At 42.5% G+C, this 72089-nt stretch overlaps 2 protein-coding genes across 2 annotated transcripts; both read right to left on the bottom strand.

Moving 5' to 3' along the window:
• Positions 1 to 46852: 46852 nt before the first annotated feature.
• Positions 46853 to 48877, bottom strand: LOC144463868 (uncharacterized). The gene is given in 4 exon segments (XM_078169647.1): positions 46853 to 47208; positions 48098 to 48302; positions 48388 to 48541; positions 48726 to 48877. Coding segments are annotated over 4 exon segments (648 nt in total). The 3' UTR covers positions 46853 to 47071.
• A 12018-nt stretch (positions 48878 to 60895) lies between these two features.
• LOC144463914 (uncharacterized) lies at positions 60896 to 64956 on the bottom strand. The gene is made up of 4 exons (XM_078169668.1): positions 64733 to 64956; positions 64239 to 64521; positions 63685 to 64128; positions 60896 to 61021 (listed from the first exon to the last, which is right to left on the bottom strand). The coding sequence occupies exons 1-4, from the start codon at positions 64954 to 64956 to the stop codon at positions 60896 to 60898; spliced, it is 1077 nt and encodes a 358-aa protein (XP_078025794.1).
• Between the last annotated feature and the right edge of the window lie 7133 nt (positions 64957 to 72089).

Here is a 72089-nt window from a genome sequence, read left to right as displayed (position 1 = left end):
ACGTTATTATTATACCTCCATGATGCCTGCACATCGTTATTTTCATTAAATACATCCATGCATACTTTTTGCAGTCAAACTCTTTGGACACAGCTTGAATACCAACAAAATTTAATACCTCATAAAATCGTGATTAAGACTTTTTAAGGGCCTTAGTTTTCCCAAAATTGATTTATCAACTTTTAATACTTTTTAAGACCCTGCGGACAACCTGTTCTTACTGTTTGTTTTAATTACTGTTTTGTTTTTTAATTGTCTGTGACCTGCCAAGGGACAACGGATGTAAATTAGCAGTTCTGCTAACTCATAGGCATATTTACATTTATTTTTATACTGACGTTCATCAATATGCATTGTCCCTTCCAAATAAATGCTTAAATAAAAATAAAAATAAATAGTAATTTGTGCATGCCGAGATTCCCCACATAGACGTGCCCCTTATGATTTGATACATTACGTAGAATTGCATCTGGGAGAAAATAACACACGTGTTAAAAGATAATGAAGATGACGGCACGTATAAACGCAGCGGCTTGGTAATCTATGCTAGTTCTAGCTACTAGCTAGTACTGCTAGTACTAAGTGCCGAAGAGAATTTCATTGTATTATGTACAATGACAATAAAGTTGTCTAATTCTAATAATTAAAAGATTTGTTCCCTTACCGTTCTTTCTCTTAGTCGTACATGTATTGTTCGCATTCTTCTCTTCGTCTTCTCCGTCGTCTTCTTCCTCTTCTTCGGCAAATAATACACAGATCAACTTCCGTTGTAACTTGGCAGAGGGGCTACACTTTTGCAATGTGATTTTTACAGCATGTTCTCATCCCAAGTCATTGCATATCGCCACTTTGCCAGTGGCCTTTCATGTTTACATATTATGAGATAAGAATTATGAGAATAATTATAAGAATTATGAGGAATCCTCCTGCGTCTGTTAGTGATGTTCTGGCATGCTGTAACCAACACTGAGATGTCAACAAAAGCACATGGTGAGATTTAGAAAAAAGAAATCATGGTTTGGCTCAACATTGATACAGGAAGCAAACACCGGGATTTTTCACATCCTTATATTACACTGTTACCGGCAGCGTTTCAACTTGATGCCGTCCTGTGGTGTATCATACCACTACAACAGGTGCTGTCTGGCCACATTATGAACTGATGCTCCCTGTCCACATATCATACCGCTGCAACAGGTGCGATTTGCCATCTTTTATGGCTTATCACAACACCACAAAAGATGGCTTTTGGTCTTGGTGTCTGAAGCCAAAATCACTGACAAAGTGGCAGCATTTGATGACTTCGGAATGAGGACAGGCTGGATTTTTAAGCATTGGCGGTTCTTAAGGGCAGCAATTAATAAGCCTTACATGTTTTATGGACAGCATGCCTGAAGAACCAATGCCTGTATCACTTTACACCAAAGACAGAGGGAACAATGTAATATTTATTTTTCTCTGGATCAAGCATTTGCTCACTGCTGTTCATGATACAGGTGTTATTGCACTTGGTGGCTGCACAGGGAAACACTCAGGTGTGAATGCGTGGAACAAGATGATTGGTGCGTACTGGCCATAAGCACTGAATAAAACTTTTCCATGATAAGAGCCAAGGGTGTATATTTCATGTCATAGGCCTACACCAGCCAGGAATAAAACTGCCTTCCTGCTGAGTCCCCAGTTACCATGGCAACAACTTGCTGAGCAGTTCCCATGGGCTAAAGCTGGCGTTGTCATTATTTTCTAGCATCTGAAAAAAAATTGCCATTTACACCTTAAACACCTACAATGAATTCTAATTTCATCTGACAGTCAATCGAATCATGCTCAACTTTTTTCTTCCAGAGCTGTCGATCTTCCCCTGCCTGTCATGCACATGGTAATAGCGATTCCGGTGAGCAGCTAATGGCGAGCTTACAAGTTACACACACACTTCCTGCAGTTATCTCACATCGTGTTGTGATATCACACCAGCAATTGTGTGAAAATGGGCAAACCGTCATTAGCTTTGTATTCTCTCATTTCTTTCCTTTCTTCTTGCTTATACACACAAATGCACGCACACACGCATGCGCACACACACACACACACACGCGCACGCGCGCGCACACACACACACACACACACACACACACACACACACACACACTCAGTTCTTCACAGCCTGCCGCTCAGCTGGTCCTTATCGCAGCTCTAGTCTGCTGTATCAGTGACATTCTGAGTATGTACAGCCTCTCATTAGCCTCCCTATTCCTCCCCCATTAATGCTCCCTCTCCTTTGTAACTGTTTCTGTAGTCTCTCTGTTCCTTGTTCCCTCATTAGTCCCTCTCTTTTGGCTTCTGCAGCCATATAGCAGTAACTGTGTGTATGTATCCATCTGTTCTTTGAGCTTAATGGCTTCCGTGATGCAAAACCAGCTCTACCTATGGCAGGAGCAAAGAAAAAGAGAGAGAGAGAGCTATGTGTTTACTATGACGATTTAGTTGTTGTATGAGGATGAAAAATTTTGCTAGAGGAGCATGGCAAAGTGATACCACATATTTACAGATGAATACTGAACTCTCTTTAGACTCACAAACAAGCAGTATCATGCACTGGATTTGCAAAACACTGGGTATACCTGATTATCTTTTCAATGGTTTTACTTTATCCGAACACTGAGAAGTGGAACAAACGACTTCAGAATAATCAGTGGTAGAGTTGAATTAGGGTGATTCATGGGCTACATATCCTCTATTAACCTGGCCAATCGTCATGTTAGTCAGTATAAATGAGTTAGGAAATTGTATATAATTTACTCTCTCTATTGGTTTCCTCTAAGAAAAAAGGAAATAAAGAGCATGGCAGATCAAAACATTTACAACAGAAAAAAAATGTCTGATCCTGAATTTAAAAGGCAGACAGGAGGCTGTCAAATTTGAGGGTGTAAAACAGTGGTTGCGCTAGACTTTTTCGTCACTGGTCATTTTGACAGACAGGGTTGTAAAAATCCGGTCATAATCTATTTTTACCGGTCATTTTAATTTTTGTTTTTAAATGATAATAAAGATATTCAAAGACATTTAGTTTTCATTCGTTCGTTTTTAATAAATCCAACAAGCAAGTTATAAAGTGTGCATTAATAAGGACATGAACGAAAAGATGAACAGATATCCATACACCGCAGTGCTTCAGTTCGGCGTCTGGTCTACACGTGAGCCGCGAGTGCTTCTGTCAAGCTGGATAGAACGGATCGTACCAAACAGGAAGTCGGACACAGAAAAGACAAGAGTTTTTTTTCAATATAAAATAACAACAGCATGCAAGGAACGTGAGGGAATACCATGTTTATAATTTAAAATAACACAACAGTGCATAATCAAACACATTTTTCAATACCCTAATCACTTTATTACAATTTTAATTTTGTGTCACTGAACCTACAGACTACATAAATAAAATGGTCAGAACAATATGCCCTATTCAGTCAGTGTTAATCCAATACGCTCAATACATGGACATGCAATGACAAATTGTCATTAACTTATTACGTTATAAAAAACAATTAAAATATGGACTTACCCATGCTCTCCAGCTAATTCAGAATGCAGCAGCACGTGTACTAACAGGAACTAAGAAACGTGATCATATTTCTCCTGTTTTAGCTTCTCTGCACTGGCTCCCTGTAAAATCCATAATCGAATTTAAAATCCTACTGTTAACTTATAAAGCTCTAAATGGTCAAGCTCCGTCATATCTTAGAGAGCTCATAGTGCCATATTATCCCACCAGAACACTGCGCTCTGAGAACGCAGGGTTACTCGTGGTCCCTAAAGTCTCCAAAAGTAGATCAGGAGCCAGTTCCTTCAGCTATCAGGCTCCTCTCCTGTGGAATCATCTTCCTGTTACGGTCCGGGAGGCAGACACCGTCTCCACATTTAAGACTAGACTTGACTTTCCTCTTTGATAAAGCTTATAGTTAGGGCTGGCTCAGGCTTGCCCTGTACCAGCCCCTAATTAGGCTGACTTAGGCCTAGTCTGCCGGAGGACCCCCCTATAATACACCGGGCACCTTCTCTCCTTCTCTCTCTCTCTCTCTCTCTCTCTCTCTTGTTTTCTATTATTGCATCTTGCTAACTTGGCCATTCTGGATGTCACTAACTCGGCTTCTTCTCTGGAGCCTTTGTGCTCCACTGTCTCTCAGATTAACTCATATCGCAGCAGTGCCTGGACAGAGTGACGTGTGTGGTTGTGTTGCTGCCGTGGTCCTGACAGATGTCTCCTGCTGCTGCTGCTGTTATCATTAGTCATACTTCTACTGTTATTATACACATATGACTATTGTCACACATGTATACTGCCAGATATTAATACATACTTTCAACATATTGTACCACAGTAGCCAGAACTATAACTATAATATTATTACTTTCAATAATGTTGTTGTAAGCTACTGTCATTACCTGCATCTCTCTCTCTCTCTCTCTCTCTCTCTCTCTCTCTCTCTCTCTCTCTGTCTCATTATGTCATGTGGATTACTGTTAATTTGTTATGTTGTTATGCTGATCTGTTCTGTACGACATCTATTGCACGTCTGTCTGTCCTGGAAGAGGGATCCCTCCTCAGTTGCTCTTCCTGAGGTTTCTACCATTTTTTTTCCCCGTTAAAAGGGTTTTTTTGGGGAGTTTTTCCTTATCCGCTGCGAGGGTCCTAAGGACAGAGGGATGTTGTATGCTGTAAAGCCCTGTGAGGCAAATTGTGATTTGTGATATTGGGCTTTATAAATAAAACTGATTGATTGAAAAATTGATGTTTAAAATGACCTGTTGAAGTGAAAAAACGAGTACTGACGGGAACAGACGAGTGAAGTCGATGTTTAACCAGCGCGGAGAGCGCAGGAGAAATGCGCTGCCTGTGTGGACAGTCAAGTGCCTGCGAGTATACTCACAGGACTTCTGCGGCACTAACGCATCTGGTGTGTCCAGGCCGTTATGTTAACAACGCTACATGAAGCAGATGAATGACTTTTTCTCCGCAGTGTGAAAATGGCAGCCACTTAAACCACCGACTGTGCACTCCGCCGCCAAGTGGGCAGGGGTGGTAATTGCAACCGGTCAAATGACCGGCGGCCTTCAGATTTTCCGGTCATTGTTGTAAAAAACCAGTCAATGACCGAGAATATCCAGTTAACGCGAGCCCTGGTGTAAAATAAAGTAATATGAACACCAGTGTTGCTAATTCTTGCTCACAAGAAGAGATAAAAGAAGTGTTATTATTTAGAAATGGGTAACCATTAAAGGGAAATTTCGGTTTATTTCAACCTGTCTCCTATCGTCCTAAATTTGTTTCAAGTGACTAGTGACATAAAAATAATAGTTAGCATGTTAGCTGTTAGCCTAGATACAGCGGGGGCGCATAGTAGCGTCAGACCTGTTAAAACGTAAGTGGACAGGCATACTTCAAGTGCAAAGTTAGTCCACTAAACAAGCTTTTTTTTTTCACAAAGACCGCCTCATATTGATAGGATAAATGTCAGAGAACATATAGAAAACGACATGTTAACGTGTTGTCTTACCTTACCGGTGTGCTGCCATGTTTGTTTACCATCTAGCTCTGCTTTCCAAAGCGCAGCCGAAATATATCTCACGAGCTCTAGATAAAGCCCAGCTGGATACTACTCCAGGTGGAGGTGTCTTATCCTCGGTCACATCCAGACCTTGAAAATAAGGCTGCAAATGGCCCCATTCCTTGCAACAGAAGCATTCCTCTTCTGTGGGCACTGGGGAACAGCATTCACAGGTACACCACCAATTTCCAGAGCTACTCAGCCTTGCAGCAGCCATTCCTCCTCTCTCGTCCTTTACCTGTTGTGCCTCTCTCTCTCTCTTCTCCTCCATTCTTCAATTTCAAGAAGCTCTTCGTCAGTGTATTCTGGCTCAAATAAATAAGGGTGGCCATCAAACTCTGCAAAAATCAAATTCCTCCTCCACAAAGTCGAAGTCTGGCAAAAAGTCAGCCATTATTCTATATATCTTTCATAAAATAAATGAATGAACTTTTCAGGCTACTGTCCGATTCTGCCTTCCAGCTGTTGCTGCTTGTTATCGCGAGATTTCAGGCACGGTATGAGATCGCTGCTTGTTCTCGCGATATTTCGGCCGCGCTTTGGAAAGCAGAGCAAAATGGGTTTGATGCGTGTTTTTGCTGCGTTTTTTATTATTATTAATATTATTTTCTGCGTTTATTATTAGGGACCTCGGCCGAAGGACAAAGTCCCTCTTGTTCCTGTAAGGTTTATTATTAGGGACCTTGGCTGAAGGGCGAGGACCATCTTGTTTTTGGTGCGTTTATTTTTAGGGACCTCGGCCGAAGGACGAAGTCCCTATTGTTTCTGGTGCGTTTATTAGGGACCTCAGCCGAAGGGACTTTTTCATTACTCGAATGGTTTGGATTTTATGCCGTCTTCCAGGTGATGTCTTACAAAACCTCCTGACGATTTTTTGTGCCACCTAGACACACTAAAATACCTGCTGCAACCGGTAGGAATCCCATAGAAAAACCAAACCAACACTGGCTCGTTCGTGTCATCAAGACCTACAAATCACGCGTAACTAATGACCTAAATCCAACAGGAAGTGCGCTATTGCCCTTTCAAAGATGTGGTTTTTCATAAATTCTCTCTCTCAAAAAATATTTCCTCCTACAACATTTATCCTATCGGTTTCAAACTCGCACACATGACAGACCAAACCCTGCTAAACAATTCCTCTGAACAACTTTGTCATTACTCAAACAGTTTGGATTTTATGCTGTGTTTAAGGTGACATGTCACAAAACCTCTGTACAATTCTCATGCCATATAGACACAGTAAAATGGCTGCAGCAGCCCGTACGAATGCTGTAGAAAGATAAATCCAAAACTGGCTTCTTCAATTCCTTGAGACCTACAAATCACTCATTTACACCACTGACCTAAATCCAACAGGAAATGAGTTAGTGCCTCTTAAAGGTGACATGTCACAAAACCTCTTGACAATTTTTGCACTAAAATGGCTGCTGTGCCCGGTAAGAATGGTGTAGAAACATCAAACCAAAACTGGCTTCTCTGTCAACTCGAGACCTACAAATCACTCATTGACACCACTGACCTAAATCTAACAGGAAATGAGCTAGTGCCTCTGAAAGTTACATGAGCAAATGTGTCAGCTGTGAGCTAGACATTGTAAATGTCTCCCCCTCATCTGCCTGGCCCACTCAACTGCATGTAATTAGCATAACAATGGCTTCACTCTGACAGACACAGACCTGTGTGTGTTGACAGGATAACATTGACCAAACTGACCAGCACATTTGTCTCATTCCTACATTTTCCTAAATAAATGCCTGATAGCAAAAACATGTAAATACAAGATCTCCAGGTCAAACTCTTTTGCCTCATTTAGAATCTGAATCAAATCTGTAGCTACAACTGTGCTGCAGCACTCATGATTAAATACATGTAGTCCTGCTCAGTTTCTCCACTGACATTAACTAGTATATATTTGTGTCTGTCTGATGTTACTTATATCCTCACAGCAGCCGGTAGACATCAAGCACGCTTCCACTAGGTCACATGATTTCAAATGAATATGGATGTTGTTTGATTGTCACACATGTCAAAGTTGAATTAGGTCACATGGCTAATGTTTACAACTTTCAAAATATAAGCTCACACCACCTTCATAAGAACCCTTTACAGTTTTAAATTGAGTTTCACAATGATTGCATTCAGTTGTTGTACCCTCAAACAATAATATTATAGTTATAATTCTGGCTAATGTGTACAACATGTTGAAAGTATATATTAATATGTGATAGTATGCATATGTGACAATAATCATATGTGTATAATAACAGTAGAAGTATGACACACACACACAGACACACACACCCACACACACACACACACACACACACACACACACACACTCCCTGTCCCCCCTTTCTCTCTCTCTATCTCTCTCTATCTATCTCTCCCTCTCTCTCTCTCTCTCTCTCTCCCCCCCCCCCCCCTCTCTCCCTCCCCCTCTCTCCTCTCTCTCCCTCCCCCCTCTCTACTCTCTCTCCCTCTCTCCCTCCCTTCTCAATTCAATTCAAATGGCTTTATTGGCATGAGGTAACACTGTACATATTGCCAAAGCAAGCGTTTGGAATTCAAAATAATAATAACAACAAAGGAAAACAATATTTACAATAAATTAGTTATGATCTATACTGTTGGTAATACTGTATGTATAATATGTATAACTATGATTCACTCAATCACAGTCATAGTCACATTCAATCACTCTCAGTAATAACAATAATAACAATAACAGTAATAACAAAAAAGAAGAAAACAACAAACAACAAATATGTGTGTCACTTCCTGTCTCTCAGTCTATGGCAGGCACAAAGATTGTGGAAGTTTGTGTTGAAGTTGTTAGTGTGTGTGTGTGTGTGTGTGTGTGTGTGTGTCTGTGTGTTGGTGTTGGTGGTGGTGTGTGTGGGTATGTGTGTGTTGATGTTGATACGAGAAATAAATGAATAAATAAATAATTCTTTCTCCCTTCTCTCCCTCCTCCCTCTCTCCCTCCTCCCTCTCTCCCTCTTCCCTCTCTCCCTCCTCCCCTCTCTCCCTCTTCCCCCTCTCTCTCTCTCTCTCTCAATTTCAATTTCAATTTCAATAACCTTTATTGGCATGACTGTAGATTAACAATATTGCCAAAGACATTAAAAATTTACAAATAAAGTACAATAATAAAAGTAAGTCAGAAAACTATATAAAAAAAAAAGATTAAATATATGATATATAATACAAAATACACCAATCTACAATACAATACACCAATATATAATATAGGAAAAAAAATGAATAAAGAAAAATGTAGGTTGTGAGTTACAAGGACTGTAAATATAGACAGGTGTGTCAGGTGTTGTGATGGTTGTCCCTCAGGCTGTGGCATAACCTGACATATTTTGCTGCTGCTAAGCTGCTGGCTCTGTTCTCTCCAAGGATGTGTTGCATTTTAGTTTGATCAGGCAGAGAATCAAAGTCAGTGACTTTATGTTTTATTTTTGAGAGGAAGTCGGCTCTGATGTGTTCATACTTGCTGCAGTGCAACAGGAAGTGTGTCTCTGTCTCCGCTTGTCTGTGTGGACAGAGCTCACACAACCTGTCCTCTCTGGGCAGCCAGGTCTGCCTGTGTCTGCCCGTCTCTATGGCCAAGCTGTGGTCACTGAGTCTGTACATGGTCAAAGTCTTCCTCAGTTTCTCATCAGTCACGGTGCTCAGATATTCTGCCACCGTGTACTGTCTGTTTAGAGCCAAATAACACTGAAGTTTGCTTTGCATTTTTGTGGTCGATGTCCAATAGTTAATGTAATGTTCTTTTTGTTTCTCTATAATTTGGTGGGTCCAGATTGTGTGAGGGCTGTCCTGAGGTCTTGTGCTGTTAGAGGAGCTGAGCCTCAGGACCAGCTGGCTGAGGGGGCTCTTCTCCATGTTCTCCTCTTGGCATTGCAGAGCTTTGTAGTGGTAGGAGTTGGGGTCACTTGTTTTAAGGTGTTTATAAAATTTGATGGCTCTTTTTTGAATTCTAATTAAAAGGGGGAATTGGCCTAGCTCAGCTCGGCACCCGTTGTTGGGGGTGTTCCTGTGCACTCTGAGGATGCTCTTGCAAATCTCTGTATGCAGGATTTTGATGGGGTGTTTGTCCCATTTTTCAAAATCTTGATTTGCAAGAGGACCCCACACCTCACTACCATACAGAATAATTGGTTCAATTATAGATTTGAATATTTTGAGCCAGATTCTAATGGGTATATTAATGTTTGAAGATTTCTTTATAACATAGAAAGCCCTTCTTCCCCTCTCTCTGAGATCATCAACAGTCAGGGTAAAGTTTCCCGTGGACGTGATGTGTAGTCTTAAGTATGTGTAGTCGTGTGTGTGCTCCACCTCATGAGAGCCCAGGAAAAACCTGGTTTGGTCTCCCTGACCCCTGGGTCGTTTCTGGAATATCATAATTTTGGTTTTGTCCAGATTAACTGTCAGGGCCCAGGTCTGACAGAAGGTTTGCAGGTGATCCAGTTGCTGTTGTAGTGCGTCATTTGATGGAGCCAGCAATATGAGATCATCTGCAAAAAGTAGGCATTTAACCTGTGTGTCAGACAGAGTGAGACCAGGGATGTCAGATAGTTCTAGTGATTTGGCCAATTCATCGATATAAATGTTGAAGAGGGTGGGGCTGAGACTGCAGCCCTGTTTTACTCCTCTACTCTGGGGGAAGAAATCTGTTTCCATGTTGTTAATTTTAACAGCACATTTCATATGACTGTACATGGTTTTGATGATGTCATAGACCTTCCCCCCTACACCCTTCTCAATTCATTTTAAGAACAGTCCATCATGCCAAATTGAGTCGAATGCTTTTTTGAAGTCCACAAAACAAGAGAAGATTTTCCTCTTGTTTTGGTGGACGTCTTTATTAATGAGGGTGTGAAGGGTGTAGATATGGTCTGTTGTTCTATGTTTGGGTGTGAATCCTATCTGGCTCTTGCTCAGGACATCATGTTCTCTGAGGAAGTCTTGCAGTCGGCTGTTTAGGATGCTGCAGAACAACTTCCCCAGGTTGCTGCTGACACAGATGCCTCGGTAATTGTTTGGGTCGAATTTGTTTCCACTTTTAAAGATTGGTGTGATGATTCCTTCACTCCAGAGGTCAGGGAAATGTCCGACACCCAGAATAAGGTTAAATAATTTTAATATGGCAATGTTAAATTTATGGTCATCAGATTTTAGCATTTCATTTAAAATGCCATCAGGACCGCTGGCTTTCTTTGGCTGCAGTGCCTGGATTTTAGCCAGCAGCTCTGCTTCAGTAATTTGGTAGTCTAGGGGGTTCTGGTTGTCTTTAATGACTGATTCTAAAATTTGTAATTTGTTGAGAAGATTGTTTTGGGCCGAATTCAGGGGAACAGCAGTATACAGACTTTCAAAGTGATTTTTCCAGATGTCACCATTTTGAATAGCCAATTCTTCTTTTTGTGGTTTGCTGAAAGAGTGCCATTTCTTCCAGAAGTCATTGGAGTCAATGGGCTCTTCAATTATTTGTAACCGATGCCTCACATGCTGTTCTTTTTTAGTTTTGAGTGTTTTTCTGTATACTCTCTCTCTCTCTCTCTCGTGTCCTGTTACTGCATGTCACTAACTCGGCCGTACTGCATGTCAGTAACTCGGCCTCTTCTCCAGAGCCTTTGTGCTCCACTATCTTTCAGGTCAACTTCTATCACTGCGGTGCCTGGATAGTGTGACGTGTGAGGTTGTACTGCTGCTGTGGTGTCAAATGCTGCTGCTGTGGTGTCATACTTCTACTGTTATTATACATATATGGTTATTGTCACATATGTATAACTTTTTCATTACTCGAATGGTTTGGATTTTATGGCGTCTTCCAGGTGATGTCGTACAAAACCTCCTGACGATTTTTTGTGCCACCTAGACACACTAAAATGCCCGCTGCGACCAGTAGGAATCCAGTAGAAAAACCAAACCAACACTGGCTCGTTCGTGTCATCAAGACCTGAAATGAGTTAGTGCCTCTTAAAGGTGACATGTCACAAAAAAATTGACAATTTTTGCACTAAAATGGCTGTTGTGCCCGGTAAGAATGGTGTAGAAACATCAAACCAAAACTGGCTTCTCTGTCAACTCGAGACCTACAAATCACTCATTGACACCACTGACCTAAATCTAACTGGAAATGAGCTCATGCCTCTGAAAGTTACATGAGCAAATGTGTCAGCTGTGAGCTAGACATTGAAAATGTCTCTCCCTCATCTGCCTGTCCCACTCAACTGCATGTAATTAGCATAACAATGGCTTCACTATGACAGACACAAGCTTGTGTGTGTGTTGTGTGGTCACACACACCTCACTGGATAACATTGACCAAACTGACCAGCTCATGTGTCTCATTCCCACATTTTCCTAAATAAATGCCTGATAGCAAAAACATGTAAATACAAGATCTCCAGGTCAAACTCTTTTGCCTCACTTAGAATCTGAATCAAATCTGTAGCTACAACTGTGCTGCAGCACTCATGATTAAATACATGTAGTCCTGCTCAGTTTCTCCACTGACATTAACTAGTATATATTTGTGTCTGTCTGCTGTTACTTATATCCTCACAGCAGCCGGTAGACATCAAGCACACTTCCACTAGGTCACATGATTTCAAATGAATATGGATGTGTTGTTTGATTGTCACACATGTCAAAGTTGAATTAGGTCACATGGCTAACGTCTACAACTTTCAAAATATATGCTCACACCACTTTATAAGAACCCTTTACATTTTTCAAATTGAGTTTGACAATGATTGCATTCATTTGTTGTACACTCAAGCTTTCAACAGGTCAAGAGGTTTTAAATTACTTTAAAAATGACCTTAAAAGTATTTCCATTTATTTTATTAATTTTATGTCTCTGAACCCAAGTGAATGACCTGGAGGGTTGCAGTAAATCACCTCATTTCAAGTACAAGTCAATAACAGGAAAGAATATACATCTTTGAGGAAATGTTACATTCATCAACACAGTAGCCTCATCAAATACCTTTCTTTTGATTTAATTGACAGAAAAATTAAATGCTGTCTTTTTGATGCATACAACATTATGTATACTTAGTGCAATCTCTAACTCCCTCTGCCACAAACAGGAAATATCTAAACGTGAGATATGTCATTCCACCACAGAAACAAGGATATGCAACTCACTCATGCATTACTGTGTAACTATGACAAGGCGAGGACCTTATTGTTTTTGCTGCATTTATTATTAGGGCCCGAGCACCTAGCGGTGCAAGGACCCTATTGAAATGCAAAGATTTTTTATTATTATTATTAGGGCCTGAGCACCTAGCGCTGACCCTATTGAAATGCAAGGATTTTTTATTATTATTAGGGGGCCAAGCCTGAGGGGCCGAGGGAACGCAGGGGGGCACTATAACCTAGGCCAATGCGTTTTTGCCTATAGCTCCCACACCGTATGTCGCACATTCAAAAATCTTGTATCCCCAGCTTCCCTGAATAGAGCTGAATCAATTTGCCATAGGCCATGCCCACTTGCGCCAAGGAAGTTTTTTCGCAAAATCACGAAAACTGGAAAACCTACTTTTTCGAACTTCTCCTTGGGATTTTGTCCAATCTGTGTGAAACTTGACATATACACTCTTCAACTGGACCTGATCTAAAGTTATCAAAAGAATTATATTCGGTCAAAAAATGCGCAAATCATTAACAAACAAACTTCTATAGCTAGCTATAAAAATGCAAACTGTTGGATATCTCTATCAAACTAAATGCTATTAACACCAAATTTGAGATCATTGGTTGGCATAGGACTGTGAGGGTATGAGCCGAATTTGGCAAATTTTGGCAACTAGGGGGCGCTACAAATATGGTAAGTTTATATCTCTTGAACGGCTGCACCAATTTCTACGAAATTCGGTTGGTATGATGTAGGGCCAATTCTGAGGTCATATCTTGAAGGTGGTCATGACTGGTCAATGTGGGCGTGGCTTATTACAAGATAAACAACAAACATTAATTTCAGCCAAACTATTATGCTGAGGGCTTTGAAATTTTAAGGGTACATATAGAATAGGACACAGATCTTCCATACCAAAAATTGCACATGTACTCCACTAGGTGGTGCTATAACGGATGCAAACGCATTTTTGCCTGCAACTTACACATTTTAAATGACACTTTCACAAACATTATATCCATGTGCTCCCTGGATAGAGCTGGGTTTTCTGACACAGGCCCTGCCCACTTCTGCTGCAAATTCTCTTTGCTAATTCGCCACATGTCCAAAACCTACTCTTTAGAACTCCTCCTACAGTTTAAGTACCACCTGCCTGAAACTTTGCACATAGAATCTCCAGATGTGTCTGATGAAAAGTTATCAAAAGAATTTTGGCACTCCAAAAAATGCGCTTGTTACAACCAACCAATCTTTTTTGCTAGCTAGAAAACACACATTGTTTCATATTTCGCTCAAAGTAGATGCTTTCAACATCAAACTTAAGTCACTCGTTCCCGAGGTCATCCAGAGGCTTTGTGCTTCATCGTAAATCGATCTATAGGTGGCGCTATAACGGATGCAAAGGCAGTTTTGCCTGTAACTTCCACATTTTAAATGACACATTCATAAACATGCGCTCGCCCAGAGCCTGTCGTCCTTGGGGGACAACTTCCATGGGCTCCGCGGGACGCGGGGACCGAGTCGCATGGGGGGGCTTGGCCCCCGTTCATAACTGCTTGCAGTTCTAGTTATTATTAGGGCCCGAGCACCTAGCGGTGCGAGGACCCTATTGAAATACAAGGATTTTTTATTATTATTCCTCCAAATGAATTGCCTTTTTGGGAGGCTTAACATACCCGAAAACTCATGAAACTTTGCACACATCTCAGAACTGGTGAAAAATTTGATATTGTAAGGGTCTCTTGCGCGGGTTCCAAAAAATGGCTCAGTAGCGCCCCCTACAAAAGTTTAAGGAAACAGCCCCTGAAGCTAGTTTAACCTACATGTATGAAACTCGGCAGGCTTATGTAACGCCCAGAGACGTACAAAAAAGCCTCTTGGAGGCATGCTGTAAACCCAACAGGAAGTCAGCAATTTTGAATTTACTGTGCAATTTTGGTGCATTTTTGGCCATTTCCAGGGGTCATAAATGAACGAACTAGTCCTAGAGATTTCATCTGATCGACTTCAAACCTTGGTCTGTCCCATCCCAAGACCTTGAAGATGAAAAGTTATCAAAAGCTTGAGTTTTCGTCAATGCATGTGACCGTGGGATGGCGTCAAAGTTAGGGGTCTCGCCACTAAACAGGAAGTAGTTTATAACTCCAGCATACATGGTCCAGTCTTGCCCAAACTTCAAAGGATTGATGACAGTCCGACCCTGAACACATCTACATGTCAATAATTAGAGCTAAACATAGCGCCCCCTACTGGCAATGGGAAATGTCATGTTTTAGAGATTAATGTACATCTCCTACAGAATTGACCAGATCCACCTCAAACTTGGTGAAAAAAGTCATAAGACGTTGATGACGCTTTATTGTGGAAACTGTGAGTTTTCGTCGAAGGGCGTGGCCATGGCCTGGCGGCGAACTTTGATGTTTCAATGTGATCATAAACGTTGCTGTAACTTCACTCCACGTGGGAATATCTTGCCAAAACTTCACACATATGATGACAGTCCAGCCCTAACACATCTACAGAGGAATTTTGAATCACTGCCATAGCGCCACCTACTGGCAACAGAACGCTACTTTATACATTCTTTGATGTCCCTCTTCTAGCAGGTTAATCAGACCCACCTCAAACTTGCTGATCCAAGTCCTTACACGTTGATGTTACTTAAAAATGAAGCTTTTTAGTTTTCATCAAACGCTGTCACCGTGGCACCGCCTTGTTCGCCATCAAACACGATGTTGTTTTGAAGGGATCAGGGATGCTTGAAAACTCACCAAACGTGGTATACATATCACAGGTCACAAGTCCTGTTGTCTGATGTGATTTTTGTGCTTTGATGCACCAAGATGGCTCAACAGCGCCCCCTAGAACATTTCAATTAAACAGCCCCCAAAGCTGGTTTGACCTGCATGTATGAAACTTGGTAGGCACCTGTAACACTCACGTACAAAAAAGCCTCTTGGAGCCATGCTCCAAACCCAACAGGAAGTCTGCCATTTTGAATTTACTTGTGCCACTTTTGTGCATTTTTGCCCCTTTTCAGGACTTGTAAATTAAGGAACTTGTCCTACAGATTTAATCAGATTGGCTCCAAATTTGGTGTATGTAAGCGTGACAAGGTTGTGACCAAAAGTTATCACAGGATTTGCCCAATGTTGAATGGCGCGCCCACTGCCGAGCATTGAATCTTGAGGTCTCGCCATGAAAAACGAAATTGCTGTAGCTTTGGCATAAATGGTCCTGTCTCCACCAAACTTCACATGATTCATATTAGTCCCGCCCTGAACACATTTTCATTACCATATTGCCTAATACTCATAGACCCACCTAGTGGCGACAGGAAGTAGGTCTCATCAAACACTTAATTTTTCGATTTATCTGAAATTTAAATGCTGTGGTGTATATTTGATGTACAAAAACATGATGTATAATTAGTGCGCTCTCCAACTCCCTCTAGTGGAAAGAGGAAGTGATACAAAATGTGAAATATGTCATTCCAGCACTGTATCAAGGATATGCAGAGTCACTCCTACATGCGATATCTAACTTTGACAGAAATGAACTGACGCATCAGAAAACATCCTGCCAGCCCCCCCGAGTTGCGTGAAGATGCGAGGGCCCGTTCATCACTGCTTGCAGCTTTAATTATTATTTCTTTCTTTCTCCCGCCGCCTCTTTGAACTGGAATTTGACCCCCTAAACATGCTCAAAAACTCACCAAAATTGGCACGCATATCAGAACTGGTGAAAAATTTTAGAAAATCATGAAATCAACCCCTAAAGTGCCAAAATGGGCTCTCTAGCACCACCTAGGCACACTAAAATGGCCGCTGTGGCCTGTAGGAATGTCGTAGAGACATCAAACCAAAACTGACACGTTCGTCTCATCAAGCCACCATTCCAACTCTCAAATGTTGACACAGGTCTCATCTATTCACTCATGTTTTAATCTTTATCATATCTTTTACCGGTTTTTAATCTGTGCCTCTCAAAGTACCATGAGCAAATGTGGAGAAATTTTCAGTTTATAATGGGTGTGTATTGCACGGAATGCTGTGAGCTATAGTGGAGAGGGCTCTCAAAATCAACTAAAACTTTTGTCTTTAACCCTATGAGCCTGAACGTCGCATAGTGCATCCAAATTCACACCTGTTCTTCTCTGTGGATCTTCTCCGCGACCGTGCGTCATAGCGAGAAGCCACGCATATCACGTGAAACAGCGGAATCATAGCTTTCCGATAAGACCAAGCACTTGTCAGTAGTCCAGTGTTTTCACAACGAAAATTTGATAAATTTACACTAAAATGATGTATAACAGAGCTTTCATACAGCTCTGCACACACATTATTCTTGGATGGATTACTCGCGAATGCAGGGTCACACAGAAATGCCACGCATATCACATGAAAGCGCAGGAGCAGAGCTTTCCAATGATACCACACACATCATTGTGCTTGTCCCATCATGCTATGAATCCAGATTAATTGTCTACAAAATAAAAACCTGACGAATTTCATATCATGAGGAATATCGTATCTTACCACGTCTTAGGCTTGCGTGTGTTTCTCCCTGTCTATCCACGTTTGTAGTCCGGCTTTCAAAATGCAAATATCTCCATATTGTCCAATTGACACTCCATCAAACTTTGTATGACAAGACCAGCCACTTCACCTTTACTCACCCAGACAACTGTAGCCTAATTATGCATGCCTGACAGGGCCGTAGTCACCATATACATTGAGGGAGACATGTCCCCCCCCAATGCCCAAAATGCCCCCCCTCCAATACATAACTAAAACTGAACGACAACAACAAACTTTGTTTACTGCAAACAAAGTGGCAAATATTATCTTGTAGGACATCATTGCACTGGGTTGACTATTTTTCTATGATCTTAAATGTAAATATTGCATGTTTCTTTCAGATCTAACACATTTTTGACTTGTGAATGAGTCAATGGAATTTCTTGCAATAATGAAAAAATACTGGCAATCATGTCCGCCTGGCACAAACTACATGTTTTGGACAGCTGTGAAGTGACAGAATGTCCCACCATCATGGTTCTTATATTGCCAGATTCCAGAGAGTCTCCCCTCTTAATATATGGCAGAATATGTCAACTTCCAACTTGCTATGGTAAGATACATGTAAAAATGTAAGAATTTAGTCACATCGATTTGTTTTTTTCATTGATATAAAGATTAATATAAAATACAGGCAAAATACCCCAAAAACGCCTAGGGCCCATAGGGTTAACTTGGCTGCCATGGCCACAGTTTTCACTGTACATATACAATTTATACCAAAAAACGTAGGAAAATTTGTCCTGGTCACAGATATGTTGACATGAAATCTCTCACACATACACATTTTTGCTGAGTGGCTCCAAAGCGAAGGGAGCGCCAATTTTTTTCTCATTCACTCCCATGTAAACCGAGAGGAGAAATTTTGCCTCAGACGTGCTCTTCCTCAAAAAAACATCTTCTCCTACACTGTTTATCATATTGGCTTCAAACAGGCATATATGCCAGCTCAACTGCTGCTAAACAGATCTTCTGTATAACTTTATCTCTCTCACCATTACTTTATTTTGATGATCGGACCAACGGTTTGGGAATGGAAAGAACTTGTTCGAGGAGTTAAATCTCCACTAAAAGCAGTCTCTTCTCTGTGTTCTGTCTGTCTCTCTCTGCTCTTCTGCCAGGTGCACCTACTTATTTACCATGGCAACCGCTTTCACACACAGACTCACAGAAACATGATGTGTGTGCATGTCTACATCTTACATGCAGACATGACAGGGGCACAATCTCCATTTTGACCCTTTAGGTGCCAGAGTTTATTTAGGAAAAATAAAATATAATAATAAAAAAAAATAATAAAAATGGTGAAAATATTGACTTATTAATTGATTGATTGGGGACCACATTAAACTTCAGAAAAACTATAGGCTACTTGTCTGAGCTCTCTTCAAAACCAGACTCCAAAACTAAGGTTTTTAGCTAAAATGCATTTTTTGAAGTATTGAGCATACAACTGGATAAATGAGACTTGGATTATACTGCATGAGTCCTGTGAGAGTTTGTAAACAGATATTTAGATGTGTTTTGCTGTAATTAAAGGGATAGTTCGACATTTTGGCAAATTCGCCTATTGCCGTAATCCCTATAGTCATATGAGTAGGTACATTACCTTTAATTGTCAGTGCGTGCTGTTCTGAGATCGGTGGGGCAGAGCTGCCTGCTGAAATGGAGGTGAATGGTACAGGTCCCTCTCTCCCTCAAAACTAATCAAATACACCATCAAATGACTCCAAAACGCTCTTGTGGACAACTTGTAGCTTACACATTCACCACGCTATGAAATAATAATGTAATATTATGAGACAGAGTTGTTTTGATGTTTTGATTTCAGACATACAGTACTTGCTGGGCGGAGTGATTTCAAACAGCGTATGTTTAGTGCAGTTACTCCCGTCATCAAAACAACAAGTTTGTTGAGAAGAAGGCAGAATATACAAAGGAAGAGTTACAGGTTTTGGAAGAAGAGAGAGCAAGAAGAGAGATTCAGGCTGCCGAGTAACCCGGGCCTGAGGGGAGACCCAGAGCCGGTGGTGTAAATTCTTACGCCTCAAAATAATCACCGGAACATGGGGAGAACATGCTAACTCCACACTCATAAATCACCTCAACTCCTGAGGGAACAACAACATAAAATGTTCCTAGCAGTCTGTTTATTCCCAACAATGACAAGTAATGCCAGTCACTTCACTATATGCTCTGGGCAAGCACTTATACATAACATAACCACAAGAACATATTTAGCTGAGCAAAATACACAACGATCACTTACCACGTCTGCTCGTTTTGTGATGCCGACAGATGGTATGACAGTATCTTTGAAGAAAAGCGCTTGAACCATTCCTGAGCTTCTGCGCTCCATCTTTTCAGCATAGTCCTCCGGTGAAAAATGTCAGGAGCACACAAACATTTTCTGGACCATTTCCACAGGCATGTTAGGGTCGATGTCCAGCACAAATAGTCATTGTTTCATCCTGTCCGTATTACTGGTTGGAACTACGTGAAACTTCACTCCGCTCCATGTCTTCGGCTTGTTACTGCAACCTTTTACAATGCATGTGTAAACTATGATTTACAAAAACACTTGTAAACTTTCCTCAAACCTTCTGGTGTGTCCAGCTGACAATACCGTAAATGGCTATAAGCAATAACAACAGCACTGTCTCAGCTGCGCACTATGTCACTCCGCCCAGTGGTTTACTCAAGAAAGTCGTTCTGAAGATTTGCTTCATGTGTCGTAATGTTACTTAATTATACATTATTATTTCATAGTGTGTGGAATGCGCAAGCCATGTGTTGTCCACTAGAGCGTTTTGGAGTCATTTGATGGTGTATTTGATTAGTTTTGAGGGAGAGAGGGACCTGTACCATTTACCTCCGTTTCAGCAGGCAGCTCTGCCCCACCGATCTCAGAACAGCACGCACTGACAATTAAAGGTAATGTACCTACTCGTGTGACTATAGGGATTACGGCAATAGGTGAATTTGCCAAAATGTTGAACTATCCCTTTAAACCTGGTTCCCAATCAATCAATAAATCAATATGTTCGCTGTGTTCTGTGGAGGTATGCAAGAAAAAACAAGTTTTCTTCAAGATAACATAGCATGACTGATTTACAAATGGTCATTTTGTGAGTGATGTATTCCCTTAAACACAGCTTATTTATTTAAAAAGACGTGTAAGGGGAGGATTTCCCTCGGACCCCCAAACAGATGTGGCTGTCCTCAAACCCCAGAAAGGCCTCTGTCTACACTTGACCTGTGCAGGGCTGCTGTTACTGGATTTGCCTCTTGGCAAAGATGAGTATCTTGTATTGTAGCCTTGGTCACTAGTGTGTGAATGTGTGTGTAAATGAGTGAATGTGACTCGTAGTGTAAAAAGCGCTTTGAGTGGTCAGATGACTAGAAAGGCACTATACAAGTGCAGGTCCATTTAATTTTTGTTATATTACCCCTTGATGAGATAAAATTTAGGGTCTATTTGCTTATTTTTGCTCTCTTCAAAGCCAGACTCCAGTTTATTGATTAACTGGTTTCCAATTAATCAATAGATCAATATCTTCAACATTTTCGGTGGAGGCATGAGAGAAAAACAAACTTTTCTTGAACTCAAGGTAGGGTTGCTCAATTATGGAAAAAATCAGAATTACAGTTATGCAAACGATTATGCAGCACACGTGATGACTTATATTGTTTACACAACGGCATGTCATTTCTATCTCTACATGGTCACGCGTTTACAATTCTCCTCTGCTCTCTGTATCGCGCATGGCGGAGTTCAGCTCCGATGCGCGCACACACACACACAGACACGTGCACACACCATACACACGCACACACACACACACACACACACACACACACACACACACACACACACACAACCTCTCCACTCTCCTCTCATGCTTTTATTGTTTGACTGATTTTTATCTCATTGTTTTATTCTTCTTCTTCTTCTATTGAACTGTTTTTATTCTTTTAACCTATGTCTTGTAGGGAATTTTGCTCTTGGCATTTTTAATTATTTGCTTTTATTTCATGCTTTTATTTCATGGATTGCAGCACTTTCTGTAGATTTAAATTTAAGTCTATGTTTTAGGTTTTATGTTTTGTTTAACCTTGGGTATCAATAAAGTAACCTGAACCTGAACCATTCTCTGCCATTTTCCACACGCTGTTTTTGAAATCTTCTGTGATTACCTGCCCCTCGCATTATTCGTAGTTCACCTACTTGACTGGCTCATGGAGTGAATAGCGGAGAAGAGAGGAGGGGGCGGTATTGCGCATGTGCAGCTTCCATAGAAGACAAAATAACATCTCCAGGCATCCGTGACTTGCTCTGATTTTTACACAGCCAGAAATTACAAAGCAACATTATCATGAATTTGGAGTTGTATTTTGACCCTTTAGCAAGCACAAGTCTAGTACTTGCTCTCTTAAAAGATTTTTTTTTTTGTCCGTATGAACGCCTTAAGTAAATTTCTGGGTATTGAGCTGCTATGTTCACCTGCTAGTTTCTAAGTGTGTGTTTGCTGTTTGCTGCTAAGCAGGTTGTGCACAATGGGGTTTTAGAGCTTTTTTGCTGAAAACAACTGCCTACTGCAGCCGAAAACTTTGTCATGAGACCGGTGAGAGTGAACCAAATCAGTAAAGTTGCAGCTAAATAATGAGCTGAAACTCACAATTAACTGCCAAGGGGAGCTGCAAAATCAGAAGATCATTCTTTGTACTTTTTTATTCTTCCCTCCATTAATCAATTAATCTTTATTTCTTACATGGGATCATGTAAGGTACAACTCTGTGAAATGTCTCTTCTTACATTGTTGGCTGCTGCTTTTTAACTGTCTATGTTTCCAAATGGTTCTGGTAATCCATGCTTTCTGGCTGTTAACTGTAGTTTTGGATAGAGTTGTTTCTGTTGTTTTCCAAATGAAATCCACCACAGACTCAGTGAATTCATCAAAGTCATTGGTGTTATCAACAGTGGTGTCCTGGAACGTGCTCCAAACTTTGATTGTCTCCATTTCTCACGTCACTGAGTCATGCATCGCTGTTTGTTTGAACATCATGACCTCAACAAGGTGGCACTTCCTGAACGTGGACAGCAACTCCCCTCTGCAGCCATCTCTGAATAGTGTATAGCAGTGTTCCAGGCTGTTTTTCACCTTGTGGTGGAAGGCCTGCAGGAACAGGACAGCACCTGACATTCCCACTGTCACACCAGTCACCACAAAGCACAAGCCTCCTCTCCCTCTCTCACCAGAGTAATGTAGAAAAAGAGTCACCTGGTTGAATCCCCATTTCCACTTGTAATCTGTGAGAAGACAACCAGAACCATATAACCGTTCTTAATTTTTCAAGCATCTCTCTACAGTCACTCTCAATATGATCTTGATTCTCCATTATCTCAGACAAGTTCATACTTGTCATGATTTGATTCTCTTTTGTCGTTTCTGGAACATGCCACAAGGGGTCATCTAGCATGCGCTGGTGCTTTACACTGAGGCAATATAGTTTGTACTATATCAAAGGTTCAAAACTCACTTTTAGGTCAATTTACTTATTTTACAACAAGCTTGTCAAAAAGACAAAGCACATCCCAACACCATTGGTCAGAAAGCTTGTTATGTTTGATGGGTTGCATGCTTTGCTTTAACGTATGAATCATCCACTGTGCATATCCATCACTCACTCCAGTGAGAGAGATCGTTTTCAGTTTGTTCACGTTCATAATGAATCATCCTTACGTACTAAAGTTTGTTTTGGAGTTCCGCAAGGTTCTGTGCTTGGACCAATCTTATTTACTCTATGTATGCTTCCTTTAGGTAACATCATTAGAAATCACTCTGTAATTTTTCATTGATATGGAGATGATACACAGTTGTATTTATCTATGAAGCCAGAAGAAAGTAATCAATTAACTAAACTTTATAATTGCCTTAAAGACATAAAAACCTGGATGAGCACCAATTTCCTTTAAATTCAGACAAAACTGAAGTTATTGTTCTTGGCCCCAAACAACTCAGAGACTCTTTATCTGACGACATAGTTTCTCTAGATGGCATTGCTCTGGTCTCTAGCGCTACCGTAAGAAACCTCAGAGTAACATTTGATCAAGATTTGTCTTTTAATTCTCATTTAAAACAAACCTCATGGACTGCATTTTTTCATCTGCGTAATAATGCGAAAATTAGGCCTATCCTGACCTGAAAAAGATGCAGAAAAATTGGTCCACGCTTTTGTTAACTCTCTATTATCAGGTAGCTCTAGTAAGTCCTTAAAAACTCTCCAGCTAATTCCGAATGCTGCAGCATGTGTACTAACAGGAACTAAGAAACAAGATCATATTTCTCCTGTTTTAGCTTCTCTGCACTGGCTCCCTGTAAAATCCAGAATTGAATTTAAAATCCTACTGTTAACTTATAAAGCTCTAAATGGTCAAGCTCCGTCATATCTTAGAGAGCTCATAGTGCCGTATTATCCCACCAGAACACTGCGATCGGAGAATGCAGGGTTACTCGTGGTCCCTAAAGTCTCCAAAAGTAGATCAGGAGCCAGAGCCTTCAGCTATCAGGCTCCTCTCCTGTGGAATCATTTTCCTGTTACGGTCTGGGAGGCAGACACCGTCTCCACATTTAAGACTAGACTTAAGACTTTCCTCTTTGATAAAGCTTATAGTTAGGGCTGGCTCAGGCTTCCCTTGTACCAGCCCCTAGTTAGGCTGACTTAGGCCTGGTCTGCCGGAGGACCCCCTATAATACAACGGGAACCTTCTCTCCTTCTCTCTCTCTCTCTCTATCTCTCTCTCTCTCTCTCTCTCTCGTGTCCTATTACTGCATCTAGTGCCTGGATAGTGTGACGTGTGTGGTTGTGCTGCTGCCGTGGTCCTGCCAGATGCCTCCTGCTGCTGCTGTTATCATTAGTCATACTTCTACTGTTATTATACACATATGATTATTGTCACATACGTATGTATACTATCAGATATTAATATATACTTTCAACATATTGTACCACAGTAGTGAGAACTATAATTATAATATTATTACTTTCATTAATGTTGTTGTAAGCTACTGTCATTATCGTCTGTCCTGCATCTCTCTCTGTCTCTGTCTGTCTCTCTGTCTCTCTGTCTCATTGTGTCATATGGATTACTGTTAATTTATTATGCTGATCTGTTCTGTATGACATCTATTGCATGTCTGTCCATCCTGGAAGAGGGATTCCTCCTCAGTTGCTCTTCCTGAGGTTTCTACCGTTTTTTTGCCCCGTTAAAGGGTTTTTTTGGGGGGAGTTTTTCCATATCCGCTGTGAGGGTCCTAAGGACAGAGGGATGTCGTATGCTGTAAAGCCCTGTGAGGCAAATTGTGATTTGTGTTATAAATAAAATTGATTGATTGATTGATTGATTGATTGATGAACTACGACAGACGTTACACATCTAATGGTAATTTAGCCCATCACTATCCTCACAGCTAGCAAGCCGGCTAGCTCATTCGCTTAACTGTTGTGTTTTGTACCTTGTCAATTCGATTAAGTCTCCTAGAGACTTAATCGAATTGACATCAACTATCTGTATCAATAGCATTACCATGTGTTATTTTTCTGGGTTAGGTTAGGATAAAAATGCACTATTCTAAAAGAATACTTAATAAAAAAAATAAAAAGAGCCCTTCAATAAGACCAATTAAGACCAAAATTTCATAAGGGTCTATGTTAAAATTTGCATAAAAATTTGTATAAAAAGCAAGATGAATTGGGTCACTGAACAGATAAGGGTCCGTGTACTTTGCCGCCATTTGTTTTTTGTTTCGGAATAACAAATTGAAACACGGAAAACCAGCCACGTCCGTGTATCATTTGTTCATTCCATTTTCAATTTAAAATCAAAAAACAAAAAAACTTTTTTTTTAATTATTTGTTTAATAATCAAATTCAAAACTACAAAAAACAGTTTGTTTTTCTTATTTTTGATTTTATGCTCACATGACAAATAGCAAATCGAAAAATGGGTCACGATTGAAATTTGATTTTGATTTTTCATTTGATCCAACTTGCATGACCCGGAACTATTTTCTACGGAAGTGCATTGCATTTACTGGATAAATAAAAAATTAGACACCTTATCTCAGATCTTGTAATTACGAGATAAGATCTCGTAATCATGAGATCAGGAAAGGTGCCACATTGGCCACTGCTTCGCTCAGAACCACATACTGCACATCCACGAAGAGGGGTGGGAACTACTGTAACCAGCTGCCATTCGGGTGGTGCCATCTTGACTATATCCCATATCTTTATTATAATGTATATATATTGTAAATTATGACGGAGTATTACACTAAGCAATGAGATGTTACAACAGTGCACACCGTATATATTTTGATCTAATTCATACTTCAGATTTATATTGTTTAGCAATAATTGGTGACAGAAAAGAAAAAAATCATTCTGCAGGGAAATGTGTGTCCTTGCTGTGCATATTGAATCTTGAATCTATGTTTTATGAAGACCCTGTGTGCGCTCAGTGCTGTGGCACAAGTTACGCACCGAAATCTGGTGGAAGAAAAATAATAATAAGACAAAAAATAAATATGTGTGTGACTTATGTGCTGATGAAGTGGTGGGTGATCGATTTGCCTGACATCGATTGATTTAGTTTCAGCGCCGCGGTATAGGGTTGGGTACCATTCATAATTGAACCGATACAGTACCGGTACCGGTATCTGGATTTCGGTACCAGTACCAAATGGTACCTTATTTCGGTACTTTTTAACCCTATGGACCCTAGGCCTTTTTTGGGGGTATTTTTACTGCCTTTACTTTTAAGCTCATATCACAGTCATTATAAAGGCTACATACACATGCTATATATCTTGTTTTTTTCAGGACAATCTGGGCTATCCAGATTTGCCATCATTCCATGTCCTTCTATGTGCCTGTATTTTATATTAATTTTTATATCAATGAAAAAAAAAAAAACCTGTGTGCCTAAATTCTTACATTTTTACATGTATCTCACCATAGCAAGTTGGAAAAAGGCATATTCTACCATATATGAAGAGGGGAGACTCTCTGGAATCTGGCAATATAAGAACCATGATGCTGGGACATTTTGTCACTTCACAGTTGTCCAAAACATGTGGTTTGTGCCAGGCGGAAAATGATTGCCAGTATTTTTTCATTATTACGAGAAATTCCATTGACTCATTCACAAGTCAAAAATGTGTTAGATCTGAAAGAAACATGCAATATTTACATCTAAGATCATAGAAAAATAGTCAACCAAGTGCAATGATGTCCTCCAAGATAATATTTGTTTTTCAGTTTCAGTTATATATTGGGGAGACATTTTGGGCATTGGTGGGGGGGCACGTGTCCCCCTCAATGTATATGGTGACTACGGCCCTGTCAGCATGTATAGTTAGGCTGCAGTTGTCTGGGTGCGCAAAGGTGAAGTGGCTGGTCTTGTCGTACAAAGTTTGATGGAGTGTCAACTGGACAATATGGAAATATTTGCATCTTGAAAGCTGGACTACAAATGTGGATAGACAGGGAGAAACACACGCAAGCCTAAGACGTGGTAAGATAAGATATTCCTCACTATATGAAGTGACTGATAACAAGATCTGTATAATGGATTGTAAAGAAATTCGTCAGGTTTTTATTTTGTAGACAATTGATCTGTATTTAGAGCGTGATGGGATGACAGCACAGTGATGTGTGTGGTCCTGCGCTTTCACGTGATGTGCGTGGCATTTCTGTGTGAGCCTGCGTTCGCGAGTAATCCATCCAAGAGTAATGTGTGTGCAAAGCTGTATGAAAGCTCTGTTACACATCATTTTATTGTAACTTTTCGCTGTGAAAACATTGGATTGGCCTTGTCGGAAAGCTACAATTCTGCTGTTTCCGCTGATATGCGTGGCTTCTCGCTAGGACGCACGGTCGCGGAGAAAATCCACAGAGAAGAACGGGTGTGAATTTGGACGCACTATGCGTCGTTCGGGCCCATAGTCTAAACTTCTCAGTTTCAACATTTTATTGAGAACATTTAGGAACAGTGCTGCACGTTAACTTTTGTCTGCACATTGTTTTTGTCGCCATTGTTGCTGAGTCTGAGGTGCGAGTCATGCGCTCTCGCTCTGCCTCCACCTCGGGTACCGAAATTTGGCACCGTTTCATTTTAAGTGTATCGGTACTCGGTAGTACAAAAGTAGTAAAAAGTACCGAGTTTCAGTACCCAACCCTACCGCAGCTCCTGTTAAGATATAAACAGAATGAAAGCGGACAAGGTAATCACAGAACTTGTCTTGAGAAATAGCTTTCAAATTGAATCAGAGATTAAATGCATTTTCAATAGAGGCAACTTTTTAAATTAGGCTATTGCTTTCTTTTCACTTTCTGCATCCATTTAAGATTTTACTTGAGATTGCTCTTTAAGAAACTCTTAACAGGAGCTGGCCACTACCGCAGTGCTGAAACTAAATCAATTGATGTCAGGCACATCAATCACCCACCACTTCATTAGCACATAAGTCACACACAGCCTACTTATTTTTCATCTTATTATTTTTCTTCTGCCAGATCCCGGTGCGTAACTTGTGCCACACATTTGAGCACACACAGGGTCTTCATAAAACATAGATGCAAGATTCAATACGCACAGTAAGGACACGCGTTTCCCTGCAGAATGAAATTCGTTCTTTTCTGTCACCAATTAATGCCAAACAATATAAATCTGAAGTATAAAATATAAATATATACGGCGCGCACTGTTTTAACATTTCCTTGCTTAGTGTAATATTAATATGCCTTCCACAGCTGGATCTGTGAGCGTTTGGTCGCTAAGAAGAGTGTTAGGAGCAGTGTTGGGTAAGGGTTACTTTAAAAGTAATCGAAGTACGTCACTGCGTTACTTTTTGAAAAAGTAACCAGTTACTTTACTGCGTTACTCCCTGAATAAAATAACTCAGTTACTTTAAAAGTACTTCCAACGTTACTCCCTTTTCCTATTGGGCAATGGACCACAGGGCGCTAAGCCTACATTTTTTTTGTCTCCAAAATTAAAGTTAGGGACCACTTGCCCTTCACTGAGATCCAATTCTCCCATCACAGCCATCACTTTGACCAATAGAAACACAGAACGATCTGCTGCCGTAGACAACTGTATGACAACAATACCCCAGCATTTTTAATATTTCCTCTAGGGATGTTACCACACAGAGTAAAAGGGGGAAATGATGGTGTGAAACAGCAGAGGCACTTTGTCAACCCACTGAGTTAACGTTACTGTCATTAGCATCAAGCTAGCAAACAATGGTACATCCTCACGGTCTGACATAAAGTAATAACATTAACAAATAGCGGCGGGGCTTTTACTCACCACAACTGCAAAGGCTCCCAGCTTCATTTGAAACAGACTACATTATAGACGGTCCGTTATTTATTAATCCGTCTGTGTGTTTATATATTTACTTTTTATCTGCTCCGTTGTCTTTTGTAAAGTTAACATATCGCACCATCATTTCAAACTCAACACTTGTTTCAAATTAAAAGCCCTTATAACCTTGGCTGAGAGATCCCTCCATTTTCTAAATAGGCTTTTATTCTGAAACATTTGTCAGAACTTCCTGTGGAAGATACAGTAGCTTGATAGTTTACTTATGGCGCTTCAAATGTAGCTCCTGCCATCTGCTGACGCCTTTAGGTGACTACAACAACATGTCAGCTGGCACATGAAGAGACACAGTGACTCAAATAATAGTAAAAGTAATAAAATAGGACAAGAATAACCTGATGACATCACACGCCGTGAAAGACGACCGGGGATAATTGGTGAGTACCAGCGTGTAGCGTGTACCAGGCATAATGCAAGTCCTGAGTCTGAAATATGTCTGTCAGCAAGTCCTGCTCCATCTATTTAGACTCCACGTAGACAACAGCAGCATTTCTCCGACCACGTAGCGAGCCACAAGCTCCGTGGCTTCTTTCAGACTGATAGATTTAATGTTATCTCCGTTATTAGAACCAAACGACAGCCGTTGCTGTTTTGGAGCTGAAGGACCAGCGTTCTAAAAGTAACATAAGTAACTGATGTCTTGTTTGAAAATGTACTTAAGTATTTGATTACTCAAACAGCAAACTAACACGTTAGGTTACTCGTTGCTGCAAAAAGTAATCAAAGTACTCTAACGCATTACTTTGTAACGCATTATACCCAACTCTGGTTAAGAGTGGGTCAGCTCGATCTTACAACTCCTTCTTAGTGAAAGATCTTCTTAAGCTAAGAGTGATCTGGGAAACACGGCCATTATCAAGATCTAGGCGAAACGTCTTCTAGACAAAATCAAAGTCCAGTTGCCTACGATTTAATTGTTGCCAGAATCTCATAATTACAAGATCTTTTCTCATAATTACAAGATTCTTATCTTGTAATTACGAGTTAAGGTGTCTAATTTTTTTTTTTTATCCAGTGAATGCAACGCGCTTCCGTAGAAAATAGTTCCGGGTCACGCAAGTTGGATCAAATGAAAAATCAAAATCAAATTTCAATTGTGGCCCATTTTTCGATTTGCTATTTTTGATGTGAGCGTAAAATCAAAAATAAGAAAAACAAACTGTTTTTTGTATTTATGAATTTGATTATTAAATGAATAATGAAAAAACAAACCGTTTATTATTTTTTTTATTTTAAATTGAAAATGGAATGAACGAATGATATACGGACCCCCAACCACCGTTTTTTGAAATGAATTTGAAATGATTAAATGAAAAAGGAAAAAAAGATCCGTCTCCTGTTTTTTTATGTGATAATACAGAAAAGAAAAAACGAAAACGAATCATTATCCATTATCTATTATCCATTATCCGTTATCCGATTTAATTTGGGAATTTTAAAAAATCCTCCAACAACCATGACCTTATCGTGGTGGAGGAGTTTGAGTGCCCTAATGACCCTAGGAGCTGTGCTATCCGGGGCATTTCGCCTCTGGTAGGGTTTCCCATGGATGAGTGGTTCTGGGCGAAGGGTCAGATGAAAAACAGTTCAAAAGACCCTTCATGATGGAAAACAACAAGAGCTGGCATACCCAACCCGGAGGGTTACCGGGGCCCCGCCCTGGAGCCAGGCCTGGGGTTGGGGCCCGTGGGCGAGCGCCTGGTGGCCGGGCCTTTGCCCATGGGGTCCGGCCGGGCCCAGCCCGAACCGGCTACATGGGCTCGTCCCCCTGCAGGCCCACCACCCGCAGAGGGATCCAGAAGGGTTCAGTGCAGTGTGGATCGGGCGGCAGACCAAGGCGGGGGCCTTGGCGGTCCGATCCTCGGCTACGGAAGTTGGCTCTTGGGACATGGAATGTCACCTCTCTGGTGGGGAAGGAGCCGGAGCTTGTGGAAGAGGTTGAGCGCTACCGGCTACATATAGTCGGCCTCACCTCGAGACATAGTTCTGGCTCTGGAACCCAAGTCCTTGAGAGGGGTTAGACTCTCTCCTTTGCTCTGGCTGAGAGGCGGAGGGCTGGGGTGGGCTTTCTGATAGCCCCCAGACTCTCTGCCTGTACGTTGGGGTTCACCCCAATAGACAAAAGGGTTGCTTCCCTGCGCCTTCAGGTCGGGGAATGGGTCCTGACTGTTGTCTGTGCTTATGCGCCAAACAGCAGTTCAGCGTACCCGCCCTTTTTGGAGTCCCTGGGACGGGTGCTGGTCAGTGCCCCGACCGGGGACTCCATTATTCTACTGGGGGACTTCAACGCTCATGTGGGCAATGACAGCAGGACCTGGAGGGGCGTGACTGGGAGGAACGGCCTGCCCGATCTGAAGTGGTGTTCAGTTGTTAGACTTCTGTGCGGGTCGCAGTTTGGCCATAACTAACACCATGTACGAGCATAAGGATGTCCATCGGTGCACATGGCACCAGGACAGCCTAGGTCGCAGGTCAATGATTGACTTTGTAGTCGTATCATTTAACCTGCGGCCATATGTTTTGGACACTCGGGTGAAGAGAGGAGCAGAGCTGTCAACTGATCACCACCTGGTGGTGAGTTCGATCAGGTAGCAGGGGGAGGACACCGCGCAGACCTGGCAGGCCCAAACGAGCAGTGAGGGTCTGCTGGGAACGCCTGGCAGAAGATGATCTTCAACTCCCACCTCCAGGAGAGCTTCGACCGCATCCTGAGGGCAGAGGGGGACATTGAGTCTGAATGGGCCTTGTTCCACTCTGCCATTGTCGAGGAGGCTGTTGCGAGCTGTTGCCACAAGGCTGCTGGGGCCAGTCGCGACGGAGCCATCAGGCTGAAGAAGGAGGCCTACAGGGCATGGTTGGTCTGTGGGTCTCCAGAAGCAGCTGACAGGTACCAGTGCCTTTGGAGTGGTAGACCGGGGTGGTGGTCCCCATCTTCAAGAAAGGGGACCAGAGGGTGTGTTCCAACTACAGAGGGATCACACTCCTCAGCCTACCCAGTAAGGTGTACTCCAGGGTGCTGGAGAAGAGGGTCCGGCCGATAGTTGAACCTCGGATTGAGGAGGAGCAATGTGGTTTTCGTCCCGGACGCGGAACCGTGGACCAGCTCTTTACCCTCGCCAGGGTGCTGGAGGGGGCATGGGAGCTCGCCCTACCAGTCCACATGTGTTTTGTGGATTTGGAGAAGACTTACGACCGTGTCCCCAGGGGCATCCTGTGGGGGTTGCTCCGGGAGTATGGGGTTGGTGGTCCTTTGCTAAGGGCCATCCAGCCCCTGTACCGAAGGAGCATGAGTCTGGAGCACGAGTCAGGCCGACAGTAAGTCGGTTGTGTTCCCGGTGAGGGTTGGGCTCCACCAGGGCTGCCCTTTGTCACCGGTTCTGTTCATTACTTTCATGGACAGAATTTCTAGGCACAGCCGAGTGGTGGAGAGTGTCAGGTTCGGTGACGGGAGGATCTTGTCCCTGCTTTTTGCGGATGACGTGGTCCTCCTAGCTGCATCGAACAGTGACCTCCAGCTCTTGCTGGGACGGTTCGCAGCTGAGTGTGAAGCAGCTGGGATGAAAATCAGCACCTCCAAGTCTGAGGCCATGGTCCTCAGCCAGAAAAGGGTGGATTGCCCACTCCAGGTTGGGGGGGAGGTCCTGCCTCAGGTGGAGGAGTTTAAGTATCACGGGATCTTGTTCCCGAGTGAGGGTAGGATGGAGCGGGAGATTGACAGGCAGATTGGGGTGGCGTCAGCAGTGATGCAGGCACTTAACCGGTCCGTTGTGGTGAAAAGGGAGTTTAGCCAGAAAGCGAAGCTCTCCATTTACCGGTCGATCTACGTTCCAACCCTCACCTATGGTCACGAGCTCTGGGTAGTGACCGAAAGAACGAAATCGCGAGTACAAGCGGCCGACATCAGTTTTCTCCGCAGGGTGGCTGGGCTCAGCCTTAGAGATAGGATGAGGAGCTCGGACATCCAGGAGGGACTCGGAGTAGAGCTGCTGCTCCTCCACATCGAGAGGAGCCAGTTGAGGTGGTTCGGGCATCTGGTAAGGATGCCTCCCGGACGCCTCCCTTGGGAGGTATTTCGGGCATGTCCAACCGGGAGGAGACCTCGGGGCCACCCCAGGACACGCTGGAGGGATTACATTGCCCGGCTGGCCTGGGAACGCCTCGGGGTTCCCTCGGAAGAGCTGACGAAAGTGGCTGGGGAGAGGACTGTCTGGGCTTCTTTGCTGAGGCTGCTGCCCCCGCGGGAAATTCTGTGGGAAACTCCTTTATGTATTTTTCACCACGAGTGAGCCACCGTTGTTTTTTCAGAGGACGAGAAGTCACGTCATCAGAGGGCGTCAAGCTGCCGTGTGTGTGTGATAGATTGGTGCATGGACCTGGTCAGCGATACTTTTGTGCTCTTTCGAGCAGGCAAGTATAACTCTACAAGAGGGAGACATGTCTGTGGACAAGATCTGCTGAATTTTTCAGGTACAGTCATCAATTATGGTTACCTTGTATAAACATTATCATCAACGTGAGACTAACTGGTCCACTAGTAAAGTAGCTAGCTAGCTACAGTAAAAGTATGAAGTTGATATTCAGGTTACTGTAAAATCCGGTGTACAAGTGGCACCAAGTCGCAGTGTATTTTTGAGGGTCTGAAACAGGGAAAACGAGGTTTTCTATTAGCATTTGTTAATAAAAACTGTAGGGAAATACCTCTTTGAGAATATATGCACTGGAAATAATAAATTTTGGGGCACCACCCTCCTAACAAGGGAAGCAACTAATCAAATTAATAACTCCGTAAATCACTTATTAATTCATCAGCACGCTTATCAATAATGAATCAATCTCAATATCTGGGTTATGAATTCTCTAGACAGTGATCTCAGCTCCGGTCCAAAAGATATACAGTACAGGCCAAAAGTTTGGACACACCTTCTCATTCAATGCGTTTTCTTTATTTTCATGACTATTTACATTGTAGATTCTCACTGAAGGCATCAAAACTATGAATGAACACATGTGGAGTTATGTACTTAACAAAAAAAGGTGAAATAACTGAAAACATGTTTTATATTCTAGTTTCTTCAAAATAGCCACCCTTTGCTCTGATTACTACTTTGCACACTCTTGGCATTCTCTCGATGAGCTTCAAGAGGTAGTCACCTGAAATGGTTTCCACTTCACAGGTGTGCCTTATCAGAGTTAATTAGTGGAATTTCTTGCTTTATCAATGGGGTTGGGACCATCAGTTGTGTTGTGCAGAAGTCAGGTTAATACACAGCCGACAGCCCTATTGGACAACTGTTAAAATTCATATTATGGCAAGAACCAATCAGCTAACTAAAGAAAAACGAGTGGCCGTCATTACTTTAAGAAATGAAGGTCAGTCAGTCCGGAAAATTGCAAAAACTTTAAATGTGTCCCCAAGTGGAGTCGCAAAAACCATCAAGCGCTACAATGAAACTGGCACACATGAGGACCGACCCAGGAAAGGAAGACCAAGAGTCACCTCTGCTTCTGAGGATAAGTTCATCCGAGTCACCAGCCTCAGAAATCGCAAGTTAACAGCAGCTCAGATCAGAGACCAGATGAAGACCAGATGAGTTCTAGCAGCAGACCCATCTCTAGAACAACTGTTAAGAGGAGACTGCGCGAATCAGGCCTTCATGGTCAAATAGCTGCTAGGAAACCACTGCTAAGGAGAGGCAACAAGCAGAAGAGATTTGTTTGGGCCAAGAAACACAAGGAATGGACATTAGACCAGTGGAAATCTGTGCTTTGGTCTGATGAGTCCAAATTTGAGATCTTTGGTTCCAACCGCCGTGTCTTTGTGAGACGCAGAAAAGGTGAACGGATGGATTCCACATGCCTGGTTCCCACTGTGAAGCATGGAGGAGGAGGTGTGGTGGTGTGGGGGTGTTTTGCTGGTGACACTGTTGGGGATTTATTCAAAATTGAAGGCACACTGAACCAGCATGGCTACCACAGCATCCTGCAGCGACATGCCATCCCATCCAGTTTGCGTTTAGTTGGACGATCATTTATTTTTCAACAGGACAATGACCCCAAACACACCTCCAGGCTGTGTAAGGGCTATTTGACCAAGAAGGAGAGTGATGGAGTGCTGCGGCAGATGACCTGGCCTCCACAGTCACCGGACCTGAACCCAATCGAGATGGTTTGGGGTGAGCTGGACCGCAGAGTGAAGGCAAAGGGGCCAACAAGTGCTAAACACCTCTGGGAACTCCTTCAAGACTGTTGGAAAACCATTTCAGGTGACTACCTCTTGAAGCTCATCGAGAGAATGCCAAGAGTGTGCAAAGCAGTAATCAGAGCAAAGGGTGGCTATTTTGAAGAAACTAGAATATAAAACATGTTTTCAGTTATTTCACCTTTTTTTGTTAAGTACATAACTCCACATGTGTTCATTCATAGTTTTGATGCCTTCAGTGAGAATCTACAATGTAAATAGGCATGAAAATAAAGAAAATGCATTGAATGAGAAGGTGTGTCCAAACTTTTGGCCTGTACTGTATATACAGACAATGACTTGGCGATAAATGAAGATTTATTTAACTGAACAGGTAACACTGAGTAAATGAATAGCAAATGATGATTATATGACACAACACAAAATTAACAGTATATAAATGGAATGAAATGAGAAGCAATACTCATGTGATTTACTTAGTTTGGCGATAGTGGGAGAGTATATTAAAATAGCCTATATTATAAATGGAGAATGCAGGAATGCATGAAACCACTCACTTAGACCTAATGAAACCTAAATTAAAATCGGGATAATTAACTAAGGCTCCTGCTCAACCTCCCTCTTCACCACACAGCGGCCCACTCAAGTTATGGAAGTTTTGGCCTACTTTTAGCAGCGGGGATCACAGGTGAAGCTCCGTAGGACCCCTGGACTGTCACTTAGCTGCTCCTAGTTTTTCCAGCAGACTGGCACGGCTGTTTCACAGCTGGGAGAGCGGCTGAAGTTGCGATGTCCTGTGGGTGCCCAGTGGGTCGGTTCACGCTGCAGAAGGCCTGTGGGCTGGGTGGGAGCATAGACCGCAGAACCGGGGGGGCCAGGGGGGCCATGGCCGGGGTAACTTTTGAACTCTGACATAGAGGGCTACATTGGGATTGGGTCCCACTGGGTCCCGCGGGTCCCCATTAAACAGTAGAAGAAGAAGAAAAAGAAGAAGAAGAAGATGTAGCCTAGCGACAGGATGTCAACACAGGAACTTGGTGCACATGCATGAGCGTTTCCACTCCATATTTATTCATAAATGGACGAATATGCCCTGAACCAGCTTTCATACCAATTTGCCACTTGCTCCACCTGTCTGTCTGTCTGTGAGCTCCATCTGTCATGAGACAAACATGAAAGAAGACGTGCAGTTTATTGTGTTTCACCGGCGACGAGCTGTCATTATGCGTGACTATTACGCACGTCTGCGTGCTTTTTATACCTCACTGTGTGCACAATAAAGATTTGCCCCCTCGTAATTTTTGACCACCCTCATCCTGGTGCCAGGCTTGCCCTAACCACAATCAGTGCGTGATTATATAAAGGTAGAAAAATAAATAAATACAGAGGAGGAGAACAGAATATGAAACAGCCTTTATTTCATTAAAAACTAAATGAAAACAACGAAATAGGAGCGCTATTCCTGACCAGTGCGTCAAAAGACATGCAGACCAGGGAAACAAAACAAACAACCCCAAGAATCTCTTTATTAATAGCCTTTAAAATGACGTGTTTTCTCCTGCGGGACAGGAGAAGACACAAAATCGATGCATCTCTATTATTGTGCGGGCATAAATTCTCAGAGTTTTGCGGGAGTGGGCGGGAGTGGACATACACATTGCGGTTGTGGGTGGTAATGGTCAGAAATTCAGCGTTCTGGTTACTTTTCAGTAACTGCGCAGCTGCGCTTCTTTTGTTGTTGGGTACACACCCAACAACAAAAGAAGCGCACGTGTGTGTGTGTGTGTGTGTGTGTGTGTGTGCGCGGCTCTGCACATCAGTCTGATATGAGTGCTGACTTGTGATGATAATGAATATGATGTTGATTTAGATTCAAGGCAGCAAGATCAGCTATAGTTACATCTGTGCGTTTATGTGTAAATAGGCTTGGCCTGTTGTGTGTGTGAATGTTAGAGTGGGATCAGAGGGGTTAATCTGAGCAAGCATGTGTTTGCGTCCATGCGTGTACTATAGATGTGACTGTGTGGCGTTGGAATAAAAAAAGTGCTCTGCAACGTTATTTAATACATCAGTTTTATTGTCTGTTTCAATGCATATGCCCCCCCACCCCCTCGCGTGACTTGAAATTATGGCCCCCCCCCCTTGTTCAGATGCATTCCGCGGTCCATGGGCAGGAGGACCACTGTGGCAAGTGGCTGGCAGCTGGTGAGAGAAGACAAGAGACAAGAGAGAGAGCCGCATCAAGCGCACGGGTCAAATGACTGGCCCAAAAAGTGGGCGGCGGCCCTGATCAGGGAGGTTTCCCTCGTGATGAAAAATATATCCCCATGAGATATAGTCAGAGGAAACTTTAATGCTTTCCTGATATGAGATTGTATACTTTGATATGTTACGCGCAAGGGACGCATACTCTTCCCACTATGGTCAACATTGATTCTTAACATCCATTATGCCGTGATCAGCTAGCCTACGTCAAATACACACATTCTAGATTAACTCAATGACAATATATAACGAAAACAAAATGAGGGAGCACGTATTCATGCAACAAGTTGATTAATAATCCCTAATTATATCTTCATTAAAAATATATAAAGTTGACTTCCTTACGGTAACCCGCTATGGCTACATGTTAGAGAGTTGAAACTAATATTGAATAACAGGGTTCAAGCAAAGTATCCTTCAGATAAAACATGATCATGTGCATGTACAAGTCAGGACATGTCAAACGGTCAACAAAGAGGAACAAGAAGAATAATCACTTGCAACATACATTTCAGTCTTAGCACAAAGAAACATTTGTCCAGCGAGTGGCAGCGTTGTGGCCCCCCCGGGGTCACATGAAGTAGCAGGATGTGGTCATCAAAGGGTGCATTGTTTTTCAAAGCAGAGCTGGTAATCAAAGCGTTACCTCTGGGTGTAAAAGGGGACCCCTTTATAAGTTAATGACTTACAAAGTCATTTGAATCATCTTCACATGATCTTCTTGGAGTCATGCAGGCTGCATATCCTGACCGGGATCAGTTCGGGGGCAGGGCAATAAACATCTGGCCTTGCTGAGGATGGACTTATCAATATGCCCCTACAAAACATACAAGTTACTCCGTTATAGTATATTAGATTAACTGTTGGTGCGCTTATTCAGTGTCACCAATGATCATCTCTCTGACAAACAAGGTGTGTGTGTGTGTGTGTGTGTGTGTGTGTGTGTGTTTGAATTTGAATGAGGGAGAACGAGAGAGGAAGAGAGAGGAAGAGAGAGAGTGGCGCTGAATGAAAGGAATGGAATTTTTAAAATCGTGTTGGAAAAAAAGCGTGGCGAGTTCCACTGTGTTCAGCACAGCAAAGTCCACAACGTGAAGTTTCTGTGCTGCAATGTAGCTCTTTCTTGTTGTTTTTGCAATGCAGATATGTTTTGTCGTCTACAACTTCACATTGTGTCGTGTATGATATTATGGCAGCTTGTACACTGGCTGGTTATAACAGCGCATGTCCGTGAAATTAGCTATGACTGCATTTACTGCAGTGTATCTGTGTAAGACATACCCTAATTTTTAGATGGGAAAAACTGCGACGTTACTTTTAGTTAATTGCAATTTTCATTCTATCCAATTAAACAGGTCAGTCGCAGTAGTCTGTACATTACAGATGATGCAAACAGAGCCTTTTTGCCGGATCCGGCAGGACATTTTTTCACCTTATATCTTTCCAATCGCTGCCATTACGAGGTCCACGGAGAGCCAGAGGAAAGTCAGCCACCTGCAAGCAGAGCGCCACCTCCACCCACTGCTGCTGTCCCCTCTTTTCATGCACCGAGCCTCATCATCTGCTTCTACTCAAAGTGCAGCTTCACATGAAACTCCACGAGCTGGTGGCAAGTTCCCAGCAAAATCATTTCACAGGTACAGTACAGTACATACTGTATGTTATTCAGCTGATCCCTGCTGTTAAAACTTAATCCTATGATGTATTTGTATAATTTAAGCATAGGCAGGGTCCAAGATTAAATAGGACATTAAACATTTGATCATATGACTAGTTCATTTGCATTTCACCTCAGACAAGAAAGGGACACTGCTTTCAAGTCAGAAATATAGCTAGATTTGCTTGAAGGATGAGCAACATTTCAGCTTTTCACCAACTGCACTGCTTCGTGACACCATTTGGGTGGCAGTACAACAGTAAGGATTTTGAATGTTTTGATGAATAAAACCAACCTCAATCCAAGTCAGAAACACGACAGCACATGCTGTGAGCCTGTTAGAATTCGAAATACACCATAATGTACAGCCAGCCACCCTAGTGATGTCATCAAGTAGCGCCCCAGTTGGAGAAAAGGTGAAATGTTCATCTTTCTTGCAAATCTAGGTAAATTTCCGACTCAAAAGCAGTGCTCTGTCGTCGTGCCTTAAACTCTGATGAATCATTTACCCTGACAGACAGCCAACTTAATGAAATTGTGGACTGCGAAGGCTCAAGAAGTAAGTTGTATAATCAGAAAATGTGTGGTTTTCTAATTAATTTTAATGATGATTTTAAATGCATTGTTATTAAGTGAAGTAAATGTTTTCTGACTCCTAAGGTTTCAAGTTCTGGGCCTTAAACTCCAGGAAAGTCTATGCCATCTCTGACTTTGTGGAGTTCCAGAATGGAAGAAGAGCTAAAGCAAGGTAATACAACATTTGATGTGAAGGTGAAATCATCTAATTAAAAAAAAAAAAGCATTAATTTGCAATAGTTGCAACTACATAATGTGAATTTCCGAAATGTAGGAAAGAAGGGGCAGCCCACCCTACATTTTGAAATTGCCACCACCCCCTTTTGGCCATTTGGCATGAACACACACTTGACCTCAATGCCAAATTTCAGCCTCCTAGGGTAAAAACTGTTCCCTATAGGGTGGTGAACTTTTTGCGGACTGACTGACTAACAAAGAGTTACTTGGTGGTCACAGCTTAAGTGTGCCATTGTGTGCAAGTGACTGAACTTAATCTGAACTCATATTTTGGTTCATATACTTAATTAGAATTTGACCTTCATTTGGTAGAATCCTTTTTTTTTGTCTTGATAATGCATAAAGTCATTATGATTTGAGACAATTTGCCCAACACACTGTACAGTATTTTGATAGTTTCTAAAATGATGTTTTGTAGGTTGATGCTTTTATTGAGTAAAACATTTAGAAAGATTTTTAAACATTACACCATTAAAAAAATCTAGAATCTGTTATTTCTGTTCCTATATTTAAGTCGAAGGTCCCAAGCAGAAGAGGTCGTTGGTAACACTGACCACCTGAAGAAAGCTGCCGAGAGCCTCTCAGACATCACTTCAGCAATAAACCAGCTGTCTGAGTTTGCAAAAGCCAAAAGCGCAACAGCATCTGCCTCTCTGCACCCTATCATACTGTAGAGGTACAGTATGATTATGTAACAATAGGTTATTGTACAGTACAAAAGGTAGCCTTCAGTTAATATTCATATTTTATATTGAAAGTAACCAGTAGATGCTCTTTTTTGCATATTTTTTCTTTGTTTAAACCTTACAGCTGTAATGCAGCAGCCTATGGTTTCCACCTGCTGTGAGTCTCTGACTGGATGCAAAATGTGTGTGGAGCAGTGGATCTTAACTTCAGATCTCTGTCTGAAATGCAGGGAAGAAGGGTTTCACTCCAAGGTCCACCAGGTTATGGGTCTTTCTGCTGTCTTGTGTAAATGTCTGCAGCTTTCCATGAAGAGGACTAACTACATCTGGTTTGCACTAAGTGTTCGATCACGTCCGCTACCTCTGGTTTGCATTAAGTTTTACCTGTTCATGTTTAAAACTATGTTTGATGTTTTATAACAGCCTGAGACTGTTTTAACTGTCATGACCTCTGTTTTGCCCTCAATTTCAGTTAATGCTTTAATTTCATGTTAGAAGTTTAGTATCCATTGTCCGTGCTTTAATTTGTAGCAAACCGATGATGTGCTTTTATTTTGATACATTGTAAGAATGTGAAAACTTTATTTTGAAATGTAAGCAATGCATTGTGGGATAAATCAGCTCCATTACTCAGCAGTCTTCATTGGGAACAAGCAGAGAAGCACATGGTGAAATTTTTTTCTGTCTTCAACTCTTTTCACACCCTCAAAAGCAATGGCTGTAAGTTTGATCATTATTTACTTCTTTTGTACAGTTGAATAGTTGTGTGTGCAGAGGGAAGTTAATAAGAATTCATTTTGGTTAACATTGATGATGCTAATGATAACTTTGCATGTTAATGTATGACCAGCATATATTGTGTTGAAATATGATATTAGCACTTATTAGCCAGCTGTGTTAAATTCATACATACATACTCTCAAACCCGTAAGTTAAAACAAATACCGCGAAAATTTGAAAGGAATTGGCGATTAACCAAACTGGAAGAATCTTGTTTAATCTGGGCAGACAGTCTCAAAACGTATAAGAGTGGCCTCCACAATACCAGAGCAAACTATTACTCAGCATTAATAGAAGAAAACAAGAATAACCCCAGGTTTCTTTTCAGCACTGTAGCCAGGCTGACTGAGAGTCAAAGCTCTATTGAGCCTTGTATTCCTTTAGCCCTTAGCAGTAATGATTTTATGAGCTTTTTTAATGACAAAATTCTAACGATTAGAGGCAAAATTCATGACCTCCTGTCCTCAGATAGCACCTATCTAACCTCAAACACAACTGTAAGACCTAATATATATTTAGACTGCTTCTCCCCAATTTCTCTTCAAGAATTGACCGCAGTGATTTCTTCATCTAAATCATCAACGTGTCTCTTCGACCCCATCCCAACTAGGCTACTTAAGGAGGTCTTACCTTTAGTTAACACTCATATATTAGATATGATCAATATATCCTTATTAACAGGCTATGTACCACAGTCTTTTAAGGTAGCTGTTATTAAACCTTTCCTAAAAAAGCCCACCCTGGATCCAGAGGTGTTAGCCAACTATAGACCAATATCTAATGTTCCCTTTCTTTCAAAGATCCTTGAGAAAGTAGTCGCAGACCAGCTGTGTGATTTTCTCCATGATAATAATTTATTTGAGGAATTTCAGTCAGGATTTAGAGTGTATCATAGCACTGAGACAGCACTAGTTAAAATTACAAATGACCTTCTGATTGCTTCAGACAAAGGACTCGTCTCTGTACTTGTTTTATTAGATCTTAGTGCGGTGTTTGACACAATTGACCATCAAATTCTGCTACAGAGACTGGAACACTTAATTGGCCTAAAAGGTTCTGCATTAGCTGGTTTAAATCTTATTTATCTGATCGTTTTCAGTTTGTTCACGTTCATAATGAATCATCGGATGATACACAGTTGTATTTATCTATGAAGCCAGAAGAAAGTAATCAATTAACTAAACTTCATAATTGCCTTAAAGAAATAAAAACCTGGACGAGCACCAATTTCCTGATGTTAAATTCAGACAAAACTGAAGTTATTGTTCTTGGCCCCAACAACTCAGAGACTCTTTATCTGATGACATAGTTTCTCTATATGGCATTGCTCTGGCCTCTAGCACTACCGTAAGAAACCTCAGAGTAACATTTGATCAAGATTTGTCTTTTAATTCTCATTTAAAACAAACCTCACGGACTGCATTTTTTCATCTGCGTAATATTGCGAAAATTAGGCCTTTCTTCACCCAAAACGATGCAGAAAAATTGGTCCACGCTTTTGTTACCTCAAGGCTGGATTAATGTAACTCTCTTTTATCAGGTAGCTCTAGTAAGTCCTTAAAAATTCTCCAGCTAATTCAGAATGCAGCAGCACGTGTACTAACAGGAACTAAGAAACGAGATCATATTTCTCCTGTTTTAGCTTCTCTGCACTGGCTCCCTGTAAAATCCAGAATTGAATTTAAAATCCTACTGTTAACTTATAAAGCTCTAAATGGTCAAGCTCCCTCATATCTTAGAGAGCTCATAGTGCCATATAATCCCACCAGAACACTGCGCTCAGAGAATGCAGGGTTACTCATGGTCCCTAAAGTCTCCAAAAGTAGATCAGGAGCCAGAGCCTTCAGCTATCAGGCTCCTCTCCTGTGGAATCATTTTCCTGTTACGGTCTGGGAGGCAGACACCGTCTCCACATTTAAGACTAGACTTAAGACTTTCCTCTTTGATAAAGCTTATAGTTAGGGCTGGCTCAGGCTTGCCTTGTACCAGCCCCTAGTTAGGCTGACTTAGGCCTAGTCTGCCGGAGGACCCCCTATAATACACCGGGCACCTTCTCTCCTTCTCTCTATCTCTCTCTCTCTCGTGTCCTATTACTGCATCTTGCTAACTCGGCCATTCTGGATGTCACTAACTCGGCTTCTTCTCCAGAGCCTTTGTGCTCCACTGTCTCTCAGGTTAACTCGTATTGCAGCAGTGCCTGGATAGTGTGACGTGTGTGGTTGTGCTGCTGCCGTGGTCCTGCCAGATGCCTCCTGCTGCTGCTGTTATCATTAGTCATACTTCTACTGTTATTATACACATATGATTATTGTCACATATGTATACTGTCAGATATTAATATTTACTTTCAACATATTGTACCACAGTAGCCAGAACTATAATTATAATATTATTACTTTCATTAATGTTGTTGTAAGCTACTGGCATTACCGTCTGTCCTGCATCTCTCTCTGTCTCTGTCTCTGTCTCTGTCTCATTGTGTCATACGGATTACTGCTAATTTATTATGCTGATCTGTTCTGTACAACATCTATTGCACGTCTGTCCGTCCTGGAAGAGGGATCCCTCCTCAGTTGCTCTTCCTGAGGTTTTTACCGTTTTTTTTTTCTTCCGTTAAAGGGGTTTTTTTTAGGAGTTTTTCCTTATCCGTTGTGAGGGTCCTAAGGACAGAGGGATGTCATATGTTGTAAAGCCCTGTGAGGCAAATTGTGATTTTTGTTATTGGGCTTTATAAATAAAATTTGATTGATTGATTGATTGATACAGTAATTTTGCTGTAACAGCTACAATATGTCTTTTTTATTTTTTTGTTTATTACATTTTCACTCGTAATTTTTACCTGTCATGCTGAAGATTGTGGTCAATAAAAGGAGCAAGGCGCTCGCTTCCTGGCTTGTGAAAATCGAGTTTGGCTGTCTGTTTAACTACGTTAACATACTAGCTGTATAAAACACGTTGTGGGAACAGAACAACCACAGCAATCTTCTCAAGTTGTCTGGTAACTGCAATTTACCTCTTCAAAATAAGTTCACTGAAGTAGTTCAAATAGATTAACAGAAGAGTATTCAAGATTCAAGATTCAAGATTCATTTATTTAGTCCCGAAGGAAATTTGTGTTGGACATGCACAGGCTGCTACCTAGGACATAACACATAACATAAACAAGAAACACAAGTGCTAACAGTGCAGACATAAAGACATAAAGTGCGGTCGTAAAGTGCATACCTAAAGTCCATACCCACATACTCCATACAGACATACAATCATAAAGTGTATACCTAAGTGCATACATACATACAGTACAGGCCAAAAGTTTGGACACACCTTCTCATTCAATGCGTTTTCTTTATTTTCATGACTATTTACATTGTAGATTCTCACTGAAGGCATCAAAACTATGAATGAACATGTGGAGTTATGTACTTAACAAAAAAAGGTGAAATAACTGAAAGCATGTTTTATATTCTAGTTTCTTCAAAATAGCCACCCTTTGCTCTGATTACTGCTTTGCACACTCTTGGCATTCTCTCAATGAGCTTCAAGAGGTAGTCACCTGAAATGGTTTCCACTTCATAGTCACGGTCAGTCAGTCCGGAAAATTGCAAAAACTTTAAATGTGTCCCCAAGTGGAGTCGCAAAAACCATCAAGCGCTACAACGAAACTGGCACACATGAGGACCGACCCAGGAAAGGAAGACCAAGAGTCACCTCTGCTTCTGAGGATAAGTTCATCCGAGTCACCAGCCTCAGAAATCGCAAGTTAACAGCAGCTCAGATCAGAGACCAGATGAATGCCACACAGAGTTCTAGCAGCAGACCCATCTCTAGAACAACTGTTAAGAGGAGACTGCGCGAATCAGGCCTTCATGGTCAAATAGCTGCTAGGAAACCACTGCTAAGGAGAGGCAACAAGCAGAAGAGATTTGTTTGGGCCAAGAAACACAAGGAATGGACATTAGACCAGTGGAAATCTGTGCTTTGGTCTGATGAGTCCAAATTTGAGATCTTTGGTTCCAACCGCCGTGTCTTTGTGAGACGCAGAAAAGGTGAACGGATGGATTCCACATGCCTGGTTCCCACTGTGAAGCATGGAGGAGGAGGTGTGATGGTGTGGGGGTGTTTTGCTGGTGACACTGTTGGGGATTTATTCAAAATTGAAGGCACACTGAACCAGTATGGCTACCACAGCATCCTGCAGCGACATGCCATCCCATCCGGTTTGCGTTTAGTTGGACGATCATTTATTTTTCAACAGGACAATGACCCCAAACACACCTCCAGGCTGTGTAAGGGCTATTTGACCAAGAAGGAGAGTGATGGAGTGCTGCGGCAGATGACCTGGCCTCCACAGTCACCGGACCTGAACCCAATCGAGATGGTTTGGGGTGAGCTGGACTGCAGAGTGAAGGCAAAGGGGCCAACAAGTGCTAAACACCTCTGGGAACTCCTTCAAGACTGTTGGAAAACCATTTCAGGTGACTACCTCTTGAAGCTCATCGAGAGAATGCCAAGAGTGTGCAAAGCAGTAATCAGAGCAAAGGGTGGCTATTTTGAAGAAACTAGAATATAAAACATGTTTTCAGTTATTTCACCTATTTTTGTTAAGTACATAACTCCACATGTGTTCATTCATAGTTTTGATGCCTTCAGTGAGAATCTACAATGTAAATAGTCATGAAAATAAAGAAAACGCATTGAATGAGAAGGTGTGTCCAAACTTTTGGCCTGTACTGTACATACATACATACATTACTGGCCTGTGTTCAACAGGGTAATGGATAGTGGAATGAATGAAAATTTATACCTATTCAAAAACCTTTTTTTATTTTTTACTGGGATTCTGTAACATCTGCCAGAGGGTAACAGTTCGTATTCTGAATTTAACACATGAGAGGGGTCCTCATTTATTTTCCTGGCTTGTCTGAGTACAGTGTCTTCAAATATTTCTTGGATTGTGGGGTGCTCCCTCACCCCCATCACTTTCAGTGCACTGAGAGCTAGTCTGTTGATTTGGGACTTTAATTTCACAGTTAAATTTCCAAACCAAACAGAAATTGCATAGCGAAATATACTCTCAATCACAGCACGATAGAAAAGCAACATCACCTTCTGTTGGACACCAAACACCCTAAGCCTACGTAGAAAGTGAAGTTGCTGCTGGATCCTAGTACACACACTGTTCACATGGACATTCCAGGACAAACTGCTGTCAATATGCACACCCAAATATTTGTATGAATCAACCTGAGCAATATTGACATTATGAATGAGTAATGGAGTATGGTCCCCCACATGACCAGGGTCAAAGACCATTTCTTCTGTTTTTTTTGTGTTAACAGTGAGGTGGTGGTCCTCACACCACTGTACAAAGTTGTTTACCTCCTCCTGATTCCCAGGTTAATGGATAAGTTCACCTAAAAACATATTTACTCACCACTCTGCTGGTTCAAGTTTGGGTTTAGTCCACAAAACTTTTCAAGGGAAAAAGAGAGTTACAGCATTCTTCTGAACAACTGACTTGTTTACATGACCAAAAAAGAAAATCTTGTAAGGTTGTAAGTGCCATTTGTTTATTTGCAAATGAATTACAAGGTTTTAATGCACTTTACATAAAGGTTTAGCAGATTTTAAAATGTTTAAAATAAAAGTTATTTTTGAAAGAAAAAAAAATGCTGCTTCTTTCTGACCATGCATTTAACTGTAACGGGTCACACAAATCTTCTAGTGATCTCAATAAGAGACCTAACTGCATCTTTGAAAGGGCCATAGTTGTTGTGAACCACATTTTGGTGTCGTGACAGCTAGTCAAACTGGGAATTAAACTCAGTTTCAGTCCATAGTTGGGCTTCCTCAGACAGGAAAGGATCACATCCAAAAATGGACCCAAATGGATCCCACCTCCTGCTGATACAGGTCAGCTGCAACACCACCAACAGGCAAGAGATCCTCAGCAAATTTGGCAGGACACCTTTCTTTAGCCAGCTCATTTGGGACTCCCTTTCCTGCAAGACAAGACAATGAGTAGTGAAATGATAAGTCGAATGTTTTCATGGCAAAATCATTATTTTAGCTATCCTTCAGAGCATTTTGGAGTTGTCAGTATTGAATATGAACTTAAAGTGCAGATTTTCAGTTTTAATTTGAGGGTACTTGAATTCTTTGGTCAGTAATGCTGCAAGAATTTAAATTTGCAGAATTATTAATGGTTTTGTCTAGTGCTCCTAGAATTTGCTAGCTGCATATTCATTCAGATGGTTGTCATTCCTGCAGTCACCCGATTTAGATGCAAATACCCTCAAATCTGCAATTAGAGCACATATTCATATACCTACAAATTCGTTTTGGAGTGTAAAGGGAAGCATTAAAAAACATGAGATTCCACATGAAGGTGCAGAAGCCATGTAAATGTACAGTTTGTGGTAACAGTTTTGGTGATAAAAGGAACCTTGAAAAAACACTAGAGTCCACACAGGAGATTAACCATTTAAAGGCTCAGTCTGTAGTAAAATATTTGTTCTTGTCAAAAACTTGAGAGAACAGACACAGGCGAGAAGTCATTTTAAATGCTCAATCTGTGGCAACAGGGCTGTCCTCTTAAGAGTCTAAAGGTTGAATAGTCAAATCATCAGTTGAGAGATCTGTCAGTTAACAGATTTCTCAAGTCGAGCAGTTTTTCCATTCAAATTCCAGTCTTAATTTCATTTGCTGTTTCATTCTTGTTTAGATGTATTGATGCTCAGTTTTTGAGAATCCAATGCAAAACTGTACTCTACATTCAAGAAAAAAAGAGCTCTGGCGTCAGTATTGGCAGATATCCAAATTCAGGAATTGGATCACAACTGAAAACAGACAAAATTGGAACTTTACAGCCAGTAAGAAAATCAATCATACCTGGGATCCTGTGTGCATTCCAAGCTGCTACGACATTGGTGAGGCCAATCTCAGCCATCTGGCAGGTCAGGTTTGACACACAATACTTGGATAAGCTGTCCTCCATGTCAAGTTCTTCCTGGTCCACCAGCTGTACCAAAGCTGTCTTCAACGGGTAGTTGACTCATGCATTCACCTCAACTCACATTCTCTCTATCACATGGTTCTGTGTAGGTTTTAAGGATAGTGTCAGTCTGCATGCTCTCATTAAAAGTATGCATTAATTACAAGACACCAGGATTGCTTGACACACTTAACCTTGTAGAAGGTGTCTGGAGGTAGGGCAGCCTTTGAAGATTGTGTCTATGCTCTGCCAGCATTTCCTGGATGAATGACATTAGATAAAACTCTGTCCCACAGTCAACTCTGACCTGGTCCCATAGTCCACAGGAAAGCACAGCAGGTCTGAGGATTAACAGACAGACAAACATAAAATATTACCTTTTAAAAATATTTAACCCATTTATTTATAATTAATATTTATTTAACCCATAGGTTCCTAAAGTGACAATTTAAAAAACAAATGCACAACAACATGTTTTTATTATGACAAAATTTAATGATGATAACAATAGTTGACTTATTTTACCTGTACACTTCCTCATAAACGATGATGTTGTTCTTTACTGGCATAGTGGAATGACTGACAGCCTTCTTGCTGAAACCTTCGATAGCCATTACATGGGTCACTCCAAACATAACAAGCTTCTCATTCTGATCTACATGCAGCTTGTGACGCATGTATTCGGCATTGCAGGGGATGGGATTCGAAACGATTCGTTTCCCGTTTTTCTTTTCTTTATTATCAAATAAAAAACGGGAGACGGATCATTTTTTTCCTTTTCGGTTTGGTCATTTCAAAACAACAAACGGATAATGGTTGGTTTTCCGTGTTTCAATTTGTTATTTCAAAACAAAAAACGAATGGCCGCGAAGTACATGGACTGATAAAGCAATGGGAACTTGTGTTTTTATCAAAATCCTCCAGCTTTAAAGGGTCTCTTCAGTGTCGTCTGGGGGCTATTACAATATGTAATAAAATTAACTGAATGTAAAAGTAGGAACAAACAAAAACAATTGTGTTGGTGCTGTTTTTTTAGATTTACGGAAAGCATTCGACACAGTTGACCACCGTGTCTTGCTGGCTCAATTTCTCCACTCAAGCTCTCAGGTGGATGTCATCTTACCTCTCTGGGAGAAGACAGTGTGTAATGGTCGACTGAATCAAATCCCCTTACTTGGACTGTCCAGTGGGGGTCCCACAAGGCTCTGTACTCGGCCTAATTTTGTTTTCTTTATTTATTAACGATTTACCAAATATATGTAATAATATGAATATTCAAATGTACGCTGACGATGCGGTAATTTTTACTGCAGCAAAAGATGCTGATGAAGCTGCTTGTATTCTCACTTCTGCAATGACCCATATCCAGGATTGGCTCTTAAGATCCTGCCTACTACTAAATATATAGAAAAAAAATGTATGCATGATGTTCTCTAAGAAACCACTGAAAATGTCTCACTCTAATGTATTTCTGGGTCAGGATGAACTACAACTTGTCACAAAGTTCAAATACCTTGGATTCATTTTAGACTCCACACTTTGTTTTAAGAGCCATATCAAAAAAGTTTCCAATATCATTAAATTCAATTTTCATAATGTTAAACAGATTAGGACTTCTCTGACTGATGGTGCTGCTATTGCTTTCCTCCACTCTATGATACTCTCACACATAGACTACTGTACCCTAACTGGTCCCTAACTGGAGTTATGGCACAAAAGCCAATTGAATCTCTCTGTCACAACTTCCTCCAGACGTTAGTGTTTTGTGTTTGTCTTGTCATTTCCTATTTTATTTTGGTATTATCCCTCCTGTGTCATGTCTGGTGTCTTTACTTCCTCCTGTGTGTTTGCCTCCCTCCTCCCGAATGTGTTTCACCTGTGTCTCGTTAACCTGCCTCCCTGCAGTACATATGTCCTGTGTTCCCCTGTCTCCGTTGCCAGTTTGTTATCGATTCCAGAGAGAGATACTTACCAGCGTTTTCTGCCTGCCTTCCTGTGAGAGATCTGTTTGTGACCTCTTTCCTGAGACCTGCCTGTTCCCTGTCGCCAGTTCCAGGAACCCCTATTCAGTATTTTTGAAGTGTTAAATAAACTGTGTTTGTTAACTTAGAAAGTGTCTATCTGGTCAGGCTTTTGGGTCCAACCTCCTGTGCTCAGTTCTGACAGTACAAACTGGCCAAAAAATGGACCCAGCCGACCCAGAAGCTGTTCGTGCTGCCCTTGTTGCCTCGGCTCAGCACATTAACCATCCAGACAAGAGAATCAATCTTGTTTGTCACAAGCTATTGTAACTGCAGACCCGGCAGGAGGAAATGATGATGTCATTTGGCTCCCAATTCGCTCAGCTGGTGGAACAGTTGTCCAGACGGCAGGGTGAGCCTCCTCAGTCCTCTCCCACTCCGGCCTAACCCGGTGACTGCAGGCCCAGTTCAGCCCAGTACACGTCCTGTGCCCCCCTTTCTCAACCCACTTGTTTCTCTGGTGAGTCTGGAGATTGTAAGACTTTTTTGACCCAGTGTGAGATACATTTTGAACTCCAGCCAGATGCTTTCCCCACAGACAGAGCTAAGATCACCTATATCATCACTCACCTGTCTGATCGGGCTGAGGCTTGGGCTACCGCCGAGTGGGGTCTCTCTTCGTCAGTGTGTCAGTCCCTCTCCTAATTTTCCAAGGCCTTGACCCAGATCTTCCAGCACACAACCTGGCCAGGCATTGGTACGACTGAGGCAGGGGAGAGGTAGAGTTATGGATTATGCCATTGAGTTCCGCACCCTGGTGGCCGGGAGCTCCTGGAACCCCCCCGCACTGTTCAACGCCTTCCTCGAGGGTCTATGTGAGCCTCTCAAGGACCAGCTGGCTCCACTGGATCTCCCTCCGGATCTGGATTCCCTCACTGAACTGACTATTAAGATTGATAAGCGCCTTTCTGATCGAGAGAGCGAGAGATCCAGAACCCGTTTCCAACGTCCTCCTCCACTCCACCAGGGGCGCTCTCCGGCGGTGGCTGTTCCTCCTGTTTCTCGCCCCTTGTCTGTCTCATTGGCTCCCCCTGTGGCCCCGGAGGAGCCCATGCAGGTCGGCCGCACCAGGTTGACCGCTGAGGAGTGCCGACGCCGGATGAGGGGGGGACTCTGTCTCTACAGGGTCACCAAATTGCTTCGTGTCCATTAAAAGCCCAGGCTCACCAGTGAGAGAGAGGGCACTGGTGAGCCGCATTGTGACTGTTTCTAATCCTTCTCATTTGCAACCTCTAGTTACCTTGTCCTCCCCCTCTGCTTCTCTCCAGCAACCCGTGTTAGTCAACTCAGGGTCTGACGCTAACCTTATTGACTCCTCCCTAGCCAAGAAGTTGGGTCTCCGTCTGTTCCGGCTCCAACGTCCCATGGAGGCCTGCGCTCTCGATGGAAGGGTCATCTGCCGAGTGACCCACCGGACTCAATCATTCACTCTCAGGTTCCCTGATCAGCATTAGAATTTTTAACCTTTTATGTGTATCACTCCACTATGCATCCGCTTATCCTGGGCCACCCGTGGCTCATTCTGCACAACCCTCATGTGGACTGGGAAACAGGACGGATCCTAGCCTGGGGTCCTGGTTGCTCCCGGGCCTGTGGGGTGGTTTCCCCGCTTCAGTCATCGCCGCCCGAAGTCTCCTGGCTGGTGCCTCCTGGTGAACCTTTGGACCTGGAAAAGGATTTTCCTGCGCTCCATAAGGTACCCTCTTGTTATCATGACCTTAAACAAGTTTTCAATAAGTCTCAGGCTACTGCTCTCCCCCCTCATAGACCCTATGACTGCGCCATCGACCTTTGCCCCGGGACTTCCCCTCCCAAGGGGAGGCTATACTCTCTCTCAGGACCTGAAACCACCGCCATATCCAAGTACATTGAGGAGTCCCTGGCTGCTGGTCTCATTCGCCCCTTTTCTTAACCTGCTGGCGCTGGCTTCTTTTTTGTGGACAAGAAGGACAAGTCTCTACGTCTGTGCATTGATTACCGAGGTCTCAACGACATCACCATCCGCAACAGGTACCCCCTCCCTCTCATGTCATCGGCTGTTGAACTGTTACATGGTGCTAAGATTTTTTACTAAGCTGGACCTTCGTAATGCCTACCACCTAGTAAGAATAAGGAAGGAGGGCGAATGGAAAACCGCACTTAACACCCCTAGCGGTCATTGTGAGTACCTAGTCATGCTATTTGGTCTCACCAATGCTCCTGCAGTTTTTCAGGCCCTGGTTAACGATGTTCTCAGAGATATGCTCAATGTTTTTGTGTTCGTTTACCTGGATGACATCCTGATCTTCTCCCCCGACGAGTCTTCCCATGTCCAGCATGTCCGTCAGGTTCTGGAGCGCCTCCTCCAGAACCAACTCTTCGTTAAAACTGAGAAGTGTGAGTTCCACCAGTCCTCTGTCCCCTCCCTGGGGCTCATCATCACTGAAGGAAGCGTCAAGATGGACCCAGAGAAAGTCAGTGCTGTGGCAGATTGGCCTTCCCCCTCGTCTCGAAAAGAGGTACAACGTTTTTTAGGCTTTGCCAATTTCTACCGCAAGTTTATAAGAAATTTTAGTTCTGTTGCCGCCCCTTTGCATGTGCTTACCTGGCCCAAGGTTCCGTTCTCCTGGACCTCCCAAGCTGAGGAGGCATTCCTACGCCTCAAGAAGGCTTTCACCTCGGCTCCTGTACTCTCCACCCCCGACCCTGCCTTGCAATTCGTGGTAGAGGTGGACGCCTCTGATACCGGGGTGGGGGCTGTTCTTTCCCAATGCTCTCCTGCTGACAACAGGCTCCACCCATGTGCCTTCCTCTCAAAGAAGCTTTCCAGCGCGGAGAGGAAACCGAGAGCTGTTGGCCATCAAGGTCGCTCTGGTCTGGACCGACCATAAGAACCTCGAGTACCTGAGAACCGCCAAGAGGCTCAACTCTCATCAGGCCAGGTGGGCACTGTTCTTTAATCGATTCCACTTTCCACTGTCCAACAGACCTGGTTCCAAGAACAGAAAACCCGACACCCTCTACCAATCCTCATCTCAGAGATTTGAGCCTGATCATTCTCCCATCCTTTCTGCCTCCTGCGTCGTTAGGGCCGTCACCTGGGAGATAGAGGGAAAGGTAAAACACACCCTAAGGGTGTTCCGCCCAACCGGTTGTTTGTGCCTGTCCCTCTCCACTCCCAGGTCATCTACTGGGCCCACACCTCTCACTTTTCCTGTCACCCCGGAGTTCAACGTACCATGTTCTTCATCCGGCAGAGGTTTTGGTGGCCAGCTATGGAACAGGAGGTGGCCGAGTACGTCGCCGCCTGCCCCATTTTCGCCTCTTGTAAGCCCTCTCACAAGCCGTCTGCTGGGCTTCTGCACCCCCTGCCCATGCCACTGAGATCCTGGTCAGACATCTCCATGGACTTCGTCACGGGATTCCCTGTCTCGGAAGGTAACGGTGGTGGATCGTTTTTCTAAGATGGTGCACTTTATCCCTATGCCTAAGCTCCCCTTGGCCAAGGAAACGGCCGAGGCACTCCTTCACCATGTCTTTCGTGTTCATGGCTTTCCCAGAGACATAGTTTCCGACGGGGTCCGCAGTTTGTGGCACAGTTTTGGAGGGCTTTCTGCACATCTCTGGCGCCTCTGGCGTCTTCCGGCCACCATCTGCAGACCAACGGCCAGACGGAGAGGTTAAACCAAGAGTTGGAAACCATTCTCCGATGTTTGGCTACCCAGAACCCTTGTGGTGCCGCCAGCTCATCTGCATAGAATACGCCCACAACTCTCTGCCATGTTCCTCCATGGGTCTATCACCCTTCCACGTTGTTTATGGGTACCAACCGCCTGCCTTTCCCGCGCTGGAGCGTGAGGTCAGCGCCCCCTTGGCAATGGCCTTGATCCGGCGGTGCCAGCAGACCTGGGACCGTGCTTGTTGTACCCTCATGCGTAACTCGGAACGCTACAAGAAGGCGGCTGACCGTCGCCGTGCCCCTGCGCCGGCCTACCAGAGTGGACAACGTGTCTGGCTCTCCACCAAGAACCTCCCCCTAGGAATGGAGAATAGGAAACTGGCTCCCAGGTTCATTTGACCTTTTCCCATATCTAAAGTGATTAATCCAGTGACTGTTCCTTTGAAGCTTCCCAGGGCCATGAGAGTGCATGTTCATTCTGTGTATGATCCTGCCTGCTGTCAAGGTAACCCTGTTTCGTCTGCTCCTCTTTTGTACCTCTGCCAGGATTCCTGCCCAACCTGTGTTCTGACCCTGCCTGCCTCGTTAACCGTCCTCTGCCTGTCTCTAGTCTGTACCTCTGCATTACTCTCTGGATTCCTGGTTCTGACTCTGCCTGCCTGACCAACGTTTCTCGCCTGACCCCTCCCATTGGATCCCCAGCCTGTTTCCTTCGGGCCTGCCAGCTCCCCAGGAACCCCTATTCAGTATTTTTTAAGTGTTAAATAAACTGTGTGTGTTGACTTAGAACGTCTCTATCTGGTCGTGCTTTTGGGTCCAACACTCTCTATAAAAAAGTGATAAAAATCCTGGACAAAAAGCAATTAACATATCATCATTGTGCCATCCTTCCAAAGTACAAGCTACTAAACTTTGAAAATTTCAAAAAATTCAGAGTGGCCTGTTTCATATATAATGTCTTACATGGGTTGGCTCCACCGCCACTGTCTGAACACATTAAACAAATGACAATCGATAACTCCTCAACTCGAACTACTAGTGCCACTGTTAGAGGTGACTGCAAGATGCCACTGAGACGTACCACCTTTGGTCAAAATGCTCTGTCTTTCAGAGGAAGCACTTTATGGAACACCTTAACACCCTCAATCAGAGAAAGCTCCAGCTTTGCTATGTTCACTTAAAAGTGTGGCTCAGAAACAATCAGATATGTAATCATAGGTAGTATATTCTTCACTCGAATACCAGCACGTAGCACTTCATGGGCATAGTGCAATATCACCTGCACTTAGCACTTTGTGAAATGCGACTGTTGGTCTATATTGATAATTATGTATCAGCACTAGCATTTATAGGGAACATAAATAAGGGCGGCCATAAAACTCTGCAAAATCAAATTCCTCCTCCACAAAGTCGAAGTCTGGCAAAAAGTCAGCCATTATTCTATAAATCTTTCATAAAATAAATGAAAGAACCTTTCAGGCTACTGTCCGTTTCTGCCTTGCAGCTGCTGCAGCTTGTTCTCGCGATATTTCGGCCGCACTTTGGGAAGCAGAGGTAAACGGTAAACCGTAAGGTAACACCACAACTCTGAAGACCACCTAAATGTGGAATGTTAGTATATAGGCTTTCCACATTGAGAGGCGATGGCCGCCCTTATTTATTTGAGCCAGAATACACTGACGAAGAGCTTCGTGAAATTGAAGAATGGAGGAGGAGAGAGAGAGAGAGGCACAACAGGTAATGTTAGAGGACGACAGAGGAGGAATGGCTGCTGGAAGGATTTAGCTCTGGAGATGGGTGGTGTAACGTTACCTGTGAATGCTGTACCCCAATGCCCACAGAAGAGGAATACCTCTGTTGCAAGGAATGGGACTGGTTGCAACCTTAGCTAAATGGTAAACAACAAACATGGCACCACACCAGGTAAGGTAAGACAACACGTTTACAGGTCGTTTTCTATATGTTTTCTGACATTTATCCTAACGATATGAGGCGGTCTTTGTGGAGAAAAAGCTTGTTTAGTGGACTAACTTTGCACTTGAAAGGATGCCCGTTCAGTTAAGTTTTAACAGGTCTGACGCTACGGCTGTATCTAGGCTAACGGCTAACATGCTAACTGTTATTTCTATGTCACTAGTCACTTGAAACAAGTTTAGGACGATAGGAGACGGGTTGAAATAAACCAAAATTTCCCTTTAAAATTGTTCATGACAGCCCCCCCACACACTAAAATCTCAAAGGTTAAAAAGAAGACTGTGAATAAAACATGCAAGGAATTAAATATCTAAAAATAATTCCTTGTTCGACTAAGAACAATGAATGAATGAACTGACCTGTTAAACCCAGGCAGAGGGAGAGGCACAGAAGCACAGACAGTAATATGGCAGTCATCAAATCCTGCCTTAGATTATACTTTGTTTAGTGTGTGTGTGTATGTGTGTGTGGGTGTGAATGTTTGAGGCCCAAACAACTGTGAGTAGCCTTCTGTTTTGATACAGTTTGTGTGCATCTCTCTCTCATTCACAACATATTTATTTAAACCCCCTTCTCTCTCTCTCTCTCTCTCTCTCTCTCTCTGTCTGTCTGTCTCTCTCTCTCTCCCTCTCTCTCTCTCTCTGTCTGTCTGTCTGTCTGTCTCTCTCTGTCTCCCTCTCTCTCTCACACACACACACACACACACACACACACACACTATCGAAGACCTGTTTCTTAGCAACCATCTTTGAGTGTTCTCTGCAGAACAAGATCAGGTGCCTTCTTTCCCTCAGTGTCTGTCACACTGATACCAATTAGTGGTCGTCATGGCAATACCATTTAGTGTCTGTTACAGTAATACCTCTTACTGTATCTGTCATAGTGAAACCAATTAGTGTCTCACACTTTGCTTATTACCATGCAGACTTTAACACCAGTATTATGTGAAGAAGTTGCAAGGAGTGAGTGAAAAGTGTTACATCACAATCAGGAGCAATAGCTGCTCATTAAATGTCTACATAGATGTGAATGTAAAGGACTTGTCTTACATGACATTAAACTGAGATGATCCTGGTAGAGAGAGAAAGATTTCTCAAGGTTGCAATTAGTAGTTAGTGCTATTTTTAATTAAAATGAGTTATCCATGTATTTAGAGTTAATGTAATACCAGTGTAACACCTTGAGTGAAATTCTCCTTGTAATTAGCCTTTTCTGCAGAGTTCACAACAAGGATTTAATGACACCTTTTACTATGTGGAAGGACATTTTTGGTGTAACAGGTATTAACAAAGACATTAATATAGTCATCACAGATCAGGTGCAAAAGGACAGGGCAATGCCCTGCAAATCATCATCAGTAATCCTTATTCTCTCCTTTGTCTTTGTCCTGACCACACGGTCAGGCAGACATCCCCTGATCAAAGCTATCTTTGACACACCCATGCTTGTAAATAATTAGATAGTTAGAATTTGTGTGTTTTGTTTGTTTTGCTTTCTTTATGAATAAATATATTTGGAATCATACCTGCTGTCTGTTAATATTGCACAAGAGTGAATGAATAGTCAACCTCTGCCATGTCAAGATCTCCGAAATCTTTCAGCCTTTACTATTGATATGGTAATTTTGGTTATGGTTATTAATTTAACTGTTAATCAAAATTCCAAATTGATAGTTTAATGAATTTTATGAGACTGATATCATTAACTGGCAAACGTTTTTACTTTCTTGGGAATGTTGCCCGTCGAGGTGACTTAGTAAATTAAGCCACATTATTTAACATAATTAATAATTATTATTAACAATTATTAATTATTTTATGATAACCATTTTTATACTTTACTTGGAAATCTGTTACAAGGTCAGACCCCTTGGTAAGGCATAGATCCCAACAGTAGTATCACCCTCATCTGTACATTGGGTTTAGTTCTGATTAGCAAATATTAGCATTATCAACATGCTAAAGTAAGGACATTAGCATGTTAGCATATGCAGCAAGTACAGGCTTATGGAGCTATGAGCAAGACTCTAGACTCTCTGTCTTGTTCAAAGGAAATTTTTGATGGGAACCCCAAAAGACAAAATAGAATCTGTAAATGCAACATAACAGACAGCCTTTTGTAAATGTTACATATATTTTTGATACCCACCAAATACTTTATAATAATGAGTAGAAAATGTATGAATGGGGGAGGTAATGTATGAGTTTTCCAGTAGTAATTACTTTTACTTTTGCCTGTCAAATTAGAAAACATTGAGGCTGACACACAAAGACAGTCGATCATAAGTTACAGCATTTTAGTGCTGAAGGTGAACACATGCTAAAATTCTGAAACAGCTTGGAAGGTATTGGTGCAGCATCACTAAACCTCAAACACAAAAACTCCAATGGGGGGTCCTTATTTGTTTGTTTGTTTAAGCTTTCCATTTCGTCCTATAAAAATAAACCATAGAAAGGTGGAAATCTCCCCCTGAAACCTAACTATAATTGGGATGACTTCTCCCATTCTGGTTGTGGCTTTTTCTATGCTTTTTCTTCCTTGTGCGAATGGCAGAGGTTTGTCAGGAGGATGGGCCACACCTGAATTGATGTGTAAGCAAGCATTGTGGGCGGCTGTGGCTCAGAAGGTAGAGCAGGTCCTTAACTAATCGGAAGCAGTTCAGTCCCAGGCTCCTCCAGTCCGCATGTTGAAGCATCCTTGAGCAAGACACTGAGCCCAAAATTGCTCCTGATGGCTGTTCCATTGTTTTGTGTGGTCTTAAAAAAACTGGCTACCTTGCATGGTAGCCTCAGCTACCACTGTATGAATTTGTCTGTGAATTGGTAGGCTAATTGTGTGTGTAGTGTAAGCCTACGGGCTGTTTCCCAGAGTCTCCTTAGTGAAGATATATCTTCTGAAAGGTATATCTTAAGAAGGGCAGTCTGAACCACTCGTAAGCTGTTCCTTAGTGATGCGCTCCATTCATCCTGTCACAGTTTTAGCTTTATAAGGCCAAAATTATGCTTTTTAAATGGACAGTTGCAGCATAATTCACATCTAGACTCCTTGCATGAATTACATCATTAGTTTAAAATTAACTTCATGAAAAATAATAATGAATATTGAATAAGTTTATAGTTAAGCTTTAAGTTTATTTACTTTATTAATCCCCTGAGGGGAAATTCAATGTTTTCACTCTTGCAGGTCTGAAAGACACACACATTCACAAGCAGGACCTATATATGCACAAAGTGGAGAGATCTCAGAGTGAGGGGGCTGCCCTTTGGTCAGGCGCCCCGAGCGGTTGGGGGGTTCGGTGCCTTGCTCAAGGGCACCTCGGCACAAGACAAACCTGATACTCCACAAAACATGTTTAGACAGTTAGCCAGATAACTTTCAAAACTGTTGAAATTTGGTTCACTATTAGCGTCCTTTTTTTGTGTATGAATCACACTCCTAGGCTTAGTAATCCTGCTCTCCTGGGTACACAAGTCAAATGTGTACTTTAAGTAATGATGAAACGATGTACATTGACTGTGCAGAGATTTAAATTAATGAATATCACATTACTAGTACAACTTCATAATTTTTTTGGGGAAAAAAATGATAATCCCATACACCCTTACTACATCCCACATTTAGATTCTTTTGTCGTAACCCAGTCCAAGATCGATGAGTGGTGGAGATAAAACTGACTGACAAAGAGACATTTGCCACTGCAACGTCAGCATGCATGTCACTAGGCTTCTTGTAAGGATCATGAGGGAAGGAATCACACTTAACAGATGTTTCTGTGACTGAGGAAAAACTCATCCACCAGAGTAATGGTCTGTTGCAAGCTGGTTCATCTTTCTGAGCAAGACGTTAGGAGTGCTTTAAAGCAGCAGAACCAGTGTTATGTCCCCGGTCTAGGGGAACCGACATAACATGATGTGTGACTCCCCACTCTTCCCACTCCCAAGAAAGGCCAGTTACACAGTGCTTTAAACAACAAAGAAGCAGTTTACTTTACTTCAGAGATGAGCAGTGCCCAAAACAACAAACAAAATATACTAATGGTCCCTAAACTTACCGAACAATGAAGAAAAGTGAAACAAAAGACAATTTCCTTACCTACACTTATACCTTCCAAAACAGGAGAAAAACACGTCAAAGCCAAACAAAAAGGGATTCTCACACTTACTAACTGCTTTAAGTGCTCTATTTACAGTGTTTAACAGAATAGTACCAGAAAAACCTGCTAATAATCCTAACAAGTAAACTGACAAACAAAATCTACTCACCTACTCCACATCAAACAAATATCTTTTCTATTTCACCAAACTATCAAAATACACACACAAATTTGCTATAATCAAGAGTTTTTTGGTCTGCCACTACTCACACACAAACATTACAAACACAGTCTAAGTACTGGCATTGTTGGAGGTGGAAAGTTGAAAGGAGGGAAGAGCTGCTGTCTGCTGAAGGTTTAAAAACCCTTTGACTCACAGTAGGCCAATCCGGTGTCAGCAGTCTTCTTGTGCCAGCCCAGTCAGCACTCACCACCTGCCTTGCAGCAACCAATCACACTCCAACATATGCACACACAGACAGTAGGAGAGAGAACACCTTAAAGGTCACACAGATCAAAACAAGGAAAATACTCAAAAGAATAATGACCTGTGTCATAACACCAGATAAGCCAGTGTGTCCTCAAACTATGTGCTAACCAAATGGTGCTGGTGTTCACCACAATATTCCACTAGTCACTGGCTCAGTCTGTCATACCCACAGGATTTAAGAGGTCAACCATCATTTCTGTGGCAAAGAAAACAAAACCAGCCTGCCTGAATGACTACCACCCCTCTGTAGTGATGAAGTGCTTTGAATGATTGGTCAAGGATTACATCTGCTCCTCACTAACCAGCACACACGACCCACTATAGCTTGCCGACTGTCCCAACCGATCTACAGAAAACATCTGTGCACACATCCTCCACACCACCGCATCTCACCTGAAAAAGAAACAAAGCTGTGTGAGATTGCTGGTTATTGACTACAGTTAAGCGTTTATCAGTTCCCTACAGGTTGGTCACAAAGCTCAAGGAGCTGGGATTAAACACCTCACTGTGCATGTGGATCCTTGACATCCCACTCTCACCACCTGGGGTTGTGAGAGTGGGCAGACACACCTCTTCCACCATCATCTTTAACACAACCCCAGGGCTGTGTTTTGAATCCCCTACTGTGTGCAGCACTGCGGACAGTCGGACTAATGGGATATCGAACCAATGACATGGACCCCTCTGACTAAACCAGGCTAGGATAGCTAAGGCTGGCAACAGCTAACACTATGGCTAACCACTTAGGCTAATTAAAACAACTCACCAGCTACCATCAAACCACACCTGTCAATTAAAAACACAATAAATTTGATGTCAGATGCCACACCCAAAAAATAAATATCAAGCTCAGCCTTACAACAACAAACTTCCCTAGTTCCTACCCAACCCAAACTTCAACTACCTATCCTCTAGAGCGTGCCCTGCCTGAGGTAACTTGAATGGTGGAACTTCAGCAGCAGGAGCCATGAAATGCCTACCTCTACCTGGAAACCTTATCCCCGAATTACTCTGAAAAAAAGACAAAATAATAAACGAGTGCCCAATGGAAAGACTGATAAAGCCCAACTTGACACTCACCTGTCTTATCCAGGAAACTGCATGAACACAATGAAGGCTAACATCCAAACATCAATAATTACCACAATAGTCACTAAAGATAATCAACACAAAGGAAAACACTGGCTTGACCCAGTTTCCTCCTTTTATCCCGGATGAGCACCCAAAATTGTATGTTCTTGATTACGCCCAGGGGAGGAGGGGCGCAACGGTGAAATTAAATCGGGAAAAAGAATATAGAGATTGATGGACTAAGAGTCTCATCCTACTCTCTAATGTGCTATGTGTGAGCTCAGTCCTGCGTGTTCTTTAATGAAGCAATAGGAGAAGATATTCGGTCTCAGTTAATGTAGTTTATTAAGCAGTAAAGGAATAAAATTACAGAGCTCTGGGTCTCAACTTCACGTCCCTGACGAACAACAAAGGTGTGTCAGTTCACGAAGTCTGACCTCCTGTCCTTTCCCTGACCCAGTATATTTGAGCGTAACAGAGTGTCATTGTGCACGCAAGGCGTTGTCCTCTTCTCATTGGCAGTTCCACTTCCTCCTTCACCACACCACGCCCCTGCCTCGTGTTAATCTGACTCCTTCCCGCTGGTGGTGGGGGCGTGGTTCCTGTTTTGAAAGACAAGAGAACAACACAACTCCCTACACGTGCTGTACATTACTATCTGTATATCACTTTCTATTCTTTTTACCATATATGAAACTAATTATCTAAGCATTGCGGTATGTGTTCCTCAGACTTCATGTCTCTTCCTCTCCTGTACTTCTCCACTTCTGCAAAGCAAACACATTCAGATCAGCTGAAATCATCTCAGTATTCTCATTGTTCACACATCTAAAATGTATATAGTGAAACACAACTTATAGTAAAACACATAACATCATTCTATTCCCAACAAGATCCAAAGTATGAGCAGAAAAAAAGAAGGGGTTTAATTGACCTATGGCTAAGCCCTGCCCTCAAACGTGATGAGCCACTCACAGTGCATATAGCCATTCCCATATACTCGGACATTCTCTGCCTGGACGTCCACTGAAATGCATTACAGAAAGTCAGTTTCGTTCGGTTTTATGAGCTTTTTCTGAGATTTGAACAGTTTTTTACAGTTTTTCTCGATTGCTAAGACACATTTCTGGAAAGCTGCTCTCCTTTTCTCTAAACTGTGAACACAAAACCCAATTTTCAAGCTACATTCACAAAACCTCAGACTCTTCTTGCAAAACCAAACTTTCACCTCAAAACAGTTCAATCTGTGCTCAAAACTGAACTATGTTGTCAAATCGTGCCCCAAGTCATTCATTCATTCATCTTCTAACCGCTTCATCGTCTTGAGGGTCGCGGGGGGGCGAGGCAGGGTACACCCTGGACAGGTCGCCAGACTATCGCAGGGCTGACACATAGAGACAAACAACCATTCACGCTCACATTCACACCTATGGACAATTTAGAGTTATCAATTAACCTAGTCCCCAGTCTGCATGTCTTTGGACTGTGGGAGGAAGCTGGAGTGCCCGGAGAGAACCCACGCTGACACGGGGAGAACATGCAAACTCCGCACAGAAGGGCTCCCACACCCGGGATCGAACCGGCAACCCTCTTGCTGTGAGGCGAGAGTGCTAACCACCACACCACCGTGCCACCCCTGCCCCGAGTCAATCTAAATTAAAAACACTACTGAGCAGTCACTAAACACTACATAGAAAAAAAGAAAACACAATGCTCAGGACATGAAGCTGTAGAAATAAATGTTTATTGTTCACTGTAGGCTAAATGCATGTTGAAAAACAAAAAACCTGTGCATTTAACACTTGTACATAGTAAAAAAAAAAAAGTACAAAAAACAGAAATCCTGTGCATTTACACGTAGCACTTGTACAGTACAAAAACAAACAGAAATCTTGTGCACAAGTGCTTTAGCACTTGTATACAGTCAGCCTACGTAAAAATAAAGTACAAAAATATACAAATGAGAAGTGCAATACTCAGCCACAGCATCATTTCTCCATACTGGGTCAGGCCACAGGACTTCATCCACATCACAGGCCACATTTTGTCTGGCCAGGCAACGGGGGAAAAAACCCCTGGCATGCCGTATCCAGGCTTGGCATGGCACCTATGTCACCACAGGCTAGTTCCATGGCTTGCAGGAGATTTACCCTGGTGTAAGGTTGGCATTCATATACCTTCCACCGCCATGAGGAGAAGAATTCTTCAATGGGGTTCAGGAAAGGGGAGTACGGTGGAAGGCAAAGATTGATAAAACCTTGGTTCATACTGAACCACTCTCTAACCTGGAAGGCTCTGTGAAAACTCACATTGTCCCAAACAACAACATAGATGGGATGCTCATCCTGCTGCCCTAACAGAGCATCTCGCATGTGATTGAGGAAAATGAGGAGCTGGTGAGTGTTGTAGGGCCCCAGGTTGGCATGATGGTGGACAACCCCATGATTGCTGATGGCAGCACACAATGTGAAATTGCCACCACGCTGCCCAGGGACACCAACAATGGCCCGTTGGCCAATCACGCTACGACCTCTCCTTCTCCTTTTGGTGAGATTAAACCTAGCTTCATCCATGTAGATGTATTCATGGGGTCTTTCCATTGCATCTAGTTGAAAAACTCTCTGTAGAAATAAATATAGTTTTGTAAGTGATACAGAAAATTGATTTAGGCCACTACAGTAAATCACTACTTACAGTAATCAACACTGAATGTGTCTGGATATATACCAACCTGTACATACTGGAATCTTTGCTCTTTGACTCTGTCTGAATTGCGTTCAAAGGGCACTCTGTGCACCTGTTTCATGCGCAGTCTGTTGCACTTGAGGACACGATCAACAGTAGAGAGGCTGACACTGTTGATACCCTCAAAATTTACATGGTCCTCAATGATCTTCTGCTGAATTTCACGCAGTTTAATGGTGTTGTTCTCACGGACCATGTCGACAATTAGGGTCTCTTGGTGTGGGGAGAACATACCTGTCCTCCCACCCCCATGTGGCAGTCTTTCAATTCTACAAAAAGAGAACATGCAGTTACAAAAATATACATGGAATACTAGGTCTACAAACAGTTAGACTAACCCTCCATTACAATACTACAGTACATTGGCACAGTGATGTACTGAAACATATATTTAAGTATACTGTGGTACAGTATATAGTATAGTCATACAGTCATTGCTGTCAACATTTACATACTATAATGTCAAAAAAGGTAATTAACCTGTTCTCTTCTCTAAATCTTCGGATTATGGTGGACACAGTGAATCTACTGATGTTTGGTTGTACCCTTTGTCCGGCCTCCCTCATGCTCATACCATGGACAAGAACATGGTCAATCACAGTAGCTCTGATTTCATCAGATATTACTGTTCTTTGTCTTCGCTGACCACCTCGACCTCCTCGACCACCTCTCACACGAACTCCTCCTCTCAGATTTCTATCCATTGTAGTGCCTCACAAACCAGTGCTCTATGTACTGGCTTATATATGTTCCCTTGCATCATTAGCCACAAGTGTGATCAATTTTGAGTTGTTGTGTTCAACCGGTGACACCTGTGCTTTAATTGTGTTTGACTTTTGCAACCTGTGCTCACCATTATGCAACACAGGTGCATCACAATGAAAATGTGTTGGCAAGTTGTGTCTAAACAGGTGAAAAGTGCTTATGGTTTTGCCAAAAGAGTGACTGATTCAATCAGTGGGTTCAGGCAACTGAGCATTTGGTTCAGACAATAGGGTTTAGCGTTTTAGCAATTGAGAAAAACTGTAAAATGTTCAAACGGTGTGCATGGGGTACATGCAACTCTGACACAAGGTATCCTGAGAGGCTGGGTGACAGGATGTATTTTTACCCTTTCTTAAACCAAATCTCAACCGAGAAAAGTGTCTCCTTTGGATAAAGTTGTGCGGTAGACCACAACATCAACTCAGTGGGTCTCATTCATGAAACTGTTCGCAGACAGAAATTTACGTGCATGTCCGCATTTATCAATATTTTAGTAGCTCTGATCTTTTCGTAGCTACTAACAAAGTCTACTCCTGCTCCTGACCACTTGTAGTGCTTGTGTAAATTTAGTAAAGCACATAAATATTGCTTGTCACTATTGGAAATTACAATTTTAATTCGTATTGCGTTCTGTTATGTACACAGTACACAGATGCCTTTGAAACACGTAATTTAAACATGACAAAATATTACATATATTTATACATATATTTATTATGCTGATCTGTTCTGTACGACATCGATTGCACGCCTGTCCGTCCTGGAAGAGGGATCCCTCCTCAGTTGCTCTTCCTGAGGTTTCTACCGTTTTTTTCCCCCGTTAAAGGGGTTTTCTGGGGAGTTTTTCCTTATCCGCTGTGAGGGTCCTAAGGACAGAGGGATGTCGTATACTGTAAAACCCTGTGAGGCTAATTGTGATTTGTGATATTGGGCTTTAGAAATAAAATTGATTGATTGATTGATTGATTGATCAATAGATTACATGTTCTTTCTACATGTTGAATGATGACAATAAAAATATCCGTAAGGACAGCCGGATCACGGCCTCTTCGGCCTCGGTGCCTGGGTTCAGCAGGAGCAGCAGGAGCAGCAGGTGGTGGAGCCACGAAGGAGCATGCACCAGCTGAAAGAATTATTTGAGACAACGCGTTTTTTTTTGTGACTTTTTGATCATTTGAATAAATAAATCTGATCTGAAAAATGTTTAATTTACGTTGTATAAAACAGAGCTTTAGGCTATTAAGATTGAAATAATTTGAAGACGATGCATACAAAACTGCTGTAGGCTATATGTTATCTGTATCATTTGTTAAAATAAATGTTAAATAGCTCTACATTCCGACAGCCATCACTGATTTAGAGTTTATCCATTACGCACAAAACACCTCTGGTTTCCCATTCCCACTTCATTCAAAACCCCACAAATCAATCTTCTGTTTGTTTGGTGACCGCTGTATTTTTTTTGTGTGTGCTTATGCGTTTCTTTGCCTCCAGTTTCATATCAAACCATTTACGCTTCACCTCTGACATGGTTCTTTGTACTACGGAGACAACATTAACAGCATCTGTTACCTCCATCCAGGCCTTCACTTTGCCTGTCCCTGTCACACCACTACTAACTGAAGAAAATAAAATGTTTTTTCTTAAGTCCACTTCACCCAAAATTATTTCTATCTGCGCTTCGGAAAAATTATTTTTAATTTCTCTCTCTTTCTTTGCGCCATGACTGACAGGTCGACTGGATGCACCTACACCTCCTTATATGGTGGTCATTGGCTATTCATGGGCGGGGATTTATGCTAATTGCTGATTACGCGCTGTCACTTTACGATGGATTGGCATTCATGATCATACACACGTGTTTACAATCCAATCTGAGTTTCCCGCGGCGTTCCTGAATCCGGAGTAGGTTTTTAGTAGTGTAGGCTTTTTATGTGCAAATCTATACACAGACTTACTCACTTTTCATGAATGAGACCCAGTGTGAATAAGACTTACAAGGATGTCCACATCTGTTCTAAGGTAAGTCAGCATTGTGTTGGAGGCAACATATTGTCACTTCGCTGGAAAGAAATATAAAGTTATCTTTAACATCTCTAACTAACGTTAGCCAAAGTTAGCCTAACATTAGCTCCTAGCTGCGTTGTTCATCATGTCACCTTGTTTGCTGGGAGTTCATTAGCCTATTTTGTTCTAGTTTTTGTACTTTGGTGGTCGTACATCATTGTTAGCTGTTGTCCAAAGGGCTCTAGTTAAACTAACATTAACTTAGCTTCATTAACTTATCTGTAATCGCAGAGATAACAAAGGTTGGCAAACATTATGCTGAATGATTCAATGTAAATGCTGTAGCACCAAACTAATGGAGAGACACTCTTGGTAAAAATGGTAAAAAGGCCGTTATCCTTTTGTCATATTCTGAGCCAAAAACCGTAACTTCAGCGGAACAATGCTGATCCTCTATCTTGTTGTCTTTGATGGTGATGGCAACAAGATACGGTTTATCATGCTTACACTGGAACCTGTAAATTTTGGTTTGTAATTTAAGCTTTTCATTGTCCTTCTCAACAATAAAATTATTAATTTATCCCTCCAATATGTACTTTAGGCCCTTTTGGTTACTTCTCAATGACATCTCATCATTATGTCTCTAAAAATAATAAATTGCCTCCTGCGAAATGCCGTGTACTGTGACACCTGCCATGGCGCCGGTCACTGAATGTTGATATCTTGTCCGAGTGAATGGAGGGGGGCGTGGCTTAGCCATAGGTCAATACCCAGAAAGGAAGATGTTCACAAAAGACTGATCTCAACTTAGAGCCCATTTAAAAAAACAAAAAAACAAACAAATAACCAAACAGAAAAAGAAACAATATAAAGGCAACAATTACTTAATGCAGCTGTGCGGAACTTTTTGTTTTCGTTGATTATAGTGCCCCTTTGGTCGAAGCGGTATGACACCCACAGCCTGGTGTCGTAAAATTCCAAATGCAGCCGGCAATTACCGCATACATTTGTTTTGGAGAGTGAGAGGATTAACTAACGTCAGGTCAGTCCAAGTAATTAGTGGAAACAGCAAAATTACTCAGTAAATTCTCCTGTCGTGTTTCTGTTCTGATCTAATCTAATCTGTTGTGTATTTTGAGCTACTAAGGCTGCCGTAGTAGTATGAGCCTCAAGTTATTCTGGGTAATGTAGTAACCGTTGTTGTGCTACTGGAAACAATGAGAAGCAGCCGTGTACGTTCGGTGTAAGGAGAAATAAACAGTTAACTGCATCAGTCATCTGCTGAGTCTGCATTATTATGTGAAAAGAATACTCCGACGATTTGGGAGTTATGCCCTTTCGCTATCATTTTCAAATTGAGACAGCGGTTAGCATGGCACTTGTAGGGGGTCAGTACATCTTGTGCAGAGGGATACACCGGTGAGCAACAGCTGCAGCTGGCTCTGGGACAGGTATGCTAAGTCACTCGGTAAAAGCAAACAAAGAGACGACACAGACGATATTACTCACCCAACTGAAAGCTGTCCATCAGCTCCTGCAGGCCTGGGGCGTTTTTTCCAGTTCATCTAAGGAACATGAAAAAAAGTTTCAATCACGCCAGGATTAGTGATTGCTGCAAAGTTTTCATTCCTTGTGATGCACTCTTTGCGGCGGTTTTCCTCCTGATGATATATCTCCTCAACGATGCAGCAAAATGGGAGCAGAGGATTCAGCCTCTCTTCTCGCCTGCTCAGCATCCAACACATGGAGTTCCTCATCTGTGTACTCCGGCTCAAACAGGTATGGCTCTGAATCTGTGTCCGCTACTCTTCAAAATCGCATTCAAAGTCATCCATTGCAGCTACTAAAATCCGGAGATATTGTTAGGCTAAATAAACAGCTGAATTTTGTTTACAAGCTATGTCTGTGCCTGCTCACCGGTGTATCCCTCCGCGGATCACAGTGCAGGACGTACTGACCCCCTGTATGCGCAATGCTAAATGCTGAGACCCAGCCACTGGACGTAGACACAAAAAACATATCGATCATGTTGTCTCAATATGAAAATGATAGAGAAAAGGCATAACTCCCAAATCGTCGGAGTATTCTTTTATGTGAAGATACACAGTGAAGACATAACATAATCCTAACACAGCAAAGCTGTTGCCTGCAGCCTTCGCTTGCAAAGCTAACGCTACTAACGTTAGGTCAGTCCAAGTAATTAGTGGAAACATACTAATGTTAAACACAAATTAGTAGTAAAGTAAGACCTGTTCATAAATGTTCTGGTGTAGCTCTGAATTTCTTATAAACTGAGGACAACTGCCTGCTGTATATTTGTGTTCATGGTCGCAGTCACAGATAATTTTAGATGATGCTCCTTCATTATCCACCATGACATCTAAAGTACAACCAAGTCCTCACAGATACATCTCTGGTAAAACTGTTAGGTGTTATGTGTTCAGCAATGCCCATTGCGTACTGCTTACTCGAAGAACACTGTAAACACGGCTCCTTCTTCTGTGGTTTAATCGCTGCGGGCTGCTGCGGGCGAGCAGAATCACTTCCGCCTCGGGTGCCGTATTCTGGTTTGCTGACTTCCGCTGTGTGTCCGACCCGAGTGAGGCTACGCTAAATAGCCATATAGAGAAAGGCTTTTTTGTCGCAAATGTTTTTGTTGCGTTTATTGTTTCTTCCGCCGCCTCTTTGAGCTGGAATTTGACCCCCTAAACATCCTCAGAAACCTAGGCCTAGGCGCACTAAAATGGCCACTGCGGCCCGTAGGAACATCGTAGAAACATCAAACCAAAACTGGTGTGTTCGTCTCATCAAGACATACAAATCACACACTGACACCCCTGACCTAAATCCAACAGGAAGTGAGCTATTTGCCCTTTCAAAGTAAGATTTCGCCTCAAAACTGCTCTTCCTAAAAAATCAACTCCTCCTACACCATTTATCATATCGGCTTCAAACTCGCACACATTACAGATCAACTTGTGCTAATCAGATCTTCTGTATAACTTTAATTACTCAAACGGATTGCATTTTATGGGCTCCTTAAGGTGACATGTCACAAAACATCCTGACGATCTTCGAAAGCTGTCCCATAGGCAATGAATGGCAGCAGGGGGAGAAAGGGATCAATCTTAGGGCTTTGTCTAGCCTTTACAGTGTCTCCATACTTTGTGCTACAGACTCCATTCCAACTCTCAAATGTTGCCACAGGTCTCATCTATTCACTCATGTTTTCATCTTTTTCATATCTTTTACCGTTTTTAATCTGTGCTTCTCAAAGTACCATGAGCAAAAGTGGAGAAATTGTCAGTTTATAATGGGTGTTTATTGCACAGAATGCTGTGAGCTAGAGTGGAGAGGGCTCTAAAAATCGTCTAAAACTTTTGTCTTTAACTGGCTGCCATGGGCACAAATCTAACAGGAAGTGAGCTATTTGCCCTTTCAAAGTAAGATTTCTGTCATTATCCTCATCATGGCAGCCCCTCCCTCTCCCTCATGTGTGTGTGTGTCATTCCCTGTCTGTATTACTCCTCCTGTGTTTCTCCCCCTGTCTGTTCTGTGTGTGTGCATGTGGGCGTGGCTTCCTTCCACAGGCAGTGCCAGGTGAATCCACTCCAGTAATCAACCTCTCCATAAAGCCTCTGGATTCCTCCCTACTCGTCGCCAGATCGTTTCATCAGTCTGCGCAGTAGTTTGTATCCTGGCTCCTCTGTGTTTTTGCCCTCGTGCTTTGTTAGCTTGTGTAGCTAATGCCTCTATGTTTCTTCCGCCTCAACTCAGATTGCTGTGCTTGCCTCGTGATCTCGTGTGTGCTACTTCACTGCCTGCCTGTGGACCTTCCTGCCGCCGTCAGCTCTCCTGTGTTTCCCCTCGGAGTGAGTACGCTCGAGAAGACGGAACCTACTGCGCCGTGCCGCAGCACCGCCGCAATTACCACGTGGCGGATGCCACACCACGGACACTCTCACTCTCCTCCTCACCGGTGCCTTCACGGAACATGTCGGGATCCTGGGACCACGCTCCACCCCTCCCCCTTGCACTATTCTGCACATTTGAACATTAAAGACTTGTTATGCACTGTGTACCTGTTTCCTGAGTCGTGCTTTTGGGTCCAGGCTTTAAACCAAATCATAACAGAACGATCTGGCCATGTTGGACCCAGCCGACTCAGACTCAGGTTCACTGGTGATGAATCTGAGACTTGCTGTTTCATCCCAAGGGATAATTCTCGGACATCATGACCAGACGCTGCGGGAGATCATGGACTCCCTCTCCAATCTTACCTCCGGTCTCGCTCGAGTTGAGAACCAGCTGCAAACAAATAATCCACCTGTGTTTAATCTCTCCCCAGCAGTACCAGTGGGCACATTGCAACCCCGTGAGCCGTACGTTCCTGCCCCTGAACGTTACGACGGAGCCTTAGGTGACTGTAAGTCTTTTCTTTTCCAGTGTTCCCTAGTGTTTAGTTACAACCACAGACTTACAGTTCTGACAGATCCAAGATTGCCTATGTGTTGGGTTTGCTCACAGGGAGGGCTAGAGCCTGGGGAACAGCCTTTTGGCATAATCCACTCACTGCTCAAGCTACTTTTGAACGGTTTTCCAACGAGATGATGTCTGTTTTTGATCATCCCATTACCAGTCATGACACCAGTAACGAACTGTTGAGCCTGCACCAGGGTTCTCTTAGTGCGGCCAATTATTCAGTCGAGTTCTGTACTCTGGCAGCTGAACTTGGGTGGGATGACAAAGCACTCCAGAGCATTTTTTTGAGAGGACTTAATGAAACTGTTAAAGACTGTCTTGTGGGTAGGGCAGAGCCCAAGAGTTTACAGGAGCTAATCACGTTAGCCATTAAAGTGGACAATAGGCTACGAGAGCGACGCAGAGACAGAGCACAGGTTGTGAGATCCCCTGGTACTGCTGCTTCACCTATTGCTCCACATTGGCCTGTTGAAACTACTCCTGCAACTAATAACCAGTCTGTTGCTCCCACAAGACAAGAGAAACCCATGCAGTTTGGTCGTAACTGGCTAACCCCAGCCGAGCGCAGTCGGCGCTTCAAAGA

Source organism: Epinephelus lanceolatus, chromosome 7, assembly GCF_041903045.1.
Source record: "Epinephelus lanceolatus isolate andai-2023 chromosome 7, ASM4190304v1, whole genome shotgun sequence".
NCBI classification, from domain to species: domain Eukaryota; kingdom Metazoa; phylum Chordata; class Actinopteri; order Perciformes; family Serranidae; genus Epinephelus; species Epinephelus lanceolatus.
Note: the sequence above shows the minus strand (reverse complement) of the source record. Positions and strands in the feature narration are given on the sequence as shown.

Coding starts and splice junctions, on each gene's coding strand:
- LOC144463914 (XM_078169668.1), bottom strand. CDS start 64,956: ATGGATAGAAATCTGAGAGGAGGAGTTCGTGTGAGAGGTGGTCGAGGA. Junction 64,522..64,732: donor AGATTTAGAGAAGAGAACAG/GTTAATTACCTT, acceptor CTCTTTTTGTAG/AATTGAAAGACTGCCACATG. Junction 64,129..64,238: donor AAAGATTCCAGTATGTACAG/GTTGGTATATAT, acceptor TTATTTCTACAG/AGAGTTTTTCAACTAGATGC.